The following is a 72089-nucleotide window of genomic DNA, read 5'->3' as shown; positions in this document are numbered from 1 at the left end:
TCGGGTCGCGGGGGCAGCAGCTTGAGCAGAGAGGCCCAGACTTCCCTCTCCCCGGCCACTTCTTCCAGCTCTTCCAGGAGAATCCCAAGGCGTTCCCAGGCCAGCCAGGAGACATAGTCCCTCCAGCATGTCCTGAGTCTTCCCCGGGGCCTCCTCCCAGCTGGACATGCCCAGAACACCTCACCAGGGAGGCGTCCAGAAGGCATCCTGATCAGGTGCCCGAGCCACCTCATCTGACTCGTCTCTCTACTCTGAGCTCCTCAACTTATCTTTAATGGAAAGCTCAGACACCCTGCGGAGGAAACTCATTTCAGCCTCTTGTATTCGCGATCTCGTTCTTTCGGTCACCACCCATAGCTCATGACCATAGGTGAGGGTAGGAGCGCAGATCGACTGGTAAACTGAGAGCTTTGCCTTACGGCTCAGCTCCTTTTTCACCACGACAGACTGATGCAGAGCCCGCATCACTGTGGACGCCGCACCGATCCGTCTGTCAATCTCACGGCCCGTTCTTCCCTCACTCGTGAACAAGACCCCAAGATACTTGAACTCCTCCACTTGAGGCAGGATCTCTCCCCCAACCCTGAGAGGGCACTCCACCCTTTTCCGGCTGAGGACCATGGTCTCGGATTTGCAGGTGCTGATTCCTAACCCAGCTGCGAACCAATCCAGAGAGAGCTGAAGATCACGGCCTGATGAAGCAAACAGGACAACATCATCTGCAAAAAGCAGTGACCCAATCCTGAGTCCACCAAACCGGACCCCTTCAACACCCTGGCTGCGCAAATAAATTCTGTCCATAAAAGTTATGAACACAATCGGTGACAAAGGGCAGCCCTGGTGGAGTCCAACTCTCACTGGAAACGGGCTCGACTTACTGCCGGCAATGCGGACCAAGCTCTGACATCGGTTTTACAGAGACCGAACAGCTCTTATCAGGGGGCCCAGGGGCGTTATGGACAATCGGTGACGAGCACAGAAGTCCAATAACAAAACACCACTCGATTCAGATCGGGGGGGCCATTCCTCCCAATCACACCCTTCCAGGTCTCACTGTCATTGCCCACGTGAGCATTGAAGTCTCCCAGCAGTACGAGGGAGTCCCCAGAAGGTATGCCCTCTAGCACCCCCTCCAGAGACTCCAAAAAGGGTGGATACTCCAAACTGCCGTTCGGCGCATACGCACAAACAACAGTCAGGACCCTTCCCCCCACCCGAAGGCAGAGGGAGGCCACCCTCTCGTCCACCGGGGTAAACCCCAACGCACAGGCTCCGAGTCGGGGGGCAATAAGTATGCCCACACCCGCTCGGCCCCTCTCACCGGAAACCCATCACAAAAATAAAAAATGAACCAGAAACAAAAGCAGGTAAAGATCAAATACACAACATCCACCCAGTCAGTCAGTCATTGCCCAACCCGCTGTATCCTAACACAGGGTCACGGGGCTCCACCAGGGTTTGTCCACAAATCTGCCACATCTGCACATGCGTACTCAGGACTGGATGAAGGCACAACGTTAACTCAAACCACTTTTCCAGTTCATGGCCTCATTCTACCAAAGTGCCCCAGCAGAGAGTTGTCTGCCATAAATGAGTCGTCTCTGAACGATGAAACAGGTTGGCACTTAAACAGAGAAAACAACAACAACTTCCAATGGGGCCGGACCTCAGCGGTGGAGCAGGAATGCCAAGCTGCCCTCTGCTGTCTGCCAACGATTACAACACACACACACCCAGCGGATGTGGCGGATCGAACTGTGTTCCCGGTCCAGAGATCTAGTCGGGCGCTATATGAAGATCATTCTAGTGGTCTCTCCAGAGTCTCTTACCAGTTTTGGACGTTCAAGATCAGGGCAGTGCCCTTGGAGCCTCCTTTAAACGGCCTAAGTCAGGTATACGTAATGCAAAAATGTATTCCATGTTTCTATCAAAGCCTAAGTGTGTGAAGGTGCCCGTTTTATTTGCAGATAGAGTTACCCTTTGACAGTACAAATGATTTTCCAACCCGCTATATCCTAACTACAGGGTCACGGGGGTCTGCTGGAGCCAATCCCAGCCAACACAGGGCGCAAGGCAGGAAACAAACCCCGGGCAGGGTGCCAGCCCACTACAGGGCATACACACACACCAAGCACACACCAGGGACAATTCAGGATCGCCAGTCCACCTAACCTGCTTGTCTTTGGACTGCGGGAGGAAACCCACGCAGACATGGGGAGAACATGCAGGGAAGTGAACTCAGACGGGTCTCTGAACTGCGTGGCAACAGTGCTACCCACTGCGCCACCGTGCTGCCCTGTAGTATTACATGATTATAGTAAATAATTGTTACTTTTCTACTTTAATTTGATGTGAATAGCTTTTGATGTTCAAACCTGTAAACAGTAAATCAAAGCAATTCTGTATGTTAATTTATGATCCCTGTTTGTCTGCAAATGCCGAATTTTTGAGTCATTTGACGATTTTTATACTCTGGCTATATGACGGCATGTCGGCCAGTAGTGGATCCGTGAAATATTATAAGAGTGGCGCTGCTAAACGTCAGGCACGCCGGCAACAGGATTCGGAAAGCGCTAAGCTACTCAAAACTGAGCTGGGCCAGCGGTGGTAACTGAGAATGCTGATGCCAGTGAGTCGTCGCAATGACCTCCAGCAGGTTATGTAGACAGTGCAGGGAGTGAAATGGTTACAACTACCGAGTCTGGAAGTAGCGATACAATGGCTTCAGATCAGGTGCTGTCCGCTAAAACCGTTAGAAATGGAGAAACGGCTAAATATACGTACAGGCAATACATATGAGACACAGCAATCTCCTACTGATAAGGTGTGACGGGTGTATAAAACGAAAAGTGGAGTTGTTTGGAGCTTCACCAGATCCTGACAACATTCATTGTGTTGTGTTGTGTTGTGTCGTATGTTTTCATGTGGTGTCGTATGTTTTCATGTGACTCTGTATTTCCCGGCTCTGTGTGTTGCGGTGTGTGACGTCATCAGTGTGCGCCTCTCCCGGTATTCGTTGTGTTACTGTGAGAGGACGTAAGCACGCTGTGTATGCTAAAATGAATTCAATTACTTCCAAATTGTTTGAGTTTATTTTTTTTGTATATGACAGTAATTGATCTTTGTTGTATACAGTTGTTGTTTTGAATGCTGGTTATGTGTTAACGTGAGCGTTCAAGAGCCTTTCCACGCGGTTTTCTTTTGTTCATAGGAGGAATCACAGTGCTTGAATTGTCACGTTTTATGTTCTCTGTTTTATTCTTCAGGTATGTTATTATTTTTTATTTTGTATCATGGTTATGTATGTCGTTGCAATTTAGACTGAGCGAGTATTGGTTGTATTACTGTGAGAGGAGGAGGAATCACAGAGCTTGAATTGTCACATTTTATGTTCTCTGTTTAATATTTGAGACCATTAATAAAAAAGAGAAAGCATCAAGAACTAAAGGGTGTTTGCATTATTCTTTCGTGGCGGTTTGTATAAATCACAGCGCAGAAGCTTTGAGGGTTAACCGTATCCAGAGGCCTGGACGCAGCAGTCCCGTTACTTTGGTGCTGTGACCCTTTTTCTTCAGAACGACGGCAGTTTGTTTGTCGTGGGCGCTACGACTTAAGTCTGTTATTGCAAGGTACGCTGCCAAGTTTTTTTTACAACTTGTCTGTTACGATTTCATTTACGTAAAACATTCTGTCCCTTAGCATCGTGTAATAACGCTCTGCATTAGTTTAGTTTAATTGTTGTATTGTTACTGGTTTTTATCGTTAATATAATGGCTGCAGGTGGAGAGGGAAACGACCAAAATACAACTAACCCTAACCCTAACCCATCTAAAGAAGATTCTTATGAAAATCACTTTAGTTTGGGGAGGTTTTTTATTTAAGACTTTAGATGAAACACCACAGAGGAGAGTTGGATTGAGTAGTACACCACCAGTTGATGAATTCTCCACATCACCTTTGGACTCACATTGTTCAGAATTGGGCAGACTTGTCACAAAACTAGCTGCGCCACTTAGCCATTCGATTACAGCTCAGCTGCAGACAGATATGAGTCGCTTTAGCAGCACAACTGCAGAAACAGCTGGCCGGAGTCAATCATCTGATGCGCCTTTTTCAAATGTTAAATTTGTCCTGCCCTCCTTTGTTCAGAGGGGACGGTTCTGACAAATACTCGGCTCATGAGTGAGAAGGACTTATGCGTATGTCCCTTCGCAAGAGCAAACCGAGGAAATACTTGCTAGACTGCTGGGCAGAGCAGGAGACATCGTTAAAATCCTAATTCACAATCATCCTTCCTTAGACCACTCTCAAGACCCCTCACTAATCTTTGATATTCTGAAGCAGCACTTTAGCGAGTTGACTTACTCCAATATGCCTCTTGCAGACTTTTACACCACATTGCCTCATCCTGGTGAGAAACCAATGAATTGCTGGATCTGCCTAAATAAGGCAGTAGATGTGGCAGATGAGTGCTTGCGCCAGTGGGCGCCACATTGACAACTCAAGTCACAAAGTTGCCATGATGTCTACTAAGCATTGTCCTGATCGATCTCTTTCGAACATTTTTAAATTTAAATCATCCGACAGGTGGACTGCACATGAGATTCAGGAGAGACTTGATGAATACCAAAGGGATACCAGAGTTTATGCCACCACACCAACTCACCCTCCCTACATTATTAAGCCAGCTGTCCACACACAAGAGATATTGAACAATTCAAATCTTGCCCAGCACTTCCCTCTACAGAGGTTCACACGCCAGATTGTGCTCGGCGGTCAGCAAATGACTGTATGAGGAGTTTGGTTAACTTACTCGACCGCATGTTCACACAGCAAACCCAGATATCAGTTCGCTCCTCACCCATGTCCAGACGGGGCGACTCCTTTCCCAAGAGGGCCTGTAAGGTTTGTGGTGATTCCGAGCTTTCTACTTCCTCACACTGCAGAAGATCTCATTTGTGCTTACGATGTTTCACTCCAGGGCACTGGAAGAAAAACTGGCTCATCAGAAGAACCAGGGCCATCAACTGCCTAGTGAGGCTCCTCAGGAGAACAGTCGGTCAGCCTTCAACCTGAATAGCTCACATTTAGGGAGGGACAGTGTGAGTGGACAGCTAGATACCCTCCACAATGAATGTAATTGGGAAGATGTATATGGAGACTGCCTTGCTGCTGCTCAAGAGGGGTGCACAATGAGTATTCAGAGCATTCAAAAGGTGCAAGCTTTTCATGAGCTGTTTTACACTCCTGTTATTGTTGGTGGTCATGTAAAGCTTCATGGGATGCTAGATTCAGGCTCCATGGCACGGACAGTAAGTATGGCTGCTGTTCATCAGCTTCAGGGTGCAGGACTTTTACCAGAAACAATACAAGCAGCAGAGAAGGTTGTTTTGATTGGCTGTGGTGGTCAACAGACACATCCTGAAGGTATTTATGACCTAGAGATGTGTCTGTATGGTGTCACCTGTGTTGTTCCTACTCTACTAGAACCAGGCCAGCATGTTGATCTCATTTTGGGCACAAATGTCATCAAATATTCTCTTCATCACATGAAAAGCCACAGTGAGTACTGGGACCTTGCTTCAAGAACTGGTGCCCAGTCACACCCTGATGTACAAAGTAGAACAGTTCCTTAATATGATGAGCTGTATTGACTGATGGAGAGATGGGATGATGCCAGTTAAGGTGGGGACTGCAGTGTTAAAACAAGCTGTAACCCGTCTTCTTAGGCATGAATACCTGGTATGGGGGAAACTTCCTGCTAAGACCCCCGTTTCTCCAGGCAGTACTGTAATAGGAGAGGCCACTGCATCCAATGCTAGACCACGCAAAATTTTAGTGGGCAGAGTCGTCACTCCAATGTGGGGCGAAAGGTGGATTCCAGTTAAGCTTCTTAAACTTTCAGATAAGTCAATTACTTTGAAATGGAATAGTAAAATAGCTGATGTGTCGCCATGTTTAGCTGTGGAGGATCTAGACGTTTATCAAGGTATTTTTATGAAGACTCGTCCCACAAGTGCCACAGCTTCTATTCTGGTACGACTCCTACTCTTGCTGAGTTTGGGCTCAGTGATATTAAGGTAGAAGACTGTCAGATCAGTGGCTCTGCGAAAGAAAAGCCTGTACGACGACTGATCGAGTACAAAGACATCTTTTCAAAACATCCTTTGGGCTGTGGAGAAGCTCAGGGCTTTGGGCATCATACCCGTTTAACCAATGAGCGTCCATTTTGTCTTCCATACCGTAGGGTGCCCCCTGCACAAGTTTTAACAGGAATGGAAGAAAATGACATAATCAGGAAGTCAGTGAGCGAGTTTGCATCACCTCTGGTGATGGTGTGGAAGAAGGATGGCGATGTGCGAATTGGCACTGACTTTCATTGACTGAATGTGAGAACTTTGAAAGATGCCCACCCTTTGCCACATCCAGCAGACTGCTTGGCTGCTTTAGGAGGCAATTCTTTTTTTTAGCACAATGGACCTTACTGCCAGATATTACAACATTCCCATGCATGAAGAGGATAATAAATACGCGGCCTTCATATCGCCTCCTGGTCACCATGAATACGACAGAATACCTCAAGGGCCGTGTGACAGTCCTGCCTCTTTTATGAGGACGATGCTCAGTATTTTTGAGGATCTGAATTTCACGAAGCTGCTATGCTACTTGGATGATCTCTTAATGTTTTCTCCTACTGAGGACGATGCCCTTTGTAGTCTTCAGGTTGGGTTCCAAAGGCTATGGGAGACTAATCTTAAATTGGCCCCAAAGAAGTGTCACTTTGTGCGGACGACTGTGAAATTTCTTGGTCACATTATTGACAGCACTGGTGTTTGCGCTGATCCTTCTAAGGTAGAAGCCACCGCTGATCTAACATTACGAGATCTAATGGAAGGTGATGGCTGCACTCCCTCTCTACGCAGAATTAAGTCATTTTTGGGAAGGCTATTTTACTACCAGCACTTTATTCCCAAATGTTCTGCCTTTGTTTGCACTAACAGCGGGTCACAAATGAAGAGGACAATTTGACAAGGACCGGGAAAGACAGCATGTTTCTCGTTCACTCGTACCATCTGATTGGACATCCGCATGTAATACCGCTGTTCATTCAGTAAAGACACAGCTTCTTGAATCAGTCGTGCTGGCACATCCCGACTTCAACACGCCATTCATTCTTTGTGTAGACGCATCCATTAACGGGCTCAGTGCGGTCCTTTCTCAGCTTGTCCTGGTGAAGGGAAGGCTAAACCAGTTGTTACTGCAAGTAAGACCTTAAGTGCGGCCCAAAGATGGAATTCCCAGCTCTGAAATGGAGCATCCGTGAAAAATTCAGTCATTGGTCGAAGGGTCATAACTTTACAGTATGGACGGAGAACAACCCGCTTACATATCTGTTAACTAAGCCCAAACTCGATGCATGTGAGCAGCGTTGGGTGTCCAAGTTGGCATCTTTTAGTTTTGACCTCAAACATGTCTCTGGCAAACAAAACGTTGTGGCAGATGCACTAAGTCGAGACCTCTTTACAAAGTCAATCAGCAGCCGACTTTTAGAGGAGCCATGTTGTCAGTTATTACGTGAAGCTGAGAAGGCAGCAGGAGGAACAGTGCAGGGTGTGCTGTGAATGACTTGCCAGCCACCACTACTTGGAGAGACGGTTCACATCCTCAGCTGGACACTCAAATGAAGTTTGTTTACGACTGCAGTGAGATTCAGGCTTTGGGTCAGTCGTCACGCGCTTGGGGACAAGTGCGGAGTTCAGAGCTATTAGTCCGGCTCAGCATGGCCAGCGACTTTCTACTGGCCAGCAGTTTTTTCCTGCATTTATAGAGCAACAACTTCAAGTTGCACAACACAATGACTCTGTCATTTCCAAGGTGCTACCTTTTGTGATCTGAAAGAGACGACCTTTACGAAGGGAATGACACGGTGCCAATTCGTAGGTCCTTAGGTTGTTGAAACAATGGGATAGGTTAGAATTTCCAAACGACATCTTGTAGGAGCGATTAAAGACCCTGTGCAGACTAAGAAGAAAGTCCAGTACGTCCGTCCTTATTCGTTGATGGAGAAAGCACTCTCTGGCATTCATGATCTCGCAGGACATCAGGGACGGGCTCGAACACTGCATCTGGCCAGATATGGAAAATGACGTCAAAGCCTACGTGAAATGCTGTCACAGATGTGTTTTTGCCAAGTCCCCTGAGCCATTAGGGAGTATCAAGACCTCTGCTTTCTGGTCGGCAGAAGATCACAAGCAAAGATCTGTGGATGTCCTTGTGGTCACAGACCATTTCACAAAACTGGCTCCTGCATTTCCCTGTGCCAACCACACATCAAAGCAAATTGCTAACAAACTTTTTTTAATGTATTTTGTGTTTATGAGTTTCCTGAAAGGATACACGCTGATCAGGGTGCAAATTTTGAGAGTAACCTAATAGCTGAATTGTTTTATTTGTCAGGAGTATCCAAGTCACACACGACTGTATACCATCCCATGGGGCATGGAGGGACAGAACGGTTCAATGGCACACTTGGAAACGTGCTTCGTACCCTCAGTCTACGAGAAAAACACTTATGGCCTGAGCAGATTCAGACGTTAACTTTTGTCTACAATGCTACAGTGCATGAAACAACAGGATATGCTCCATCTTTACTTGTACAATACAATACAATACAATTTATTTTTTGTATAGTAGCCCAAAATCACACAAGAAGAGCTGCAGTGGGCTTTAACAGACCCTCCCTCTTGACAGCCCCCTAGCCTTGAATCTCTAAGAAGACCAGAAAAAAACTCCCAAAAAACCCTTTTAGGGAAAAAATGGAAGAAACCTCCGGAAAGGCAGTTCAAAGAGAGACCCCTTACCAGGTAGGCTGGGCGTGCAGTGGGTGTCAAAAAGAAAAGGGGGGTCAATACAATACAATACAATACAATACACAGAACAGAACAAATCGTCAATAGAGTATAAAAATTACAATTTGACAAGTGCGGAGTAGAATTTAACAGTAGATGATATCACATTGTAGGATTTGGATTTGTTTAGGTGTTTGGTCGCGTTGGATGAGATGTTCAAACAAGTTCTGCAGGACCCTGCTGTAGCTGATTATAGTCCATATGCAAAGACTTTACGCTCTGACTTACAAAATGCAATGAATATTCCTCAAGTGAGCAGCATCATCGGGCACAGCAATACAACAAAAAGATCTACAGCACCCACCTCAGACCTGCTGATCGTGCGCGGCCAAAGACAAGTAGCTGACACATGGGAAAGCACAGTGTTTACTGCTGCGGAAGGAAATCCTCAAAGTCACACGTTTATAAGATCAAGGATGAACTGGGACGTGAGAGGGTGCTACAGTACGTAGGAACTCGTTACTAGATGTTGCTTTTTTGCCACTAAACCTCTCAGATGCGGAATCTGAAAAGACTGATACAGTCTCCACGTCTTCATGCAACTCTTTTGGAAATGAGGAAGAAACTAGCTTAACTCCTGTAGATGGAAACCAGGATCATCTCAGCTATGCAGGTACAGGGGAAGTTACCCAAATGCCCATGTCCAGGATATCAGTTTCTCATTCGCCTGCAGTCACAGATAATGACAGTTGCCTGACTTCCTGCTCTCCAACTCGTGAGATAGAATGTCAAGATAACACTGTGCAAATTTCTGAACAATCCCCTGACGCTCTGAGTGAAACAGTAGCCTCTCCGTTTATAAGCCTGCTTCTTCTGCAGTCCCACATTTACCCTCAGGTCTAGCGTCACATGCACATGCCACTCAAGCCGCACATAACTTGGCTTCTACTTCAGCTTGGTCTTGTACAACAAAAACGGGCAGGGTGGCTCAATCTGTCAACCGGTCATTGAAACTATGGCTTTCTTAAAAGAGATTTCAGTTCAGTTACTAGTCGTTCTTCATCTCTTTTTGCTCTGCTTAAACATTACATTTCTTTTCTACTGGGTTGCATAGATGAATAAAATGCAGACATCTATATTATATATTTCTGATACATCCTGTATATCGGCAAAGTGTTATGTGGCGTACCAGGCGTCCCGGGTTATGAAGCCTGATGAACTTCATGTACCACTTAACCTCTTTTTTTTTGAGGGTAACTTTCAAGTTGAACCAAATGACACAGTTGGCATTCATGCTTGTGCCAAATAAAAGCAAGCCATGTTGTTTGGTGACTAATCGGAAAGATTATCAGGAAGTTTGTTGGTGACAGTAGCAGGTGTATAAAATAAAAAGTGGAGTTGCTCGGAGCTTCACCAGATCCTGGCAGCATTCATTGTGTTGTGTTGTGTTGTCTCCTATGTTTTGCTGTGACCGTGTATCTCCCTGCTCGGTTGTGTGCGCCTCTCCCGGTATTCGTTGTGTTACTGTGAGAGGACGTAAGCACGCTCTTATTCTCTGTATGGTAAAATGAATTCAAGTATTTCAAATTGTTTGAGTTGTTTTATTTTGTACAGTAATTGTAATATGATCTTTGTTGTATGCAGTTGTTGTTTTGAATGCTGCTTACGTGTTAACGTGAGCGCTCCACAGCCTTTCCACGCGGTTCTCTTTTGTTAACAGGAGGAATCACAGAGCTTGAATTGTCACTGTTTCCTTTAGAAGCAAAAGCTCCCTAATTGGAATATCCATCCAACCATTTTCTATCCCGCTGAATCCGAATACAGGGTCACGGGGGTCTGCTGGAGCCAATCCCAGCCAACACAGGGCACAAGGCAGGAACCAATCCTGGGCAGGGTGCCAACCCACCCCACCTAATTTGAATACGTTCTTTTAAATTGCTGCCTTTTAAGTAATCGTAAAATATAGAGATATGGTATTAAAAAGGCAATATCCCTCCCATAGCGATATGGCGGTAGAAATCACATAAGAGAATTATACTTAGCATTCTTTAATAACGATTAAAGCCATAGCAAGACATTATCGAGGTAGGATCTTGATCAATAGAGTCTGCCATTTTCGTCACTGCGCTGAAAGGATTTTCCGGACGGATGACATCATCCATCCGTAGGCTTCAAAGGGTTTGGCCGTCGTCCAGGCCTTTTTATACTGGCTGCTCCATGTGCCGGTCCTCTCTGGTCTCCAAACAGGGACAGTAAAGGACTGAACGCCACCTCCATAAATACAAGAAGAGCACAATGCCTACACTGCGGTTGTCCCCGTCATTCTTCAAACTGCTAAAGTAACCGTTTTCTAAATGCAGGCAGACTAGCAACGGTGTGGGCCCGACTTAGCCGGCACATGTGAATGAATCCTTTAAAAGTGTTTCACAGGGACCTTAATATTATAGCAAGCGTATTGTCACAGTCACCTTTTATGTTCTCTGTTTAATATTTCAGACCATTATTTAAAAAAGAGAAAACATCAAGAACTAAAGGGTGTCTGCATTATTCTTTCGTGGCGCAGAAGCTTTGAGGCCAGGACGCGGCAGTACGGCGCGTGAGGTGGAGAGACCGGTTACAAAGAGCCATTGACTCCTCACTTTATGACGTCCATTTTCTCAGGACTTGTGTAAAGCGGGTCGATGGTGTCGCTGTATCCTGTCCGCCGGTGTTGCCGAGTTAATTTGTCACAAACTGAAATGGCTTCATTTTATAGCACAGAACAATTTCTACTTTTTAGCTTATCTTCCTTCACAAAGTTGTCTTGGAAAAGCAAGCGGGTCCTCATCTTACACACAGTAATGTACGAGCACCACTCTCCACACCTCATTCCCATAATTTGCTTTCATTTTGCTAACTCTCAGCTGCCCTAATAAAGAGCGTTCAAAAGTTATTACAGATTCCATGAGAGAGCCGCTTTGTTTGTCCCCAGCATGTCATCTGATAGTGACACCGACACCGCAGGCCAGCCGGCTCCTAGGATCCAGTTGTGAATAAATGACTAAGAGTTATGCTGGACAGGAGGGGCCCACCTCAGGGCGCTGCACGGGGGCCACTGAATAAAAGACAATAACCTGGAAAAAAAAAACATCACCTGCAACACAAAGGGCTGTCACTGTGAGCACCTCAACCGACAGAAGGCCTCCTGAACAGGTGTATTTGAAGGTGTCACGTGGAGGAGAGAGACGGCAAGAGCTGAAGTCCTTGTCACCCAAAGGGCACAGGTGAGTCTGGTGTGCAATGAGACGGGCAGACAGGAGCAGAGTGATGGAGTAGGCTACGTGTCGTTTGATGTGATGCCATTTGAAACTTTACAGGTTGGTAACAGAATTTTATCTTCAAACCTGTAAGACGCAGGAGCAGTGAAGGCACAGCAGGGTGGTTGTGAAGTGCCCACAGTTGGGGTCCGTGTGAGGACCCTTCTAGTAGAGCTTAGAACAACTGCAGCTGAGATAACAGATCAGAAGGGGCACCTTACAGAAGTGTGTGACAAGTGTCTCAGCCTCAGGACAGGACAGGAACGAAGGACAGAAAGCAGGAGACTCTCTTAATGTGACTTTTGTGGGTACAGTAAGACATGGAGGAATCAGAAATGACACCAAGACTCCAGGCCTAAGAACTCCAGGCCTAAGAAGAAGGTCTGATGAGAGTGACAGAGATGGAGCTCATTCTCTAGAAGTGAGTTTCAGTGTCAATTCGCTTGTCTTCAGTTGTGTTGCAGTTTGATTTTAAATTCTTGAATTCCATCCTGCTGCTACCTTCTCTGAGGCAAGTTGTGAAGATCTCACTGACACTCATCCGAGGATCTCCACATCAAAGTGAAAGCCCTGACCAAAGCTACGAGCAACATGGCCAAGAGGAGGTGCCAAGGACAGAGCGGTGAGGACGTCCTTGAGTGACTGGTGCTGAGATGAACCTGCCAATGCCTGGACTGGACTGGACTTGAGCGCAGGAGGTCACTGCCAGATGATCCCACACGTCACTTTAGATGACTTGAACATTAGAGGAATGTGGCACTACTGTATATAAAATAAGGCTTATTTACACTCAGCTACCTAATAACAATCTGAGTGATACATCGGTGAGCTAAAACAGGCCAGACGCATCGATGAAGCAGCTTTGAAGAAGACAACCATTGCCTCCTCATGGACATCTGGGAACATGAGACTGCCTTTAGGTCCTGCTGCTATGCTGTCTCCTTACAACACGGGCAGTCTGCTCCGATTGACCCCTTCTCTACCTGACCTGTAGATCCTCTAATTGGAGAAAAGGTCAGATAACTAGAGGTGCCATCATGAGCTCAGGAAATGTCACTTTCAGTGAGTCAGGAGAGCGATGGCAGACCAACGAGGACATGAATGATCTCAGGGCTCTCACAGGACTATCTGAGGTGGCAGATGTTCGTGTCTCCAGGCCCATTCTTGTGGCAGGATGCCTGACAGCTCCACGGCCTTGGGTTCAAATCCTCTGGGTGGAGTGTCTACTTAGGTGTTTCTCCAGGTTTACCACCTCATCCCAAACTGGTGGATTTTGGATTAATTAGTGACCTGAAATCACCATTGTGTGACTGAGTGTGACTGTCCATACAAGTGTGGCCCAGCGATGGCTTGACACTCAACTCCAAGTGATTTCCTGGTCCATTCTCCAAGCATACAAGATAATCAAAAGCTGACCACTGAAACTAAATATAATTAGAAAATGAAATGCTGACTGACCTCTTAACAGACATCTTCTAAAAACCTCAACATGAATTTGGACTCAGGACTGAAAGTGACGACGCTCATCAACGTAGCCTCACAGCAGGTGCCATGGAGAATCACACATGAAGGATGTGGGCCTGTAAGGAGGTTCAGAGAAGGACTGCAGCTGACATGAGACACGGTCAGCATCAACGTGCCCAGCTGAGAAGGGCTTAATGGTATGGAGGAATATTTGGACAAAATGAAATAAATAAATAAATGCGTAAATAAATAAATGTGTCATGAAATGAGAGCCTTAATAAATAAATGTGTCATGAAATGAGAGCATACATAAATAAATGTGTCACGAAATATGTTTTTCGTTGCTTATTTATTTACAGTATTTCATTTTGTCCGTAACATTCCTGCAAACCGTCATGAAATACGGCTTGAAATAAAACTGTCACTTCACTCGTCAAAGTTGAGAGGGCGGGCTCTAACACGCCCCCTAGTTACTGATTGGTGAATCGATGTCACAAGAATTAATTAGAAAACTGCTTCCTACTGCCGATGAAATGGATTCTGCCAAAGATATTACGTATTTCAGAGAGAGAATTGAAGATTTATCGGAAGAAATTACAATGTTGGCGGCCCTTTTAGAACTGAGTATTTGACCCTTGTTTTACGAGTATAAAGTCAGTTGCATATTGGAAGCTACTTTTTCAAACAACTGTACAGCTCTGATCAGTGGTAAAGTTGTTCAGTTCAAAATATTAGTTGGCTGCTTTGGGCATTTCATGTCAAAGTACCTAAACTAATAGAGCCGTTGCAGCTTACAGATATCAAACTGGCTCATTCGCCGTGATCGTCTTCTCCGATACACCATATTGATCTGCAATCTTTTGTACTTTTAAACCGCATAACAGAAGGCGTTCTATTGACTCAGCTGGAATGTCAAAGATTGGGCGTCCAGAGCAGGGAACTGCGTCACCTGAACTGGAGTGTAGTCGAGTCCCTTCCACCTGTTCTTCGATATTTTCAGTAATAGTTTCAACATCGGAGTCTAAAAGGGCCGCCAACATTGTAATTTCTTCCGATAAATCTTCAATTCTCTCTCTGAAATACGAAATATCTTCGGCAGAATCCATTTCATCGGCAGTAGGAAGCAGTTTTCTAATTAATTCTTGTGACATCGATTCACCAATCAGTAACTAGGGGGCGTGTTAGAGCCCCACCCTCTCAACTTTGACGAGTGAAGTGACAGTTTGATTTCAAGCCGTATTTAATGATAGTTTGCAGGAATTTTACGGACAAAATGAAATAAATAAATAAATAAGCAACGAAAAACATATTTCGTGACACATTTATTTATTTATGCTCTCATTTCATGACATATTTATTTATTTATGCTCACATTTCACAGTACTTTTATTTATTTACGCATTTATTTATTTATTTCATTTTGTCCGAAATATTCCTCCATATTATGGTGGCCATTCAGCTGGTCAAAGGTCTGATCAGCAGCACCCTTCAGCCATTTTGAGTGGATCCTCGAGAATGAGCAAAGGTCTTATTGGCCTTATAACACACCTGAGGTCACGCACACACACACACATACACACACACACACACACACAGCTCCATCAGTGTCTGCCCAGGTCTGAACCCAGTTGTAGGCCACAGTCCATTACAGCATGGCCATCTGTTTAATGGTACAAACCACAATAAAGTGAGCAAGAGAAGGCCAGTTATGGTCACAAGACGGTCAAGCAGGCTAATGAGCAGCCAATCCAAGGTACCAGAAGGCCTTTAAATAATGAAGTCCTATAAAAGTCTGAAGGCCAACAGAATGAGACGAACCCCAGAGTGTCTTGGTGGTCCATCTATGAAGTTGAAGCCACAAGGAGACAGAGAGGCAAGGCAGGAGGGGGGCACTCCAGCATGCGGCCCCCTCACTCACAATGGATGAATACATCATGGAATAAAGGTAACCAAAATAAGGACATTGAGAAGGCCACGTCATGCCAGGAGATGATTTGAAACGAAGTGTGGGCAGCACACGACACATGAGTGGTCAGGGGAGAGACGAGCCTTCAAGTGAGCAGGCAAAGCGAAGAGAAAGAACAGAAATTAATCATTCAAGTCAGGCAAGGAAAATATGAAAGGACTGTGAAGGGCGGAGGAGGGAAGGAAACGAATGTCACGCCTCAGGCAGAGCAGCCAACATGAAAGACAAGTTGTGTGGGTCTGGGCTGCTGCCAAGGAATGCTTCTCTGGAACTCTCTGATGCCAACTTCATCAGCTGTCTCATTTGTCTTTTCATCCAGTGCTGCATCTCCTGTCCAGTCCACATTTGACAAAGTTGGACAACACAATGCCAACCACCTGCAGCAGTCACCACACTAAGAGACCCCTGATGCAGGTGAAGACTGCAGTTAGAAACAAGGCTGATGAAATGGGACTCTGGACCACCTATGAGCTTGGAGGAGGCGGAGCCATGCCAAGGAGCTTGTGGGCCTCACTTCTACATCGACTTGTATGTTTAGGGCGGCTCAGTGGTAATGGATGAGGCCTCAACGCTCCAGCTGCCGCAGGATAAACTGTCAGCGTGGACACTGCGTCTGATCTCGTGGAGTTTTACCCCCTGGTGCCCTGACTTCCTCACACATCTCAAAACCATGAAGATCAGGCTAATGGGGAACTGGTGTGCAAAAGTGTGCCCCATGATGGACTAGCACCCATGCTGGGTTAATGCCCACCTCTGTGACCAGTTTCACCAGAATATGCTGCACCTTCCCGGATAAGCAGACGGGTGGATGGATGGACTGAAACTGTGGAGTGAAAAAGTGAATCTAAAACAGGACTGAGAAAGAAAACTGAGGATGGAGTGCAGAGGCTGGCCATCTCAGACTGGCATAATCTGTAATAGGGTGGCAGCAGGAATGGACACAGGACAGGAACTGGCCCTCGATGGGGTGCCAGGCCATCAGATGGCACATTTGCACTATAATCATTAAGTTAAGGTCGCCTGCCTTTGGGGATGTGAGTGGGAAACTGGCGTACCGAGACAAAAAGGCACACCGACATGGAAGAACACGCAAACGTAACGTGGAGAACAACCAGGAACAGGATTTGAGGATGATGAAGCTATGAGGCAGTGCTACCCTTCATACCAGCAGGCCTTCTAAGGCATACAGCGCCAATAACAATGAAAGATGAAATACCACAAAAACAAGGAGAGGGCATACAAGACCCTGGCAAAGAGCCACCAGGGTGATGATTTAAATGAAGATCTATGGAGCAGCCAGGCAGCAGCAGCAGCCACTCTGCAAAACACACACTGGACACACACTGGACACACAGACACTCACACACACAGACACATACACAAACACACACACACACACACACTGGACAGACACACACACACACACACACACACAGACACACACACTGGACAGACACACACACAGACACACACACACACACACACAGAACACACACACACACTTGTACCCTATCTATATTTGAGTAACGTGCCTCCTTTCGATGGCGGAGCAGCTTCTTCACGCTCTTTGTGATGTTATGTCAACAACAGAAGTGAAAGTGTAAACAAAGCGTCTTTCTCTCCCCTGCCGTTACGATTGTCCTCCATATTATGTAACACAGCAACCCAGTGGTGACCTGACAGGCGTAAACAGGGCCAGACGCTAAATGGACTCGTCCTTCAATGAAGGTTTTCTTTCTTTCTTTCTTTCTTTCTTTCTTTCTTTCTTTCTTTCTTTCTCTGCAGCCCCGCAGGTCACAGGTGTGCCCTGAGCGAAGCACCTGAAGCAGGTGAGCGTGACTCTCAATGACAGTGTCACCCCCGCTCCTGTATTCATGGGCACAGGACGGGTTACAGAATTTTCATTGTGTCAGGAGTTTGTGTTGAGCCTGGCAGGCTGCCGCGTGTGCCGCCTTCTCATTATTTCCAAAGGCTTCCTCATTCATTACCAATCACTAATATCTATTCATACTGACAAGAGTTTCAATCCCTGGTATTTAAACTGAAATATGAAAGAGATAACAAAGTATTAACAGGGCAGAAACAATGGCAAAACAGAAAGCAAAAAATAAAGTATCAACGGAATTGTAACGCCTGAGCAGAATAAAAAACAAAACGTAAAGGTCGGGCCTGCGCTCTCACTGTGCTTTGCACCAATGCTTACAGTCAAAGTGGCCGAGAAGAGGAACAGCAACTGGCACTGAGATGCCAAGGTCCACTCTGTTAAATCAGAGCCCATTCGACACCCGCACATACTATGACTTGGCGCTGGTATGGACTCCATCAGCCAAGCGTGTTAAACTAAATGGACTGACGACGTGGATGGAAGTGTCGATGTACAGGTGAATACATTACATCACATACAGTAAAGAGCACAGGCGGCTTGATGGATTATGAAAGACATTATTTAGAAGACAGATTTAGATATGGAAGGCACTGCACAATATATACTGTATTTTAATAGGTGTGAAAGGTACTGTAGTGTACTGATGGATGATCGATAGACAAACAGAGCCGAGGCTGCCCTCAGAATCGACATTCCTCAGGTGCCAGCCTGCCCAGCATGAACCTCACGCACATCGTTCCACTTTAGAAAATCCAGTGAAATCTTCCTAAATGCCTGCAGTAAATGCACATCCAGTTTTGAAATGAACTTGAGCTTCAGGACAAATGTGGCCTACATGGTGTTCTTGGGAAGCAGCTCTGGAACCACAAACTGAATCTGATGGCAGGTGAGTGTCTGCGTGAAGTCTGCCTGTTGTCACCATGGCTGTAGTCCTCTCCTGTCTAAACCCCAAAGTCCTCTCTCCAGCATGGACAGAAATGTGCTGACAGAACTCCACCATTACACTCCAAAGTTAAAAATGGTGTCCTGCAGGACTCAGTACTGGGACCTTTGCTGTTTTCACTCAGCCTGCTTCCATTGGGAACTCGCATTAGAAAGCATCACCTTCATTGTCACTCCTGTGTGGCAGCCAATGCTGCCTTTCTTTAAGAGCAAAGGACATTTTAATTGTGCCAGTGACTCCAAGGACTGGATGGTTGAGGAATACTCATCTCTGAATACAGAAACAAAAACAGAAATGGGAGAAGGAAGACGCGGCAACAACATTCTGTCATTTTGGAACTCAGATGTAATGACTGTCAGTTTTACAGAAGCCAAGAACAATTTAGCGTTTTTCTTTGAGACTAGTATGTCATTTTAAACCCACATTACAAAGCCATCTAAAACATCCATCCATTATCCAAAGAGCTATGTCCTAACTACAGGGTCACAGGGGTCCCAGCACGGGGTGCAAGGCAGGAAACAAACCCCGGGCAGGGCGCCAGCCCACCGCTATCTAAAACACCTTCTTCCATTTTAAAAATGTTGGAGGATTAAGATGTTTCTAAATATGCAGAATTAGAACATCAGAGCAATCTGGACGAGAACAGGCCAGTTGGCCCAACAACGCTCGCCAGTCCTATGCACTTCACTCTTCCAAAAAAACATCGAGTTGAGTTGTTAAAGACCCTCCAGTCCTCCTGTCCACCACACTACTTGGTCGCTCATTCCAAGTTTCTGTTCTTCTTTGTGTAAAGAAAAACTTTGTAATGTTTGTGTGAAATTTTCCCCGTGTCCTTGATGAACTCGTTTTAAAGTCACTGCACTAATTCCCTCCATCATTTTAAACACTTCTGTCAGGTCTCCTCTTCATCTTCTTTAAAGGCTCAGCTCTTTTAGTCTTCCTCATCGCTCATCCCCTGTCACCCTCTAATCAGCCCAGTCACTCTTCTCTGGACCTTCTCTTGTGCTGTTATGTCGTTATGGAGACCAAAGCTGCCCACCGTACTCCAGATGAAGCCTCACCAGTGTGTTAGGAAGGCTGAGCGTCACCTCCTGTGAATTGTACTCCACAGGTCAAGGCGCTATATAACCTGGCAGTCTGGTAGCCTTCTTAATGGCCTCTGAACACTGTTGGGAAGTTGATAGCTTAGAGTCCACTAAGACTCCTAAGTCCTTCTCATAAAGTGGACTCTCAATTTTCAGACCCCCATTGTGTATTCAATCCTCACATTTTTACTTCCCATGTGTAATTCTTCACATTTACTGACATTACATTTCATCTGCGTGTCTGCTGTCCAAGTCCTTCTGTGATGATATAACGGATTCCTGATTATCTGCTAATCCACCTATCTTGGTATCATCTGCAAACTTCACCAGCTTGTTACTTATATTCCTATCTAAATCATTTATAGATATTAAAATAGCAGCAGCCTCCACACTGCCCCCTGCTGGTCACCACTCTTAACATTGGCCATTTCTGATGAGGTTCCTTGCACCATCACCTTCTGCTTCCTGCATCTGAGCCAATTCTGCACCCTCACCCTGAACTGCCACTTCTTTTAGTTTGATGCCCACCCTCTCACGTGGCACCTCATCAAATGCTTTCTGGAGGTCCACATCAATAATCTCATCTGCTCCACTCTGGTCGTATCCTTTTGTTGCCTCCTCATAGAATTCCAACCTGCTAGTCAAACACGACCTCCCTCTTCTGAGCCCACACTGACTGTCCTGTCCTTGCCATGTGTTGCTCTATCTTATCATTAGTAATTCCTTCTATTAATTTTCCTGTGATGTTTCATGTTAAGCTTACTGGCCTGTAGTTGCTCTGATCTGCCCGCTCACCCTTTTCCTATAATGGGATGATGTTTGCCATTTTCCAGTGCTTCAGAATCTCTCCAGTGCTCAGTGACTTCCTAAAAATACATGTCAAGGGTTTATATCTGCACTCGCTGGCCTCCTTAAGAACTCCAGAATAAATATTATCTGGATTATCTGGATTCTGAGATATTAATTGCTGCATTAATTCCTAGTAGGATTGACTACTGCAATTAAACGTTCACTGACTGTTTAAATAGTTTCAGTTAATTCAAGTTGCAAGAATCCTTACAAGACCCATAAAATATGAAGACATGACTCCAATTCAATTTCCAATTTCAAAACACTCCTTTAAACATTTAAAACCTTTGATGGCTGAAGCCCTGCTTGATCTCATTACTCACAAACCAGAGCGCGCCTTAAGAACTTGAGATGCCAGCCACACGTAAGATTCCAGGCAATAATCAGATGTCACTGGGAAGTCCAGCTTTTAGTTTCAGGGCCCTCAAAGCTATGGAATGAACTGCTTGCTACCCTTAAAGACGTTCCTTCAGTCTCAGCTTTTAAACGCAGCCTGAAAAGGTGCGACTTTAGTCTGGCATCCCCTGACTAGAGCTACTGCTTTACTGTGCAGACTGCTCCTCTGTGGTTAGTGATTTGTTCAGAGGGAGATGACATTTATAAAGCATCACTAACCCTCCTCTATTGTGTTTCTCTTCTCAGTATGTGGGTATGGTGCCACTGCCCTGCTGCCAGTCTGTTCTCCTGCCCATGGAAGAGTTATCTTAGATAGTGAGAGCATTGCAATTATCAGATGGAAAGATTCTTTGTGCCAGCTGTAGAATGACTAGGAGGGGTGGGTGGCTGGATGGCCGAAGTCTCCATGAGTGTGACTGTGATGGACTTTGTCGTTGAACTTGAACCCAGCGCTGGTTCATTTTCCCCACTGGTGCTACTGACCAAGTTATTTTTTCCCTCGTCTGTTGTCAATTGGCCACAGTGTAGGCCTACGGTTAATTAATGGACAGACGTTGATGGTTCCCGTTTATGTGAGTCAGTTTCTACTTTGGGTTCTGTGGGTGCCTACAGTATACAGTATGTAGCAATCTGTACCTCGGCATCAGCAAAGCCTCTGGTTGCTGTCACCTGAGAACTTGTCACAGCGCTCTGCCCCACCACTCACTGAATAATTGAACTGAATTGAATTCCCTGGTGTGTGTGAGGATGTGCCCTCTAAAGACTGGCAGCACACCTAGCAATGGTGCTGCCAGGCTCACTGTGAATATGAACACACGATGGGCTGGACTGGTCAACTCATCTTTAAGAGCTGCCACCTTGCTAAGTTGTGAAGAGTGTGTGCCCATCGAGCTAATAGTCTGAGAAGGTAACGCCAAACCGCGGGATGCAAGATGCAAATGAGCCCTGAGGAATACAAGCTTCATAAAACAGCAAAGCTGACAAGCTGGATTGGCAGGAAGCTTTGGAAGACATTCAACAGATTGATGTGACTGTGAAGAGAAGTAAAAGCAAAACGTGGATGGAAGGAGTGAGCAGCCGTGCCGAGGAATTTCAGGAGTGCAGAGTGACGTTTGATGTATTCTCCAGAAATGAGGGGGCCAGCGGGGTCACCGCGCAAACTGGCAGGCGACACAAGCGAGCAGGGTGTGACTCACCGCTGACATTTGTGAAGGGAGCCTGACGGTTCAAAGTCACGCAGTTGGAAGTGGAATTTGTTTTTGGTTTTTTTTTCTGATTACAACAACAACAACATTTATTTCTAGAGCACATTTTCATACAAAGAGTAGCTCAAAGTGCTTTACATATTAAAGAATAGAAAAATGAAAGACACAGTAAGAAAATAAAATAAATCAACATTAATTAACATCGAATAAGAGTAAGGTTCAATGGCCAGGGGGAACAAAAAAAATAAAATCTGTAGGGATTGCAGACCATGAGACCCCCCAGTCCCCTCTGGGCATTCAACCTAACATCAATGAAACAGTCCTCTTTGGATTTAGGGTTCTCACGGAAGGGCTTGATGATGATGATGGTCACGTAGACTTCTGCCTTTTAATCCGTCCATCATTGTTGGAGCGTCATGAAGCTTTGAGTAGGTGGAGGTGGACCACCACAAAGAAACCGGAAAAAGAAACAGAAAAGAGAGTTGGGGTCAGTACGGATTTTAGAGCCACCATGAATAGTTATTTTGAGGAAATTGAACATACAGAGTATCAGGATTAAGTTAAATTAAGATTAAAATGAAGTTATGAGAAGGCCATGTTACAGTAATGTGTTCTCAGCCGTTTATTAAACTGCTCTACTGTATCAGCCTGGTGAATTCCTATTGGCAGGATATTCCAGATTTGAGGTGCATAACAGCAGAAGGCCCGCCTGCCCGCCTCACCACTTCTTTTAAGTTTTGTTCTTGGAATTCTAAGGAGACACTCATTTGAGGATCTGAGGTTAGCACATATTTGTTTGGCTTTGCGTTTCTCTTAAAATGATTGAATCGAATGAAAAGTAAAATGAAGAAGTGCCATTCTGATTACTTAAAAGCAAAGTCCCTGACAGACGTCACAGCATTTAAATGTCAGCTTTCACGTTACAGGTCGAGATGCGGTGCCCCGTCCATCATGGCGGCCACACAGGTGACTTGTCCTTACACGGGTTCATCTCAGGACTTCACTGAAGCAGTGAGTGGTGCACACTGACCCCTGGGGGAATCGGCTGCGGTCACAGACCCTCCGCTGGCTGGACCTACGGGTGACAATGGTCCCACCGCATTGAACTGGAGGCTCAAACAGGGAATGGTTGGGGCTGCAGAGGACGGGGCACATCACAGTGCCAGCAGGCAAATGTCACCGGTCTATCATTATAGGCGTGTGTGAGGGGACCGCAGAACTTCAGATACAAGTGGGCTCGGCTTTTCTTGCTGGCTTTAGCGGTCCGAGGGTAAGCGCCGACAGAGTCCCTGTGCAGGTCACTTCACCTCACAAGGCGTGACTTCATCCTGGCCTAGTGGTCAGTAAAAAGGTTAATGAAATGAGACCAGAGAAGGACTGGCAGCAGTGGGGAGGACATCATTTTTTATTTTTTACTGTTGTAGTAAAGAGGGAAGATAAAAACCTTGAGGGTACAAGAAAGAGCTGAATTGAGCTCAGCTGACATCATCCTCTGTGAAAGGTCCAGTCAAGCCGGTCATTTGGACACAACAGTGCACAGGACCGATGGCACCAAGTGACCCATTGGGCGCACAAAGACAGCACACTACGACTGTCTTCACTCTGACAGACTCCAGGCCAAGTGCTCAGTCCCCGTCACCGGCTGCAGGGCTCACTCCACACAGTAGGTGGCAGTACTAGCTTATCGGGGACCACTCCGCTCGGGCCCGCGCTGCCCATGTTTGCCAGTTATCTCCAGGGTCTTTGGGGGTGTGCAGGGACCACTGGAGGGTTTTGGGCTCTTTGGTTGTCACAGCTCATCTAACCGTCCTGACATTTGGTCAATTAAAGCAAAAGAGGAGAGCAACTGATGACACAGCGTGACTGCAGCAGGCAACCAAAGAGACGACAAATGTGGAAAGGACAGTGCAGCCTCACGTGAACCATTTACAGGACCACTTAGCTGTACAACCACTTTAAAAGTTTCCTCATTTATTTTCTTGGGGATATCCAAATATCGTAGGTCATACCGAATCCTGGCAAACAGCTCTTGCGTTACAAATAATGTCCACATAAAGCATCAGGCTTAATAAAGATGTATTTACTTTAATCTCCCATCCCATAATCTGAAATGAGGCCTGCATAACACATTTATGACCATAAATAATTCATGCAATCCCAAAAAGAAATGCACACGGCCATGACGCTGCAGTGGTGCCACTAGCTAGCTGCACTTTCTCGCTACCGCAGCACATGCCACTAGGGGGCGCGAGGACTGCTCTCCATACGGTACCACAGCAGCAGGGTTGCCCTCCGCTTTATTCTTTACGCTTGATGACCTGCAGAGCTGGGACCTAACTGGATGGCCACTGGCAGGCCCTCTATTGTTGTGAGCGATGACTTCACTGAGTATTCCTCTGCTATAACACACACGTTCCCGAGCGCAGACGGATTCTGGCGCCCTTATAACATGAAAATCGAGCTACAGAACCGAAAAACACGTCAGCCTGACGCGCCCAACTCCGCTCTTGTGAACTCGATGGCCTGTGTGCCTCCATCATGGAGCTGCATGTGTTACTCAGGACACAAACATACGTACACTCGGCACAATGGCTAACCCTAACCCTTTGGCTTATTGATTAACACAATAAAGAGTTCAGCTACCTTTGGGGAGGATTCCTTCAGCTATTTAGCGTTTTATGGAAAGTCCAAGTGTTGCCATACCTCATACAATACTTTTGACAAATCAAAGATTTGCTGCTCTTCCAGTTTCCCCAAACGCGCCAGTCTTTAGCGCCTGAAAAGAGAAGTAAAAAGTGACCGTGGACTAAATGATATTGGAATAAAAAGCACAGCCATTAAATTACGAGGGAGCAGGGCAGAGGAGACTCTGACGAGATCTTTAAAGGCTGAAGGTCTGCTCCACGTCTCCGTACTCGAACTTCCAGAGCGAGGTATCCCTGCTTGTGGATACCAACGACAGGAGCTGCCAAGCCCTGCACACCACAACGATTGCAACAGCGAGGGAAGGGAGAGGCCTCAATGTCGGCGTGTTGGATGAATCTGGAAAAAGACAAAGCAACAACTGTGAGCGGCGGGATTTACATTAATAACAAGACAAACTGGTTTCACTGAGCTATTCATTAATGGAATGGCTGACATTTTACTTTAAGGACAAGAGGTGAGTTTGTGAACTGGAACCACAGGTGGGGACCTCATTCGAAATCTGCGTTCGTTGTTTGCCAGCCAGGACTATGAAGGCCTCAGCCTCAACTCCACCGATGGATGGTCCAGAGAAATGTTTATAGTTTGGTATAATATTTCATCGTTTTTCAGCATTATCATCAATCGACCACAAACACGGTGGCTCGGCCGGTGCTCACAATCTTTATCGCCACTTTTCTCGATTGGCAGCCATTTCCCTTATCTTGCAGGCCATTGGTGGCACATCACGATTTACTAGACTGCCGGCGTTGCTCTTTCTGCAGGTCTCATATTGGTTAACAAGCTGAGTCGTTGCCTTCCTGAGCCGACGCCGAGTCACCTTTCTTGTAAGATTTAAAGCAATGGGTCGACTCGTACTCTTTCATACAGGGAGGCGACCGATACTGAGCCATTCTGTAAGAGTCGCTGGCGAAACATGTCAGGCTTTTGTCAGCTTCACAGTGAAGATCCGTCTCTCGTTTCTGCAGAAGATGCGCTCCTTGCTGTTGAATGAGACGATTCGAGAGCAGAATACATTTATTCAGGCTTGGCCTTTCCATATTGCCATGTCTGGTTCGTCGGTGCGCTCAGAGATCCATGATATTTGTCATCTTTGACTTTTGGAAGCTAATTTAGCTAGCCATATACTGTAAGCAGGGATTGTGCTCTTTCATGCCTCCATCAAGTAAAGAAGTACATCGGCAGCAGAGTCCAAGTCAAGGATCATCGATTACCGAGCACATTGATTGCCTGGGCTTGGTGACAAAAGCAGATATTCCAGTTTGTGTGCGTTTGGCTTCAGTGCATTTGAGAACAAAATCCATGGCGGTGATTCAGAGGAAAGGTGCGAGTGGAACGCCTTGGTGAACCCTACTGGGACAGCGTACCCTCCACCATGACAGCACTTGGAGTCTGCACAGATGGGCTGAACTGCCAAATCCAACCCCAATCTTATGTGTCACCTGCAAACTCTACGTGCAGCACTATTAATAAACAGTGAAAGGCTCAATGGCTGAAGAAAAACACGAAAGGACAATAATGGAGGAGCTCATGAAGATCAAACAAAGCAGTAAGAGAGTTTTTAAATGTGATAAAGGAGAGTAAACAATGGGGCTCCATGGATTTGTAGACACTTTTCTAATTCAGGATGCCCATGGACGGTGGCCAGAAGCTCCTCGTCAGTCTCGCTGAACTGCACTTTCTTTAGGCAGCCATAGTGTTTAGCTGAAAGGACGCCGTCGCTGGGATGGCTGGCGTCACTGACAATTTTCTTTGTCCTGGTCACTTGGTGTAGACATCTTGGAAGTTGGGGAGGCTCACACAGCAGAACTGGCCATCAAGATCCAACTTGTGATCTTTCCAACTGAGATCAGGCCTTTGACTCATTAGGGCTTCAACTTCTCCTTGTCTTTCTGGGGCTGCTGAACAAAAGTCGAGGCACCAAGATGTCCGGTTCTGGCTATTGTCTGGGACGTTTGTGTGTGATGTTCTTGTATTGTTCTCTACGGCCTCTGATGAGTCGAAGTACAGTGGTGTGCCAGCTGTATTCATTAGTCATACTGTACATTACACAATGAACTTATAATGTGTTGGCAATAGCTGATGTATTTGTTGTGGCTGTCCTGGCACACTCCAGCTGTACGAGAATGAGTTTTGGGTGCCCGCGATGGTTTCTTTAGTTGCTTTTTTCGTGGTCCTTTGAGTGGTGTGAGCTATCAGGGGCTCGTCCTGAAGACACTCAAACACACGCACATGTCTGTACCAGCTCGTAATATTTGGTGGTGAGGTGAAGATGAGCGACCCCGGCCTGACAATATGACAAAACATTCAGAGATATGTGACAGGCACCGTGAATAAAGAAAGAGACAGGAATGAAAGGAACGGCGCAGAAAGGAGTGGAGAGTAGTACGCAAGAGGAGTATATAAGAACAATAGACACGTAGAGATCAAAATGAGAGATAAATACAGTACAAGGGGCTCAGGGAGAGGGGTGTGAATGGCACGGCCCAACAGAAAAGATGTCAAAGGCGCTATATGATAGAAAGGTCAATAGAACTGATGTACAGTTGAGCCTCGCTATCCATGGATTTGCTTCTCCACTATTATAAAAGTGTAACCGAGCGGTTGAATTGTGCCCTCACCCTCAGCAGTGGCACTCAAATTGTCTGAGCTGTGACCCAACTGTCACCTTCAATTGAACAAAACAAATCACCTGGTCAGCTAGAAATGACTTTTGTTTTTGGTCAAATTGCATTTGGACTGAAGTGAGACACATTTATGACATTTTTCTCGTTATTTGCACAAACAGATGTTGTTTTTCTTTACTTGCATTATCATTTTTTTATTTTTTATTTTTGCAAACCAAGTAACAGATCAACAGGGACCTTTCACTTCTCTGGCTTGTCTGACCGGAAATTCACATAAACACACTGAAGAGAGAAGATGAAACGTCAAAACTTGGAGCTCTGAACAGACCAAGAGCAGGTGTGTGTGGCAGAAGGTCCTCGCTGGTCAGCAACGGTCATCAGGGGACACTAATAAGTGACACACACCTGTGGCTGCCCAGTGTCACGTGTGGCCTTAGATGTCCACAACACTGAATGGTGAGCCAGTAGAGGTGTCATTACTGGGAAGCTGACGTATTCACTTGACCCAGTCTCTGTCCACCAGTCCTCCCCCGTGCAGCAATCCACCAGAACCTAATCCCATTTCTCCCAATAGGACCAGTGGATCAGCATTTGTGTTTTACAGAAATGTAATATCCTTAGGTAATGAGACCTGGCTGTTCCTATAAAGTTAGAAATGGCAATACACAATAGACAGGTAGATGTGAAAGGCCATAGAAAACAGAAAAGAAATGATACGCATGAAAGACGCTATATAATTGATAAGTGGGGAAATATATGAACGATGATAAAAAAAGGACAGGCAGCCACAGTAAGCTCTGTTACCTAATTCAGAACATTCTGGAAGGCTTGAAATGTTGGGGTTAGGGTGGCAGACCTCCTTGTGATAACCCTTTGTGGTGTTCAAAGACATCAGAGCTGATGAAGAGTGAGCCTGGTAGAGGGGTCTTGAAATAGTGTCACACGAGAGAGCCCACCTGGGCAAAAATCAAATAAAAAAGGATAAAATACTCAAACAATCTGAACGTGCCAAAGAAGAGAGAATGAAGGGTTTCAGCCCACTGACCACCACAGCAGACACCAGAAAGGAAGTGCAGGGCATTGGAGGCATTTGACACGCAGACTCGGATAAACTCCGAATCCAGTGGAAAAATCACAAGGAATAGAAATTAGAAAAGCGAGACAGAACACTCTGGAAAACAGGAAACCGATCTGACAGAAAGGCAGCGGGTGGAAGAACAAGATACCACTGAAGAAAGAAATCAAAGGCCGTCAGCAACAGTGGAGACAACAACCTGGCAGTGAGCACCTTGGAAATGCAACATTCAGAGATGAGCGAATGTTTAACCCAATTATTGATTTAGTCTCGAAGGTGAAGAGAAGGTGCTGATGTGCTGGAGTCCATATCTGAGGTCAGGGCATCCTGGGTTAGAAATCTCACTGAAATGACGAGAGGTGGCAGTGCAATGATATTTGTTACTGTTATGACAGACAGACAGACAGACAGACAGGCAGGCAGACAGACAGACAGACAGACAGACAGAGAGACAGACAGACAAGCAGACAGACAAGCAGACGGACAGATAGAACGGACAGACAGGCAGGCAGACAGACAGACAGATGAACAGGCAGACAGGCAGGCAGGCAGGCAGGCAGAGAAGCAGACAGACAGACAGACAGGCAGACAGACAGACAGGCAGACAGACAGAGAGACAATCAGGCAGGCAGAGAGACAAACAGACAGACAGATGAACAGGCAGGCAGACAGGCAGACAGATGAACAGACAGATAGACAGACAAGCAGACAGACAGGCAGGCAGGCAGACAGACAGACAGACAGGCAGACAGACAGACAGACAGACAGACAGACAGACAGACAGACAGACAGACAGACAGACAGGCAGACTGAGTGCTCCGTCTTCCTCCCCTCCAGTCTGTTAAGCTGCTCACTCACTGAAAGATGAAGAAAGCAACTAATAAAGAAGCCTTAGTTTGTGGTACCAGGAGTGTCACAATAATTGAAATACGGCACAATAGCGGACTAGAAGGTTTAGTTTTTAATTAACTTTACGTTACGACAGAGGCTTCTAAGAGAATGGAAAAAGTTTATTCACAAACCTAACAGTCATAAACAGGACAAGATTACTGTCATCACTGATAAATAATAATTGTTTGAGAACATAATTAGAAATCACAAGGCTGTCACTTCAGACCCTGGAGACTCGAGTGTTGAGCGAATCCCCTGCACAGACTCCGAGCCTGCAGTTCTCTTTGGGCTTCGTGACGCCATGTTTGACAAACGACAGTGAATTGTTGGGGACAGCAGAGTCAAATCTTTATTCTCACCCGTCGCGCTAGCATTTTGGACTAAAACACAATGACGGATCCTTTCAGAAGCCAGTAAACAAACAGCAAGTCAAGACAAGAGACGGCAGGAGCACAAATGACGACGTAAACTCAGCCCTGCCAATGGTGGATGTGACCGACGGCTGCTCACCAGGGAGACTTCTACTCGGCACCACACCACCAAGGATCACAAAGCGTGGGCTCTACACCGTCTGCCAAAGTGACAGGAGGACAGTTTCAGATGGACAGAGGTCCCTACACGACGACAAGGGTGGGCGCTTGACCGCGTTTGGCCGTGACCATCCGAGTGCCCTCATTTCACAATCCGTTAGCTTTCCGCACACGACTCAAAGAGCTGACAGGCGCAGGAGGGGAAGTTGGCCGAGTGAAGACTTTACACGTGATCACCCTCGCGTCTTCTGATTGGCTCCGTCGTGCTTCTCTGGAGCTCCTGGCAGGCTTCTCTGGAGCTCCTGGCAGATTTGGGGCACCGAATGCCCAGCTGGAAACTGAGCGGCTCGATCGCGCCCAGTGCAGGATATGAAGATTTGAAATGGAACCAAAAAAAAGTTTACAGAGAAAAACGTAATCTTTTTTTACAATTAACTATTTGGAGTTAAACATGATAGCTTAGCCATTTAATGATTTTAAATATTATTACTTAGAAAATGTCACTTTTTGCTTCTTCTAATCCTTTCATGCTAACATGGACTCGGCTCATTTTCCAGCGCAGTATCTCTCTATTTGAGTGAAGTCCTTGTGGACCCTCTGCCCACTGCAGACCCCCGTGACCCTGCAGTTAGGATATAGCGGGTTGGATAATGGATGGATGGATGTTCTCACTAAACAATTTGAATGAGAGAGTCAGAATTGGGATTTTCAGGACCCAAGTGCCTCGTAGGACGACAGAAGTTCCTCAACTCGCTCCTCGTCGTTTTCTGCCTTTGGATTCCCAAACAAATCGGTGGCCCACACTTTCAAATGCCTGCCCAGCTCTTTTCTTCAACTTCACACAGCTTGGATTTGACGTTTGTGTCTTGAGACGCTGGTCTGAATCTGATGTCTTCTTTGTCTGTCTACTCGTCTCCCAAATGTGCCACACCAGTAACGCCTGAGCTCTCCGTAAAGCATGGCAGGCTGTGTCTTCCTGGACCCTTTCTTTTGCTTTAGTTTTAATTAACGTGACTCAGAGCCCTTCGTGTTTTTTTTTTCTTTTTCCTTAATTAGCAGCCAAACACTAAATGCTGAGACAGAAAGTGAGCTGCCACACGTCAGCTGACCTGTGCCCATCACGCCGTATCTGAAAATAAAATAAAAAAGAGGAGCACTGAGGGTCTTGGTAAGATTGATCTCCCGGGTCAGTAAAACATTCTGATGGTGTTGCTCGACTCCATTCACTCCCCTCCGACATTAGAACTTCACGACAGAAGTAATGTTTCAAAAGTAATTCAAAATATAATTTTATGTATTCATGTTTTTGTTTTGCAGCAAATGTTAAAAATGATGACGCTTTTCCTCTTGCCTGTGCCTGTGGTGGGGTTATAAGACACGAGTACCAAAAAACAGGAAATGAACAGTTTTTGAAACGTCTGCTGTGGCAGAATGAGAGCAAAGACAAGCCATGGAATTAAATAACGGGTTTGATTAGGAAGAGGAATCAGCGACTAATTAAGAGACTGCTTGGAGTTTGAAGGCCTGGCTTAGCAGGTCACCTGTTGGCTCACTGGCCTCACATCTCATTTCTGTTTGGTTGCCATTTGATGTTAAAGAATCAGTTCAGAGGACTAAATCCTTAAAAATAAAGGCTATGAAAATGAAGAAGAAAGAAAGGATTTAGCAGTGAAAACTGGGCACTGACTACGAAGACGGTTAGAATGAAAAGCTGCGGCCAGTCCTGCTATAAATATAAACTCCTGGTTATGTGGAAGGGATGAGAAGAAAGACAGACTGGGAGCAAACGCTGAGTGGCCAGCCCTCCATCTTGGGTCGTGTCCACCTCAACCAACGCTAAAACACTGTGAGATGTAAAGGTGCTTCTGGTGGTCTTCTGACTGCCACGGAATGAGGGAGACTTCTTTAAAACACACACACACTGGCCCGGTTCTGCCGCTCCTACAAAGGGTGCGCACCAAGGCTGCCGAACACAGAGTGACTGAACAAAACGCAGGCTCGGCGCGGGGCTCGTCTTTTCCCGTCGAAAGTCGGTAACGTGGGCAGGTGACAACACGTGAACTGTGGCAGCACATCAATCACACGTGTTTGTAGTGTGAATCGGAATTTTACTGATGAATTAATTAAACTTATTAGCGATTCGTTAAATGCGGAAGTCAAGTTTTCTTCTACCTACGTAGAACTTTTCTTTAATTTTTTCTAACGTTAAGGAAATTGCGAACATTTTTAATTTTAAATACACTGGTTTAGAAAACGAGTGAAGGTATAATAGGGTGAGGGGCGGCTGAAATGAAATGCCACGATGGCGGCTTCGCCTCTAGAACCGCACTGTAAAAATGCTCGACTCCTAACTTAAAATTATCAAGCAACTAATTTCATCACTCTTTTTAAGTTAGCACAACTTTTTAGCAATTTGTTCTCTTTAAATAAAAAAAATAGTTGACCCAACTTGTGTTAGGGCTTAAAAAAACAAGTTGGACAACCCAACTTAAAAAGAGTGATGTAATTTGTTACTTTATTTTTTTAAATTGATATGTGATACAAAAATATATTACTTGCATGGATTAACTAAAAAAAGCTCATTAAATAAATGAAAAACTGAATTTATTTAGCAAAACTGTTTATTATTGTCTCTCAACAGACACCAATGAAAAACATATCTGTTAAAATTTGTGAAAAACATTAGTGTTAAGTAAACCACTAGTATTGATGTTCAACAAGAGCAAATTAAATCATCTGAGACACCTAATAAGCATTTTTCGTTTCATGTTAAAACAATTTAAACACAATAAAACAAAACATTTTCCATATAACAGACACTAAGACAATATTTTTGTACCTGAGAAGAGATGTTTTACTCCATTCTTTCAAGATCTAAACAAATAAAACGTCAAAGATTTTAAACATCTCAAATTAAATAAAGATATTCAAAAACATTAAATATTTACAAACTGCAAAAAAGACAAAACTAATAAAGGTTTGCACATCATTTACCCTCAATCAACAGATTTTACTTATATATAATTACTAATCTTGCAAAATGAATATCAACATAATTGATACACCAGGTTAAAGCTTTAGAACTTGCAACAACTTATTTTTTAAAGACAGGGTGCGAGCCGAACATTGCTCTCCAAGATTAAGAAAGACCTTCTGAATGGTCTCAGATGTGTACTTCCATTCTTTGGGATACTCCATATTTAAGGCATAAATCAACCCAAACAGTACACAAAAGCAGTGGGATAATCTGGCAGTCCTTCAACCACAACAGTGTCCTCAATCACAACTGCCATGCTGTCTAGTGTCCTGGAATCTTTTCATCTCTGACCATTTCAATCATCATGATTTTCACACCTTGAGTGTCCAATTCCTTTGACTTAGTTACCTTAAAAACATATAAAAACAAATGTTGTAATACACCATTGTGAACAACAGTTGTTAGTTTTATGATGATTGGGGGGAAAAAAAAAACTTACCAAACAAGTCTTCAATAGTGGTGTGTGCTCTCTCAGGTAACGTGGAAGGCCTTTCAATGCAACTGATCTACGGTGTTCAGTTATGTCTGTAGTCTGGAAAGATGAAAGATTTATGGTATTATAAAACAACAAAAGGAGAGACAAGCTTTCTTATATTGATATCACAACATATATTTACATTTCAATACATTTAAAAATACATGTTAATGAATACATTTCTTAAATGCATAAATAGTTTCACATGTAAAATATTTTTTATGTCACACTTCAGTGGCCGCTTATGCTGGTCAACATCACTGTTAGCCGGAGCCTTATTCTGGGAGCACAGAGGACTCAACAAGAGGCACAATAGGGTGCCAGTTTACCAGAGGGTACACACAGACAGACCCCCACAATTCTCATACACTCACACCTGGACAATTTAGTTAGACCTAAGCGGTCTTTCATTGGTTTGTGGGAGGAAACTCACTTCCGTTTAATTTAATGTTTTACATTTTTCAAATCACCATTAAAAGTATACTGGGTAATCTTTCTGCTTCTAAATTATTGGAAGTTTAAACATCACTTCTTAAAGATGTAGAATTAGATGTTGAAGTTCTACACTGTTCAAAAAAATTCATATATGAAACCTGGTCTACCCATGGATGAAAACATAAATGGAAAGTAAGGATCACATAACAGGGTGGGAACACATGAACACACTGAATTTGTATTTTACATGAATAAAATACATTTATAATTTTTATGAACAAAATTTACTTTGGCTTAAATTGTCTGAGTGTGAGTGTGTCGGTGCTTGTGTGTGTTTATAATACAGTATCTGAACTGGTGCTTCATCCAGAGTGTCCATTTGAAAACATTTAAGCATTTATATTGAACACATGGTATCAACATGGTGTTACATACAATGTCTACTGTAAGGTATAGTATGTAATGTAACAAGAATTATGCAACTAAATTGACAGACACAATAGACATGATTGCAAGGCAGCCTTATACACATTTGTCAATAACCAGGATGACAAAAAAAAACACCCTACTTAAACAATAATAAGTAGAAATCTTGAGAGGAAACAAAGTTTACAGTCCACATGAACCCTGAAAGCTTAGTCAAAATATAATTAGACATAATTACAGAAAAAAAACATTTAACTATTTCTTTAAATGACTGGCACTAACTAACCAGAACTTGATTATCACCTGCTGATCAAGTCTTTCCAAAAGGGTCCCGATTTCATCACCTCCTTTTGTTCTGAACAAGCGAATAAACCCAATTGCATACGTTTCCAAAGCAAACAGGAAGGTTTTATACAGGTCGATTCCGTTATTCATTTGAATTCTCCATACACCTGAAAGATACATACAGAAATTACCAATGGCATTAATATTTATAAAATCCCATATTAAAAAATGAAATCAAATTCACATATGACATTACCTGATGCTGTAAGAAGAGGCCTGGCCATTTCTCTTTTACAAGTGACACTAAAGGTTGTTCTTGAACAATTTCTTGTCGTCTCATGGAGAATGTAATGTCCATTTTTCATTTAGAAGGGTCATGTTGAAATTTTTCTTCTTAAGTTCATCTACCATGGCTCTCCTCTCACATTCCAGTACTTCTTCATTGATACCTGGTGGATGGTCAGGCAGGAAGTTTATCTCCGCATGCTTTGGTTTTTTAACACCTTTCTTTTTCTTTTGGTTTACCGTGACTTCAAAGCAACCAGCGCTGCGCAATTTTTGACGATAGTTGCCCATCTTGTGCTTTAGGCTCATTTTCCATGCCTGCCACCCCTTCTCAGGTCCAGGCTCAGACAAACAAGGGTGCTTGGAAACAAGTTCCCTTGCAACACCTTCAAACTCTTTGTCAGTGGGGTAAGCTTTGAAAGAATACATTAGCTCGGCTAATTTGTCTAATATTTCCATTTTCATATCACGGGGCACATTCAAAGTTGTTTGTTCTTTCTCATATTGTTCATTGCCTTTTCTGAGTCGGATCTCTACGTCAAATGAAAAACTTGGTATGAGAAATTTTGATGGCCACTGATTTACACGGTGACAAGAACTGGATGAGCTTGGGCCGGACTCTACTGATACCAGACTTGCTGTATCTAAAGTGTCAAAAGAAACATCTGATGAGTCTTTGTCAGGTTGTTCTATTGGGCTCATCATTAGTTCCCAAAAAATTCTTATAGTGGCTTTTTGGGTGGAAGTTCCTCCACATTATGTAGATTGCAAAGCCGATAATCAAAGTCAGGATCTTCATATTGCATTGAAAATCCTTTCTCAATCTGTAGCTTTTTCGATAGCATTTCTTTGAGGTCTTCAAGTGAAGAAGGGTTGGGAATGGATACTTTTTGTATATTGTCAGGTCCAAGAATAACTCGAAGTAGCATAGTGACAAATGTTACTAAAAAAGATAAAAAAAGATGTTCAATATAATTACAATAAGTGGCTAACAAATGATAAATCTCTTGAGAGAAATTAAAAGCTTTCCTCTTATTTTGTATGGTGTAAGAGGATAAAAGTCATTCAGCTGTTCTGGACGAACAAGAATTACATCTCCATAGTTACACCTTGTAATTTCATATGACCGAAGATGTTCAATGTACCACGAGCTCTGTTTTTCAACAACAAATGAAACTTCACCATTTATTATTAAAATATTCTGAATGAAGGCAAAGTCAGGTAGACCAGAACAAGAACCCACAGATATTACCATACAGTACCTTTTGAGTAAGTAGTTCCACGCAAACATACAGTATGTGTGACAGACACCATGTTTTGGCCTGGATACCCTTTACTGATAATATCTTTAAGCTTTGGTTCAAGGAACTGGGTTTGGACCACCTTTACTTTGCCAGGTTGCAATAAAGGCTTAAAAAAACTGGGCGAGTCCAAAACATATGCCAGCAATAACTGATGTTGCCTTGCCAAAGTAACTATAATGTTTTTAAAACTGCGTGAATCACGAACTACCCTCTTGAAAAAACTATGCTTAGATTCAAACCTCATGCTCCACAGATCAACTAAGGGGCCAAAACATCTTATCATATTTGGATAATGCTCTATGAAATGGTGTTTGGGTTTTAGTTTTTCATTTGGAAACACTTCTTGAAACAGCTGTCTGTGTCCTGAGAGTTTTGACTCCAAATAGCACAATGTTTCCTCGGAAAATTTTTTGGAAAATGCAAGTTCCACAATATCCTTCAGGTCCATTAAAATTTCCCAAGTTTTCTCTTTTTCTGGCACTAAACTACCAATCATCAAAGATAAGAGTCTTAACAGTGTCCAATTCTCATGCCCATTACCACCAGTTGTTTTTTTGGAATGGAAGGCTTGTGAAATTTTTTGTGGCCGATTAACTTTATCAGAGTGGTCATATGGAAAATTCTGGATAATAGTGTTAAGGCAGTCAAGTGTGAAATAATTATCTTTAATCAACTTGTGCAAACAAACACTTAATTCAAAAGGCACAACACCCTCAAGAAAATCATGAAGAAGGTCTGGTGGAAACCCAGTTACAGAGTGGAAAAAAGTCAAATGCTTACTCAACACACATTCAGCTTTCACACCACTGGCAGACTCAAGACTGGGGTTTGTTTTAAGCTGAGTGATTAAATCATTGTGCCCCTGTTGTGCTCTAATTTGAAATAATCCTTGTCGTACATCTATGCTCTGAATGTCACTCAGTGATGCTAAACAGAAACGACAGAATTTGCCTACCTTGACACTCTACTGCAAGACTATGTGCAGCAAGATTATCGGCAGAAACAGCAAACACAGTCCCTCTGATGTTTCCAGAAAGTTTACTGATGTACAAACCTTCTTGTTCAAGCATCTTTAAATCTTTGACTAATGGATCAAAAAAAGCTTCATAACCAAACTCTTTTACATCCACACTTTTGCTTATAAGTGCTAACTGTATTGCATTGAGATTGCTTCAAATTCTGATGGCCAGTTAAGAAGAACCCAGTATACTGCAGTTAACTTGTGTTTCTTGCGTGAAGTGCCAAGTGGATTGGCAACTTCAAAATCATCAATGTACAAACAAATAGCAATTCTGAACTCTCTGGAACCAAGAAGTTTGTTTTCTTTATAAAACTTTCCATCAAGATACGACATATAATATCCTGGTATCTCCACTGGAGTATTCAATGTGTTCTCCAAAACATCATCTCGACCCAGCAAAGTTGTTAACACTTTCCGTATTGGAACATAAACAAATGACTTGTTTTTTATTCGGTTGAACACAAACTCAACTGGTTCAACTACAGCAAAGTTTTTCTTAAAATAAGCCTTTCTTTTGTGACCAGTAGCAAGTGTTCCTCCTTCACAAGCTTTTAAAATGGGTTGCTTTTGTGAATGGTGTCTGAAATATTTGCAAGATCAGAGTTACCAAGAGTGCAGCCATTTTTCTTCAAAGTGTCCACAATAATATTTAAGGTTTGGGATTCTGAAAGTTCTGAGATCTCTTTTAAATTTTCAATAATCTGTTGCACTGCATTTTGTGAAACGTGCAGCACAGTTTGCATGCACAAAAGAAAGCAGCAAGCTTATGTTCAATTGCTAAATCTAAATTTTCTCCTTCAACAACAATACTTGTTAAAATGTTACTGCTACACGCCTCTGTGGTATCTTCACCATTATCAGAGTCCTCTAAAGTACAGCAAGCTTCACCTAATTCATCCTCTACAAGCACCACAGACGTTCTAAAATCCTTCAACGAGTGATTTTTGTGTTTTCTATTAATGTGCACTCGGAATGTGGAAAGAATGTTGGTTTTAAAAATACAATTAGAATATGGACATTTCACAGTTTCATAGTTTTTCAAGTGTCTGCTCAAATGAATAATATAAGTCCTTTCTTTGCAAATGTCTCTGAAATGACAGTTTTCACAGTTAAATGTCGCACACTCCGATTTATCACTTTTATAATGCACGCGGCTTAGGTGCGTTTTTAAAGCTCCTATTGTATTAAATAAAGCTAAACAGTCAAGTACAAACACTGCACTCTTCTGTTGGTTAGATGATGCCAGTGTTTTAATCGATAGTGCTTAATCAGAATGTGTTGTTTTTCATGTGAAAATTTGCAATAACGACAAGGTATTAATGGCGTGGACATTATTTTGTTATTTAAACTCGACTTCCTTAAACTTTAAAATTGGCACATTCATTAACATTTCTGATATAACAAGACTATATAAACTAGGACTATTCTGAATTTTTGACAGAAAAATAAAGAAGTGCAACTAAAGTGAAACGAAGTAAACTGCTTAGCTATGCAAACAATTCACGGCTCACGCTATTAGACTTCCTCCTTTACGGCAGGTTAATTATTCGCGAATTATTATGAAGCTGACCGCTTTCCTTAACTCACACTGTCAATGTCAGAGAATATCACGTACCTCAGAACTAAACAAAATCTTCACAAAATACCGCATGCAATGAAAATGGAGTCACTTTCCTGAATCTGCCGGAAGTGTAAGTCAAACAACGATTTAGACATGCGTGAATTAAACAGAACGTTTTTACCTTGTCGTAACTTAAAGTTTTACGTTAACTTTAAGAGCAATACTTGAAATGTGAAAAACTTGATTTAATATTTTTATCAACTTCGTTTCCTACAAAAAGTTGAAGCAACTTATTTTTATAGCATTCCAGAACGATTTTTAGATGTCATTTTTTACAGTGCGGGCCCTCTGCTTTGTTCACAAATGGACTCCTTTCGCGGCAGTCGGGCGTCAGTTTGTGGAGCCCAAAGGATCAAATCACGCAAGATGCTTCCTCTGAGGATCTGCCTGGATATCTCACTCTAAAAAATAAAATTGAGTTTACGGTAAAGTACTGGCGGCTGCGGTTGGTAGAATTTTACCGTGAAAACGAAAAAGCCAATATTTTCTGGTCTGCGGTATAACTTTATATAGTAAATAACTGTTTTTTCGCACATTCCAGTAGAAGTGAACGTTTAACCTGATATCTGTAATGAATATGCCGATCAATAAACCAGTAGACAATACGGTCAGGATCAAACACCAGCACACAGTTTGCATCAGTAAAGAATTCAATGTTCTGTAGCGCTATGGCACATCGTCTGGTGGAGAAGTACAGTTTGCTTTGCGGTCTGTGGTGTCCTGTGGTGTCCTACCGGTGTGCCAGCTTATCGAATAAGATCCCCAGACATCAGCGACCAGCACCTCCGAATCCTTCAGCACGCAGGGAGTCGCAAATCCCAAATCTGCTCACTTTCAGTTTTTTTCCCTGCTGTTCACAGGTGGGCGGGTCACCAATACGCTGAAAGGGGCGTGTCCTTATGCAAATATCGTACCTCCGGTGTTACTGAAAGTGCGTTTTACGTATTACTGTTGTTCACCTTCGCCATTTGACAGATTTACACTAAAGTTAACATCGATTCTTTCAGTGTATCAGTAAACGGCATGTGGCATATTGTGAGGGTCAAACAATACTTGGCTGTAAAAAGTAATGAAACGTGCTGTTTAAGGTATAAAGCCAAATTAACATTTACATGTCTCTAAATGTTCATTTGGCTTGCCGTATATGCAGGTACTTTTCAGTAGAGCAGAAGACAACTTTCCTGTATTCAGAAAAGGTATTTTACTTTCACTGTTCACAGTATTTTTACCGTTACGTTTACTGACATTTTTTACTGTGTACTTGTTTTTGACATTTCAGACCTGCAGCTTCTACTGACATTACCAGGGTCACGTTAACGGAAAGAAAAATGCAAAGATAAAATGCAAATGTCTTTGTGTAATAAACGAAAACTGCAGCAGGGCGACCTAAATTCGCAAGTGCGATCAGAAATGACGGAGAAAAAAAAAATAATAAAAAATATAAAAGACAAAAGTCTCAGAGCCTTGGCAGGAAGAAAGTTAAAAATAACAAGAAGAGAAGAAGAAAAGTAGAAATAAAACCCAAAAGGCTCCAACCTTCAACTGATAAGGAGCGAAAGAGAGGGTGGCAGTGCCAGGCAGTGAAGAACCGAGACGGACGAAGCATGAAGTGGGCAAGAAATACTAAAGGGGAATGAGAACGGAGGTCGGAAACTCTGAGAACCTTTAAGAAGGACCAGGAGGAGAAATGGGGGCAGCTGGGCTGTCATCTGAACACACGCGCTGGCCGAGAGGACTGAATGGCCTCCTCTTTACCTTCCGTTCGACTTTAAATACTCAGAGCCGCTCGTGGCTGCTTGAGGGGGGCTCTGAGAAACGCAAGACTCACGTAAAGTCGCTCGCTAGTCGGCCGTGGAGCTTCACGAGGCTGTGCTCCGCACGGGCCACAAGAGGGCGCGCCGCCACCAAAGCTGAGAGATGTCCTCGCTTGGCTCTCATTTGAGTCTTTCGCTTGTTTCTTGGGACACCTCGGAGGTGACGCAATGGCATTGGGTAGAAAGAGCTGCGAAATGACTGAGACAGAGCGATCAGCGGGCATCAGAGGACAGCGAACACACCGAGGGCTTCAGTAACCTGTGTGTACCTGTAGATGGGGGGGCTGAACGGGTGATAGACGGCGAAACGTCACCCGAGCACGCTGAACGCTGCACTCCATGGACCCCTGGAATGTTACATTTTATAAACCGAGAAGGTTCAAGGAGGCAGAAAGAGACCCCCGGGAATTAAGTAAACAGAGAAGATAAGGGGGTCGCTTGGGGACGCAGGAACAGCCATCGTGACCTGAGAAACATCGGCGGGATCAGCGCAGGTAGCGTCATTAAAAGTGCGACTTCACCAGGCGCCTCGTTCAGCGTCGCTCGTTCGGGGGTCCACAAACGTGCTGGGTGCTCATGGCTGGCATATTCTTAGGGATGGACAATACTGCTGTTTTAGAAATCGATAATGAACAAGGAGACCTGTCTGGGTTCGCTTCACGGGTCCTCCATGTGTGGAGTCTGCATGTTCTCCCCTTGTTTGCTTGGGTTTCCTCCTACAGTGCAAAGACATGCAGGTCAGGTGCATTGGCGGTCCTAATTTATCCCTGGTGTGTGTGTGTGCCCTGCGGTGGGCTGGCAGCCTGCCCGGGATTTGTTCCTGCCTTGTGCTCTGTGTTGGCTGGGATTGGCTCCAGCAGACCCCAAGACCCTGTGTTAGGATATAGCGGGTGGGACAAATGACTGACTGACTGACCGACTGACCAACATGATGATACAAGTATTGTGTGTGTCGATATTTCTGATACTTTTTTAGAACATGATGATCGTGATTTAGAAAGGCTAACATTTATTGGTCAGGCGGTATTTAATGAACTAATGTCACATCCTAACACATTTATTACTACACGTCTATTAACTGAATGAACTTGTCGTGTCATTGTCATCCACTTAATCAAGAGCAGGGTCGTGGGGTCCAGGAGTCGATCTCAGCTGTCATGGAGCGCAAGGCAGAAACAAACACACAGACAAACAGACACACACACACAGACACACAGACAGACACACACACACACACACAGACACACAGACACACACACAGACAGACAGACAGACAGACACGCACACACACAGACAAACACACACAGACACACACACATACACACACACACACACACCCACACACACACACACCAGAATGAAGGTACAAACGTAGGGAAGATGAACTTTCAGGTTTTCATAAAGATTTGCTGATCTTTTTCATACGTGTCAAACAACTGGCGGTCATTTCATGAAAGCACTGGACCCCAGAAACACTAACACAGACACACGATGTCCCCACATTCACATTCTGCCCTTGCGTTTTATCATGAAAGACTTTGGCACGTTAGCTTAGCACTCTGTTACACTTCAAAACTCCACTTTCCCCCTTGAACCTCTGGACCTAGTGGTCCATGTGTCACCCACCGATGCCAGCTTTTCACTCAGCTGTCTTTATTCCAGGAGGCTTAGGGATAATCCAGGTGGTGTCCTCTCAGATAGTAAAATGCCATCTTTCCTATGAATCCCATTTCTTCTCAGTATGGAGTCCCATCCAATGACCTTACCGAGGCTGGGGAGACCTGCAGGTCATTGAATGCTCTTCTGAGATCCTTCTGGACTTCTTGATTGAGTTGCTGCTGCACACTTTGGGTCATTTTGGCCAGTTGCTGGAGACCCAAACGTGCCCATGTGCCATGGTGTGCCCCACACTACTCTGCCTACCACACCTTGTATATGGCTGATGATTCCATTTGTTATCAGGTGCATCATGAGGGTTGAGAACCTTGACGGAGCATCCTGTGCTCAAGGAGACCGGTGGAAATGAAGGGGACGTGCAGCCAGGAAGGACATTTTTAACTCAGGGCTTGTGGGAATCTCAAACAAACTACGGAGACATGCAGCTGATGCAGAAACCTGGACAACCTTTCAGGCGGATCAGGGTGAGACACGGGGACAGCTAAATGATTAACTAAATAAACGAATGTCAAATGGGCTGAATGTCTCCTCCCATTTGTCACGTTTTTAATGCTCCGATGACACCGGGGTCCGCCCTTTTGTTTTGCAGTTTCATGGCATCTCCAAAGAAAGTGGGTGGAGCCAACCAGTGCCAGGCTCCTCCCCTCATCTTTTATTCTGTTTGATGTCACAGGTTAGCAGCTAAGACAATAAAAGCAACTTCTCTTAATTGACTTTATTGGATATAAAATAAATAAATTCTGCATTAAGAATATAAATTAATTAAATTGCAATCATCATTTGAGTAAGAAAATATAAAGCAGTGCATTTCTTTATCCAAAGAGCCAGCCGCCATTGTCAGCCCTCAGGAGGACACTTGAGGAGCCTTCACTTCTACAAGCCCCTCCTGAAAGTCTGACGAGACACCAAAGCCCCGAATTTGAATTCTTTTTTAAACGCGACGTTTCCTGAGCTGTGCAGTTCTCCTAAATTTCAAGGAAGAAGGCAGTGAGTGGACAAAAGTGGTCACCTTTGTCCATCTGTCCATCAAAGTCCCTTAGACGTGTAGGTGGCAGCCAGGGTGCTCCTCAACTCCATATTTGCCCACAATACTTCATGATAAGCGGAGCTCCTGGCAGGTCGGAGGACATCAGTGCAGATTCACAAGCTTGTCGGCTACTCGAAGGCCTGCAAGACAAAAAGACACAAAGCTGAGGACACCAAATCACCACGGGCTCCTTCTGCTTGCACCCCTGACTCCATGCTGCTCTTATGTCTAACCGTCAATCTGTTTGAGGGCTTGGGTGACAGGACAGGATCGAGAAGAGATGGAAGATGTACTTTGAAGAGCCTAACAAAGAAAATCCAAGGGAAGTATTTGGGGATGGAGCATCAAATAACGGGCGAGAGGAAGTAACGGAGACAATGAAGAGAATGAAAAACAGAAAGTCAACAGGACCACTGAAATACCATCAGAAGTATGGAAGAGGGAGTAGATGTGTGGTGGGACCTCATGCAGAAGATCTCTGAAGAGGACAGATGACCAGAGGAGGGGAGGAACAGTGGGATTGTGCCCATTTATAAGGAGAAGTGGGATATTCAGGATTGTGGAAACTACGGGGGCATAAAGCTCATGTCACAAAATAAGACATTTGGAGAAAGGGTTATGAAGAGAAGAAACCACCACAGGGGAGGAGCACATTGGTGTTATGCCAGGGAGATGAACAACTGAGGCAGCTGACAGAGAAACATGGGCAAGAACAGAAAGGATTGCATATGGTGGTCACCGATTTGAAGAAGGCTTAGGATGGAGTGCCATGTCAAGAGGTCTGGAGGTGCATGAGAGTGAATTGAGGACCAGAGATGTGTTTGAGGACTGTCCAGGATACGCAGGAGGGAGTAAGGACCCAGCTTAAAGGTGATCTTGGGGTAGCAGACAAGATCCCAGTTGGAGGAGGTCTGCAGCAGGAGTCTTCTTAAGCCCTCACCTCTGGTTACAGATCAGTTGAGTCATGGGATTAAAGAGCAATCACCCTTGGTGCAGACGTTTTGTGTTGTGTGTCACCAGGAAGGAGGAAGTGGAGAGGAAGTTGGAAGAAGGAAGAAGGGCTATGAAGATAGAGGATGAAGATAAATAGAAGAAGACAGAATGGCTGAAGTTTAATGATGATCAGGATTCAGAAGTTAGCGTGCAGGGAGGGCCATTGAAAAGAGTGGAAAAGCTTAAATATCGACCTTCAGTGGTGGACCAACATGGAGAATCAGATGGAGAGATAATCCATAGAGTGCAGGGTGGAGGGAACAATTGGAAGAAGGTATGAGGAGTGTTTTGTGATCGGGTGTGAGAGGGTGAGGTTCACTGGTAAGACCGGCAGTGATGTAAGGAGCTGAGACCTGGGCAGGAAAAGGAGAGCAGGGGAAGAAGATGGATGTGTGGAGTTACAGAAAAGGACAGAATAAGAAATGAGACAATGAGAAATACAGGAAATGTGGGAGGGAAGTCTAAGAAAGTACAGGAAAGTCGGCTGAAGTGGTATGGACATCTAACAAGGACAGACGAGGAATTTGTGGGAAATGTAGAAGAGAAAGTGAGGCGGAGATGGAGAAATAAAGAAAAAGACGAAGAACCAGGCTGTATGGAGAGGGATGATCAGACACTTCATCCCCACACAGAAGATGATGAGGAAAAGTTACATTCGGATAAGATCAAAGTGCCATGGTGGGGGCCCAGTAGAGGGCGCTCCAGAGCTGCGAGCTGCACACTTACGTCATAAAGATGAGCGCTGAGGTCAAAGGAGTCAGGTGACTTGAGGGAGCAGGCGCGTGCCAACTTCTTGAACAGGTGGGTCTTCAGGGCCTGAGGAGGGAGAAGGAAAAGGACATCAGGAGTCAAATGAGGAGCCAACAAAGTGTGACACAAGGGACTCAGACAGGACACAATTCAATGAGCTTGGAGACGCGGGCAAGAATGCTGCTGCATCTGTGAGGCCATCTGACTGTAGTAAATGGCGCTATATTAGGGGGGCTCCCATGTACTGAGGCTGTAGAGAAAGACGCTCTGTTAGGGTGGTCACCTGCCTTTACTGTCAAGCGCTATATCTGTGTGGCCATCTGCTGCTAGTGTTATGATCTGGTGACCATTGGGCTCCACCACATTAGCACAGCCCTGTGACTCCAGTTGTTCGGACCGACTACTCTGCTAATTCACTCCTTACTATGGTGGCTCCCAGTATTGCGCAGGCACTGCCCCTTAGATGTGACATTTTCAGTGAATTAAAAATAGTCATCGGCTCATTAAAGCACAACAAGCTGAAACAGAGGGACATAAGCAGAGAAGCTGGGTGACACAAACTGACACTAGATGGCTTCCCTAAGGTCAAAGCTGTGAAAGGCACTGCAAGCGTAGAAACCTCAGAAAGAGCAGACAGCACAACAGAGAAGGATATGAAAGGTGCTCCATGACAGGGAGGTCCACCTGAACTGCACTTACCACCACAAGGACCACTAGGATCAGGATGATGAGCAAGCTACAGAGCACAATGATGGCGATGGCATAGCCTGGGAAGGGCGTTTGAGCTGGTGGGACCGGGTGGCTGGAGGAAAACCAAAATCAAGGTTACCACTGGGACATTCTCAGGACCCTGTACACTTTCAGGTCCCACTTGTCCCTGCCCGCTGAACTCACCACTGCCCACTATGGACCAGGGGTCCAGCTGTATTCCCTGTAGGTTGACCTGGGAGATTCCACTCAGGAGGGTGTTGGTCACATCGCTGCTGGTGGTTGTGTCTGGTTTGTACATGAAGGTGGCGCTGGTGATCACTGAGCCCATCCTGCAAAGAGAAGTGGACATCTGGTGTGATGGGTGGGCTCTGGCGTGAGTGCAAGCCATGGAGGAAGAGGTCAGCATGAGGCGGTCACTTACTTCATGTCCGTGACGTAGAGGTCAGTGAAGCCATTCTTGATTTGGAAGAGCGTTAGGAGCTGCCAAAAATAAAAGGAGACAGCGGGTTAGCAACTTGAGGGCGGACGTGCGGCCGCAGACAAAGAATCGGGTGCTAGAAAGCTGCACTGGGTGCCCTGCAGTGGCTCCTTCCTCTTTTAGAGCTCCTTACACTCTCAGTAGGCACACCGCCAAACACTCTACATACATGACATTGATACGACTTCAGGGGCAGGAGTGGAGACCCTCTTGTTTGGAGATCGTCTTGTTCAGCGATTATGAAAGGTGCTCTATAACATAACAGGGGGTCCGTTAGCGAGGTGTCCATGGAATCAAAGAACTTCTTACCGCTTGTTTCAGTTGAGCGCTGAGCTCAGCAAACGCCGCTGATGACCGGTTACTCATGTCACTAGAGAACTGCTTGTTGAGAATCCTCAGATTGTAGGTGAAGATGTTGTAAGCGAGTGGCACGGCTGGCATGGCTGAGGAAGATGAGAGAATGCCATAAGAAATCTCAGAGCTCATATTGAGAATTACACCGAGGGTGAAACAAAGCAATTCCAGGTACGTACCATTGACGGTCAGCGTGTACTTGACCAGTGGGACTGGACTGCTGCTCTGCAGGATGTTGTTGATGAGGACCGTTGAGCTGACAAACACAGTCGTGTTGAACTGAAGCTTGACACTCGTGGAGACCCAGTTGGAGTTGTTACTGGTAATTGAGAGAGAACAACGGTTAGCGTAATGGTCCTCTGATATGGGCAGACAGCCCTCTGTGGGACCCCCGACCTCCTCCAGGACTCCAATGCCACATTGTGATGTGTGTGATGTGTGTGATCAGTCACAGCTGGATGGGGCACTGCCACTTCACCAAACTGGTAATCTCTGCTGCTCACCTGACCTGCTCATATCAGCTGATATCAATGCCCACTTCTACAAAAGACACTTGATTTTGCCAACCTGCCATTTAGTGCCTGCTGTTGCCCCTGGTTAATGTGTGGACATCCACACATCTCCTGATGCAGAATTCCAAACCCCACCATAAATATGACTGCCCACCTGCTGCCCGCTGCTCAGCACTCAGTTGCCCACTAGGTGTGCGTGTCCCCTTCATCTCCCAGGGTAAGTGACATTAAACATTGTTGGGCAGACAAACGATGATGGCCATGTCATACCTGAAGTTCAACGCCAACTGCACCGGGTCACCGTAGGACGGCTTCAGGATGGACAGCAACTGGGAAAGAAAGATAGAAATACAAATGTAAGGGCCATGATGGCACGGGTCACCTGAATATAACACTTCCTCTAACTTGGTGCCCGGGCTCTGCTTTCAGCTCGCATTGGCACAGAAACAGCCAGGAACTATGGGGATGGCACTTACCCACACGAGGGTCTTATTTTTCAGCTGCTGGTATGCCACACTTGAATTGTTATATAAATCTGAAATGAAGCCATCTTGTGTCTGGAATTCCACTGAGGTGGTGGACAATGAAAGCTGCTGTATGGTGACCGCTGTGAAGAAGAGGACAGACAAGACGCCATTATGAGGTGTTAGGAAGGAAACACGGAGCCCATGGAGGTGTCCTTCACTTACTGTTAGACTGAATGCTCAATCGGTCCACAGGCAGGAGTCCCACGTCACCCGATGAATTGACCGCATTGTAAAGAATTCGGACGGCATCTGCACTCTGGGGGACATCAGCAGTGGTGGCGTTGGAGGTGAACTCCAGTTGTGTTTCTGCGATGACAGATCCTTTTCTGGGGGATATAAAGAAGAGGGTCTTATTACAGAGGGGACATGGAGGCCTGGCACTGCAGCTGGACATGTTGAAGTATACCACAAAGCTGGCCAACACGGAAGATGCCCAAAGAGACAAGGTGAAGGCCAGCAGGACTCACTTGAATTTGTTGACAATCACACTGTTCAGGGTGTTTGGGTACAGCGGGCGGAACACTTTGTAAAGCTGAAAGACATCAAGAAGAAACAATCACATCAGTTATGAAGAAGGCAAAAGAAGAAAAGCAGAGGAGTGGGAAAAAGTCCTCACTGGCACCTCAGTTGCTAATGGTGACACCTCAGGCAGACTTTCTGTTTTTTTATTCAAAATCTGCGTGGCAACGCCATGTGAACAACCATCTTACATGGAGTGATTCAAATATGTACAACATCATGTGACTTCCTCATCACATGACTGGCAACATGTGTAACAACTGTAGCAACCATAAACAACATGGCCACCCCTAGAAATGACAGCAACCAAGAGATGAAAAAACTAATGCCAAGGCAACAGAAAATTAGATAAATTAAGAAGGAACATCATTTATACCATGTTGACCATGGAAAAGATCGATAATGTAAAAAAAATGGTGCTAAGAAACTGAGAATTCAGGTAAGTGAAGTGAGTTACAAAATGGATGGAGGGATGGAAATCATTACATACTCCTCGTATGACAGGCTTCATGTGTCAAGAGTCCAGGTGCCCACCCTTGGACCAAACTTATCTAATGAGAAGAAAATCTGAACCCCAAATACATGTCTGAGTCAATGAGCTTCTGTGACAGTGCGAGTGCCCCCAATGCCCACTTCTGGGCCCTGCCTTGTGCTCAGTGCCACCACTCCCTGTACCCTGTAATGGCAGAAGAGGATTCAGGAAGGTGAAAGAACATGAAAGGAAAGTGCAGATGGAATTTTATAAAGAAAAAAACATAAAAACATGGATTGAAATGGAAAAAGCTTCTCTAACAATGAAGGAGGAAGAAGGACATGTTCTTGGTGTAAAGCAAAATGACAGAAGACACTCACCTCTTGTGAAACTTTATCACTGAGCTGGATGAATTCAGGAGATGACTTGTTACCCAGTTGTTCTGAGAAATTCAGGAGCATTTTGAAGTTGAGTTGCACCGTTGGCTTACTTTGGGAGTTCTGAGTAGTGGAAGTAGTAGGCACTGTGGATGGTGTAGCTGTGGCAGAGGAGGAACTTGAAGGAGCAGATGAGTGAGTGGAACTTATAGAAACAGTTGAGGAAGAAGATGAAGTTGGAGAAACAGATGATTGTGCAGAAATTGTAGATGAATTGAATGTAGAAATCGGTGAAGTAGTTGAGTGTATAGAAACTGTAGTTGAATTTGATGTAGAAGAACTTGGAGCAGCAGATGACTGTGTTGGAACTGAAGAAGAATTTGAGGAAGAAAGAGAATTTGGAGAAATGGTGGATTGTGAAGAAATTGTAGATGAACTTGAAAAAGAAGGTGAAATAGTAGATGAATTTGTTGTAGTAGAACTTGGAGAAGTAGAAAATTGTGTTAAAACTAAGGAAGAAGAGGAACTTGGAGAAGAAGTTGAGTGCGTAGAAACTGTAGTTGAATTTGTTGTAGAAGTTCCTGGAGCAGCAGATGACTGTGTTGAAACTGAAGAAGAATTCAAGGAAGAAGGAGAATTTGGAGAAATTGTGGATTGTGAAGAAATTGTAAATGAACTTGAAAAGGAGTTGATTGTGAAGAAACTGTAGATGAACTTGAAAAAGGAGGTGAAATAGTAGATGAATTTGTTGTAGTAGAACTTGGAGAAGCAGAAAATTGTGTCAAAACTGAGGAAGAAGAGGAACTTAGAGAAGAAGTTGATTGTGTAGAAACTGCAAATGAATTTGTTGTAGAAGATCCTGGAGCAGCAGATGACTGTGTTGGAACTGAAGAAGAATTCAAGGAAGAAGGAGAATTTGGAGAAATTGTGGATTGTGAAGAAATTGAACTTGAAGACGCAGATAATTGCACAGAAACTGTTGAGGAATTCAAGAATAAAGAACTTGGAGAAACAGTGGATTGTGCAGATATAGTAGATGAATTTCTGTTGAAAGAGGTTGGAGTAGAATCTGATGGTGTAGTGAAAATTGATTCTATTGTAGCAGCAGTTGATGCAGCTGTTCTTAGAGTGGTTTCAGTTGTTCCAGTAATTTGTGAAGTGGAAGTCGTTCCTGTTGTAATAATGGTTGATTCAGTTGCTCTTGGGGTGGAAGCTGTTAAGTTGGTGCTTGAAGTAGCTTGTGAGGTGGAAGTCTTTCCATTTGTAGTAGTAATAATAATAATAATAGTAATATTGTTTGATTCAGTTGCTGTTGGGGTGGATGTTATGTCGCTTGCTGCTGCACTTTGAGATGTGGAAGTCGTTCCTGTTGTAGTAGTGGTTGATTCTGTTGTTGTTGTCTCGGTTGTTGGTGGTAATTGTCCCATCATAACTGTAAAATAAAGCACAATTCCTTTTCATTTAAGTTTATGTTATACTAGCAAAATACCCGTGCTTTGCTATGGAGAAGTAGTGTGTTAAAGAAGTAATGAAAGAGAAAAGGAAACATTTTAATAATAATGTAACATGATATGACAATATAATTGTTCTGTCATTGTCATGAGTGTTGCTGGCATATATATATATATATGTAGCCCTCCCACCATTTAACTGGCACGTTACCTATGACCTAGGATGAAATTTCACTGGTGGGATCCACATTAAACACCTCCCAATAAATTTCAATAACCAATGGGTCCAATGAAAACAATTATTATTTATAATTTTTACACTAGTTCAAAGTAATGATTTATAAACACTCACTCCTTTTTTATTAATTATTTGAATGCAACCACCATGTAAGCACTTCACACAATCATGGATAGAAAACAACAAACAAAAAAAAAAACAAACAAATAAAACATAAAACACATTTATATAAACACACTGCTTATGGGATATTATCACAGTTCACCTTAAATTTGTCTGAGTTTCAGCACTAGTAAGGTTCACACCTAGAAATCAAAAATTAATATATAGGTATATATAAAAAAAAATCGTTGGCGCGCTTAGTTGGAGCTCATATGCAGGACATAACTTCACGTGTACTCACGGTGTCCTTCCAGAACTTTTCCCCACACTTCTCACTTTCCTCCTTGGTTAAACACAGGAATCTCACAGCTCAGTCTGGGATGACGCCAGCAGCTTCGTCTTGATGCGCGATTTATTTGCGTTCCCTGATTAGTTGTTGCCTCCTGTGATATTTCTGACACTGCTTATTTGCATTTTCTCCTTCTGGGATAAATCATGTCAGACGTATTGCGTGCCAGCTGTGCCTCTCGGAATGCAGCTGTGGCGGTCCTCCAAAAAGTCTTTATCACCGAGCTCTGTATCGCTTAAAAAATAGGGAGAGCGCGCAACTGTGCAGCCGCGTTTTTTTTTTCTTCCACAGGTGAGACGTGAACCTGCTTGCCGCGCGAGTTCCCTTCCCGCTCGAACGTGGCGCCGAAAATCGCGCGCGCACTTAGCGTCAAGTAAACACTTCTGAGTTTACTATTATACCCAACTAGCAGGGTGCTACACTCTCCCCACCAAAAAATTCGTTGTGTCCTCATAACGAAGGAAAATACATTAGTCACATTGGATAACACTTAAAACCAAATATACTATAAGCAACATTATAGAAAATTTCACAAGTTAAACAAACTGAAAACTATTTTGCAGTTACCCTACTAAATTATGAAACTATTATTTGTATTTAGGTGCACCTATCAAAATAAACCGTGTAGAACAATTCGCACTGGACACTTAGTACCTATGTTTGGCTCTCCAAGGAAATCATATTCTAAACGGTTTGGAACTTTCCTGATTCTCTGAGATCTTCTGTATGTTCCAACCTCTTCATTAGCAATTTGTACTGCCCCTTCATTTCCCACAGAAGAATCAAAGATCTCTGGGGCACTATTTTGAGCTCCTTGGGAAAATTCCAGAGACCTTACTGTATCTCCACAATCATCACAGAATTCTACAGCAGGACTTCTTATGTTGAAGCTCCCAGGCTCCTCATCCGTGACTTGCTCTCTAGCATTCCCTACATGCTCTGATCCAACAGGGTCTAAACCCATACAGGAAGGTTCCGGGAGATCATGACCACTAGCACCTCTGGAAGGTGCATAAATCCATTCTCCATCCTCATCATCTTCACTGTCCGAATCTTTTCCAGAACCTGGCAAATCGACAACTTCTTTATCTTGGACTTTTGCACATCACTCATCTCCTGGTTCAAACATTGGGTTCTCTCTCTGCCCTTGTTCTCTCTCAAAGTTCTTTTCTGGGAGTTAGCATTACTGTCAACCTCAGGCAGTAATCTCAGATTCTGTTCCACTGGAAGCAGATGATTTCGGTGAAATATTTTTACAGGTCCCTCACCATCTTCTGGCTTCACTCGAAAAACAGGTAAATTGGGCATTTGGCTTTCAACAATATATGGCTTGGGACTCCATCGATCAGCCAATTTGTGCTTCCCTTGCAATCCAAGATTCCGAATCAGTACTCTATCACCGGGAGCAAGATGAGAGTAGTGGATTCTTTGGTCATGTCTCTTTTATTTCCATCATTCTTTTCCCAGCAGCAGCTTCGCCAACTCATATGCTACCCTCAGTTCATTTTTCATATTCCTGACATACTTCTGATATGACTTTACTGACGAACTGTCACTTGAAACACTGAAACTCAAATCAACAGGCAGTCGGGCTTCCCTCCCAAACATCAAAAAATAAGGGGAGTATCCAGTTGCTTCATTGCGGCTGCAATTATAGACATGTACAAGGTGCCCAATATGACGACTCCATCTACATTTTTGTTTTGGGTCCAGAGTGCCCAACATGTCAAGCAGAGTCCGGTTAAACCTTTCTGGTTGAGGGTCACCCTGAGGATGATATGGAGTGGTTCTCGTTTTTTTCACACCTAATAGATTCAACAACTCATGAATTAGCTGACTCTCAAAATCTCTTCCTTGATTGGAGTGTACACGCTTGGGTAGACCATAGTGAATAAAGTACTTTTCCCACAGTACTTTAGCCACAGTGGACGCCTTCTGATCCTTGGTGGGAAAAGCTTGTGCATATCTTGTGTAATGGTCTGTAATGACTAGAACATTGCAAGTGTTACTGGAATCTGGTTCAATGGAGAGGAAATCCATGCACACTAAGTCCATTGGTGCACTGCTGCTCAAATGACCCAAAGGTGCAACTCTCTTTGGCAAAGATTTTCTCTGTATACACCGAGCACAAGTCTGACAGTACTGCTCCACATCGGTCTTCATATGGGGCCAATAGAACCGATTCCTAACAAATCCATAGGTCTTCTCAAAACCCAAATGTCCAGAATCATCATGTAATGATCGTAGAACAATCTGGTGAAATTTCTGTGGCAAAAGCAATTGTTTACACTTTGGTTTGTTGGGTGGCTGAGTGTAGCGGTACATCACTCCATCTTCCATCTTCAACCTTCCCCATTCCTTCAAAAGTAAAGAGATATATTGTGTTTTCTCTTGTTCACCATGTGAATATCTCCCTTTCTAAATGCGTTCCACAGTTCACCCAACCAAGGGTCTTCCTGCTGTGGGGCTGACAGATCAGATAGGTTCAGTTGGGGCAGTGATGCAGTGCTTAATGTAGCTAGGTTGCAGTATGCTGCAGGTACTGCCTTAACGGAGCATCCTAAACAGTTAACAACTCTGTTGAATGAAGGACAGTTAAGCTTATTAACCTCCAACAGCTGACACAGGCCTCTCACTCCATTAGAAGAAATGCTTATCCAGTCCTCATCCTCCACTGGGCTCTCATGGGCACGCCGAGACAAAGCATCCGCATCTGTGTTTTGCTTGCCAGGTCGGTATTTGAGGCTGAAATCATAGGCTGATAGAGCTGCCAACCATCGATGTCCTGCAGCATCCAATTTGGCAGATGTCAGTAGGTAAGTAAGAGGATTGTTGTCAGTTTGTACCTCAAACTTGGCCCCGTACAGATAGTCATGGAGCTTTTCTACCACAGCCCATTTTAATGCCAAAAATTCTAATTTGTGTACTGGGTAATTCCTCTCAGTGGGTGTTAGGCTTCTACTAATGAAAGCCACTGGCCGCAAACCCTGCCCCTGGTCTTGATATAGGACACCTCCTAATCCCTCACAGCTTGCATCAATGTGCAACACATAAGGTAGTTGAGGATCTGCAAAAGCCAATACAGGTGCCTGAGTAAGCTGAGCTTTTAGAATGTCAAAAGCTACTTCACATCTCTCATCCCATCTATCTCCAAATGGCTCAGTAGGCTTAAAGTAGACCCTTCCTGGCTCTTTCTCCTCATGTTTTCTGCTGCCTTCTTCTTAGGCAAGCAGCCTTGCAATAATTGGTTCAGTGGGTAAGAAACTTGGGAAAAGTCTTTGACAAACCTCCTGTAGTAACCACAAAAACCCAAGAAGGAGCGCAGTTCTGATATAGTCTGGGGTCTGGGCCATGAAATCACTGCTTCTATCTTGGAGGGATCAGTTGAGATTCCATTTTGAGAGACAATGTGTCCAACATAGCTGACAGATGTTTGGCAGAACTTGCATTTATCAAGTGATAATTTTAGTCCTTCACTTTTCAGGCGATCCAAAACCTTAAGGAGGCGCTCTTCGTGTTCTTCCAATGTTCGCCCAAACACAATGAGGTCATCCAGATACACCAAAACCTCCAATAAATTCATGTCCCCAACTGTTCTCTCCATAACTCGCTGAAAAGAGGCTGGAGCTCCTGTTATACCCTGAGGCATCCTTTCAAACTGGAAGAACCCAACTGGGCAAATGAAAGCTGTCTTTTCTTTGTCTTTTTCACAGAGAGGAATTTGATAGTATCCGCTTCTAAGATCCAACACACTAAACCATTTGCTTCCACTAAGGCAGGCAAGAGCGTCTTCAATTCTAGGGACAGTGTATTGATCTGGAATTGTACGTCGATTTAGGGTTCTGTAGTCTACACACATCCGTATTTGTCCATTCTTTTTACGCACTACTACTATAGGTGATGCATAAGGGCTCCTGGACTCAGTAATAATACCAGCATCCTTCAGTTTTCCCAAATGCTGTCTTACATCTTCAATGTCAGCAGGGGCAAGCCGCGAGACCTCTCCGGAAAGGTTTATCTTCAGTTAGCCTGATTTCGTGTTGAGAACTCTTAGCACAGCCCATATCAAATTCATGACAGGAGAAAACATCTTTCCTCTCCAGCAGCTTTTGAGCTAGTCTTTTCTTCCAATCTCCGGGCAGAGAAGAATCACTAAAATCAAAGGAGTCCAAAGTCAACTGATTCTCAGCAGTCATCTCGGCAGGGAGGAAACATGTGGCACAACCTCTACTGGGAAGATGTGAGCAATTGGCATACCCCTCTTCAAAGTAACAGCCTGATCGGACATATTCCGAACAGTGACTGTGATCCTTCTTGAGTGTTCAACTGGAGTGTTCTGCACTTCTGGCCTCACCAATAATGCCTCAGGAAACCGTGGCTCTTCAGGATGATCCACTAGCAAAGTTTTATTAGAAAATTTTCCTAAATATTTTGGAATCCCCCTAACTCTTGCCGTCTCACCAGGAGACAATATGACAGGCTTTGGGTGTGAAAACCACACTGTACCTTGGCTTAAATCATCAGTCTGGTCAGCTGTTATCCTCATGACCCTTTCAAATGCGTCTTTCATGACGGGATGAACCACTAAAGTGTTCAGGAAATCTTTCCCAACCTTTTGCTTGCATGCCTCAATCAGTTTTTTCACCACGGATGTATTTGTTCCTACTAGAATGGATGCTTCACCCTTCATTACTGGATCCGGACACACCAGCACCAGTGCATCAATGGCCTCAGTTACTCCAGTTACAGATCCTGGAAACTCGAGCCTCAAAGACAAACATCCATCATAAGGGTATTGCTGAGAACTTAAACCCCATATCTCCAAATTTCCAATTTCCATTAAAGGTAGATGCTTAAGGTACCTCTCATAAAAGGATCGATAGAGAAGAGTAACTTGAGACCCACTATCAAGTAAAGCTTTAGCATAAATGCCCTCTATCTGTATAGGAAGGATAGCGCTAGGCCCAACTAGCCCTGATGGGAGCACAGCTGTCTTTTTGTTTAGTTCATTGCACTGGGTGGAACGTGTCTTTTGAGGAGCTTCAGCCCATCCCTCTACTGAGCCCCGGGGTAGTTTCCCGTCACCCTTCTCATTTTAATGAGTCGTTGATTCACTTTTCTCAAGTTCTCCTCATTTGCACAATCCCGTTTAAAGTGGCCATCCTCTCCACATTTATAGCAGAAAATGTTTTCTCCACCGCCTGCTTTGCTTAGAGCACTTCTCCCTGTAGTGGCAGCTAAGCTATGCATTTTGGGAGTGTCTGATGTCACTGGAGCAACAGCAGCAGACAGTAGATGAGCCATTTCACTTCTCAGTCCCCTAATTTCCTTCTTTAGCAGCTCAACCTCAGAGTCAGCTGAATCTGTTTTGTCAGAGGCCACGGAGGACACAGTTACACTGGCCTGAACAGTACTTCAATTATGAATCATGTTCTCTTCTTCTCTCACTTCTTTTAGAAGTTCAGTGAAAGGAAGAAGTTCACAAAACTTGTGCGTCATTCTCAACCTAAGTGCCACCATGTCATCTGGAAGAGCCCTCGAATTATTTGCTCAATAAGGCGATTCAATTCAGAAGACTTCAGTCCCCCTTTTCGCAGAACACTGTGTAGTAGCTTATCTAGCTTGATTATATACACAGAGAGCTTTTCCCCTTTTTCTTGGAAGGTATTTCTGAACTTCACCATCAGATCAGATGCATTCTCTGTAGGACCAAATGCTGTATCTAGAGCCTTCAGGTAGTCACAAGAAGTAGCTGAAGGATTTTCAACCTTCACAAACCTCACAATATCTGCTGCGGGCCCTCTAAGGCATTCCACTAGTCTCTGTTTCTTCACATTGTCAGAACACTGCCATTCTTCGAGAATATGTGTAGTGTGTTCAGCCCATACCTCATAGTCTTCCTCCCCATTTGGTGTAGGAGTCAGTCCAGAAAATGTGTGCAGTTTCCTGTAATTCTGTGCTTCTACTGGTGAGGCAGTTTGGCATTTCTGAACTAGTGAAATAATTGTGCTAACTAACTCAATGTTAAGTGTGAGAGCTGGGGAAGCTACATTCTGTATGTCAGCTAAAGATTTTCCCTCTTGTTTCAAGAAAGACATAAGCTTAGTATGGAACTCTTCACCTTTACTACTGCCAGATGAAGGGGATGTAGCACTAAGTACTTGAGTGGACCATGGGCCTATTTCATCAGGAATTCAAATAAAAACTGGGAAAGAAATTTCAGAAACCCTTTTAGAAGTCTCTACTAAGACAAATTGCTCCCTACCTGTTTTATCACTGCATCGACCATGCACTTTTGTCTTGCCAGTTCCCTTAACTGTGTCTAGCACCCTATATATAACTGTGTCTGTAATGTCCAGTGGCACATTGCTTAAAACAACAGCATTCTCAAGTGCAACATTCTTCTCTTTACACCAAGCAATAATCTCATATACATCCATATTGTACAAACTTCATCAATAAACAAACAAACAAGTTTGGAAATGGAAAAAGATATATACAAAACTGCACAGTCGAGCACAAGTAACTTCAAAAAGGCAGAAAACACATAATGCTATACAGGAACAGTATTTATCACATTAGTGCCCACCAAAACAACACTTTTTTTTTTTTTTAATAATCCCGGACGAGCCCCCACAAATGTAGCCCTCCCACCATTTAACTGGCACGTTACCTATGACATAGGATGAAATTTCACTGGTGGAATCCACATTAAATACCTCCCAATAAATTTTAATAACCAATGGGTCCAATGAAAACAATTATTATTTATAATTTTACACTATTTCAAAGTAATGATTTATAAACACTCACTCCTTTTTATTAATTATTTGAATGCAACCACCATGTAAGCACTTCACACAATCATGGATAGAAAACAACAAACAACAAACAAAACAAACAAATAAAAACATAAAACACATTTATATAAACACACTGCTTATGGGATATTATCACAGTTCAACTTAAATTTGTCTGAGTTTCAGCACTAGTAAGGTTCACACCTAGAAATCAAAAATTAATATATAGGTATATATATAAAAAAAATCATTGGCGCGCTTAGTTGGAGCTCATATGCAGTACATAACTTCACATGTACTCACGGTGTCCTTCCAGAACTTTTGCCCACACTTCTCACTTTCCTCCTTGGTTAAACACAGGAATCTCACAGCTCAGTCTGGGGTGACGCCAGCAGCTTCGTCTTGATGCGCGATTTATTTGCGTTCCCTGATTAGTTGTTGCCTCCTGTGATATTTCTGACACTACTTATTTGCATTTTCTCCTTCTGGGATCAATCATGTCAGACGTATTGCGTGCCAGCTGTGCCTCTCGGAATGCAGCTGTGGCGGTCCTCCAAAAAGTCTTTATCACCGAGCTCTGTATCGCTTAAAAGAGAGCGCGCGACTGTGCAGCCGCGTTTTTTTTTTGTTTTTTTTCTTCCACAGGTGAAACGTGAACCTGCTTGCCGCGCGAGTTCCCTTCCGCTCGAACGTGGCGCCGAAAATCGCGCGCGCACTTAGCGTCAAGTAAACACTTCTGAGTTTACTATTATACCCAACTAGCAGGGTGCTACACATATATATATATTGTGAAGGACAGCCGGGTCCCATGACCGGCAGGGACGCCCTTGCTGCTTATGTTCTGGGGAAGCCACCATGGACAGTCCAGTACCTTCCCCGGGACGCTTGGTGGCAGCCTCCCTGGCCGACGGTGTTTTCCCAACCACCCGCAGGGCTCCATGGGAGATGGAGTCCTCCACAGCTTGGTTAGGGCCCAGCGTGGCCGCTAGGGGGAGCTGCCTGCTTCCCACAGCCCAGCTGGACGAGCCTGCAGCCCATCCGGAAGTGCAATTAGGACCAGGTGGTTAATCACCTGGAACGCATCCGGTGGGCTAAAAGGGCCCAGCCACCACCACTCGGTGAGCCAGAGTTGGGAGGAAGGAGACGAAGCTTGTCTGGAGGAGTGGTGGAGCGAGGTGGAGAATTGTGGTTTGTTGTGAGTTTTGTGCTTTGGGACTGTATTTGGGCTGTGTGGCACGGGAAGACGTGTCACACAGCTGAAGAAAAATAAAAGTAATTGTACTTTTTATACGTGCCTCCATGTCTTTCAGTGTCGGGTCAGGCGCCTATATAGCACCTTTTCTACAATATATATACATATATAATACACACACACACACACACACACATACACATACAAACATATATATACATATACATATATATATACACACACACACACATATATATATATACATATATATATTGTGGCATCAAGCCGGTCGGGACGCCAGGAGGACCGGAGGAGGGCTTGTACCTCTTCCAGACGCGAGGGGCGACTGCCCTGGTTATGTTGGGGCCACGGGTAAGGGCTTGGAAGCCCAGCCCTGTAGGGACCCATGGCCACCGCCAGGCGGCGCCCGTACCTGAACAACCCTGGAGCTGGGGAAGAAGACAGGGGACACCCGGAGGGCTTCCGGGTGTACAGCCGGCACTTCAGCCACACTGGGGCGTGTCTACGGAGGAGTGCCGGGAAGCAGCTGGAGCCCATCCAGGTTCCTATTTAAGGGGCCGCCTCCCTTCAGTCAGAAGCGGAAGTTGGGTGGAAGAGAGACGAAGCTGGAGAGAGGACTGAGGCTGCCAGGAGAAGGAAGGCAGTTGAACTGTGTGGACTGTGGACATTGGGGGATCGGTGCTGGAGGCACTGGGGGTGCACGTAGAGAACTTTGTAAATATTGTAAATAAAGGGTGTGTTGAGAGAACAGAAGATGTCCGTCTGTCTGTATCCGGGTTCAAGTCCACAATATACATATACATATACAGTATATACAGTATACATATATATACATCCACATATATATACATACATATATATATATATATATATATGAACACACACACACACACACATATGTATGCATATTGCTAGCCTGTTTATTGCCCCTCTGCTGGCTTTGTGGGAAGTGCAATCGCTGGCTGGGCAACAGGTGATATTAATCACTGATTAAGCCTCTCGGAGAGTCACGATGTATAAAAACCTCGGTTTTTCCTTTGGGGCTGGAGCAGGTTTTGTGTTGGCGTGTGTGTTTTTCTCCCCTCTTCTTCGTTTTCCCATTAAATACTTGCGCGTGTATAATTTTATTTTACACCCTAGATGTCTAGTTTTGTTATATAAACTGTGGTGTTGTGCCTGTTTTATGTTAAGACTCATGAGCCAGCCGTAACAATATAAATATCTACAAATATATATATATATATATATTATGGGGTAGGACTCGATTAAAAAATAATCTAATTAATTAAAGGCTTTGTAATTAATTAATCTTGATTAATCACTTGTAATTGCACAAGTAAATTTGCCCCAAAGCGCATCCATCCATCCATTTTCTAACCCGCTGAATCCGAATACAGGGTCACAGGGGTCTGCTGGAGCCAATCCCAGCCAACACAGGGCACAAGGCAGGAACTAATCCTGGGCAGGGTGCCAACCCACCGCAGGACACACACAAACACACCCACACACCAAGCACACACTAAGGCCAATTTAGAATCGCCAATCCACCTAACCTGCATGTCTTTAGATTGTGGGAGGAAACCCACGCAGACACGGGAGAACATGCAACTCCACGCAGGGAGAACCCGGAAGCGAACCCGGTCTCCTAACTGCAAGGCAGCAGCGCTACCACTGCGCCACCATGCCGCCCCAAAGCAAATGTTTTTATTAATTTAAAAGGGTTTTAGTCCATCCATCCATCCATCCATCCTCTTCGCTTATCCGAGGTCGGGTCGCGGGGCAGCAGCTTAAGCAGAGAGGCCCAGACTTCCCTCTCCCCGACCACTTCTTCCAGCTCTTCCGGAAAAATCCCAAAGGCGTTCCCAGGCCAGCCGGAGACATAGTCCCTCCAGCGTGTCCTGGGTCTTCCCGGGCCTCCTCCCGTTGGACGTGCCTGGAACACCTCACCAGGGAGGCGTCCAGGAGGCATCCTGATCAGATGCCCGAGCCACCTCATCTGACTCCTCTCGATGCGGAGCAGCAGCGGCTCTACTCTGAGCTTCTCACCCTATCTTTAAGGGAAAGCCCAGACACCCTGCGGAGGAAACTCATTTCAGCCGCTTGTATTCGCGATCTCGTTCTTTCGGTCACTACCCATAGCTCATGACCATAGGTGAGGGTAGGAGCGTAGATCGACTGGTAAATTGAGAGCTTTGCCTTACGGCTCAGCTCCTTTTTCACCACGACAGACCGATGCAGAGCCCTCATCACTGTGGATGCCGACCGATCCATCTGTCATCTCACGTCCATTCTTCCCTCACTCGTGAACAAGACCCGAGATACTTGAACTCCTCCACTTGGGGCAGGATCTCTCCCCCAACCCTGAGAGGGCACTCCACCCTTTTCCGGCTGAGGACCATGCTCTCGGATTTGGAGGTGCTGATTCTCATCCCAGCCGCTTCACACTCAGCTGCGAACCGATCCAGAGAGAGCTGAAGATCACGGCCTGATGAAGCAAACAGGACAACATCATCTGCAAAAGCAGTGACCCAATCCTGAGTCCACCAAACCGACCCCTTCAACACCCTGGCTGCGCCTAGAAATTCTGTCCATAAAAGTTATGAACAGAATCGGTGACAAAGGGCAGCCCTGGCGGAGTCCAACTCTCACTGGAAACGGGCTCGACTTACTGCCGGCAATGCGGACCAAGCTCTGACACCGGTTGTACAGGGACCGAACAGCTCTTATCAGGGGGTCCGTACCCCATACTCGGAGCACCCCCACAGGATTCCCGAGGGACACGGTCGAATGCCTTTTCCAAGTCCACAAAACACATGTAGACCGGTCGGGCAAACTCCCATGCACCCTCCAGGACTCTGCTAAGGGTGAAGAGCTGGTCCACTGTTCCGCGACCAGGACTAAAACCACACTGTTCCTCCTGAATCCGAGGTTCACTATCCGACGGACCCTCCTCTCCAGAACCCCGAATAGACTTTTCCAGGGAGGCTGAGGAGTGTGATCCCTCTATAGTTGGAACACACCCTCCGTCCCCTTTTAAAGAGGGGACCACCACCCGGTCTGCCAATCCAGAGGCACTGTCCCGATGTCCATGCGATGTTGCAGAGACGTGTCAACCAAGACAGTCCTACAACATCCAGAGCCTTAAGGAACTCCGGCGATCTCATCCACCCGGGGCCCTGCCACCAAGGAGTTTTTGACCACCTCGGTGACTTCAGTCCCAGAGATGGGAGAGCCCACCTCAGAGTCCCCAGGCTCTGCTTCCTCATTGGAAGGCATGTTAGTGGGATTGGATCCAATCCCGACCCTAACGCCCGAGTCGAGGTCAGCAGCACCATCCCCACCATATACGGTGTTGACACTGCACTGCTTCCCTCCTGAGACGCCGGACGGTGGACCAGAATCTCCTCGAAGCCGTCCAAAGTCGCTCTCCATGGCCTCCAAACTCCTCCCATGCCCGAAGTTTTGCCTCAGCAACAACCAAGCCGTTCCGCTTGGCCTGCGGTACCTATCAGCTGCCTCCAGAGACCCACAGGCCACAAAAAGTCCTATAGGACTCCTTCTTCAGCTTGACGGCATCCCTCACGCCGTGTCCACCAACGGGTTCGGGATTGCCGCCACACAGGCACCACCACCTTGCGGCCACAGCTCGGTCAGCCCCTCAACAATAGAGGCACGGAACATGGCCCATTCGACTCAATGTCCCCACCTCCCTCGGGACGTGGTTGAAGTTCTGCCGAGGTGGGAGTTGAAGCTACTTCTGACAGGGGACTCTGCCAGCCGCTCCCAGCAGACCCTCACAACACGCTTGGGCCTACCAGGTCTGACCGCATCTTCCCCACCATCGAAGCCAACTCACCACCAGGTGGTGATCAGTTGACAGCTCCGCCCCTCTCTTCACCCGAAAGTGTCCAAGACATATGGCGCAAGTCCACGACACACCACAAAGTCGATCATCGACCTGAGGCCTAGGGTGTCCTGGTGCCAAGTGCACATATGAACACCCTTATGCTTGAACATGGTGTTCGTTATGGACAATCGTGACGAGCACAGAAGTCCAATAACAAAACACCGCCGGGTTCAGATCGGGGCCATTCCTCCCAATCACGCCCTTCCAGGTCTCACTGTCATTGCCCACGTGAGCATTGAAGTCTCCCAGCAAAACGAGGGAATCCCCAGAAGGTATGCCCTCTAGCACCCCCTCCAGAGACTCCAAAAAGGGTGGATACTCCAAACTGCTGTTCGGCACATACGCACAAACAACAGTCAGGACCCTTCCCCCCACCCGAAGGCAGAGGGAGGCCACCCTCTCGTCCACGGGGTAAACCCCAATGCACAGGCTCAGTGGGGGCAATAAGTATGCCCACACCTGCTGGCGCTCTCACCGGGGCAACTCCAGAGTGGTAGAGAGTCCAGCCCCTCTCAAGGAGATTGGTTCCAGAGTCCAAGCTGTGCGTGAGGTGAGTCCGACTATATCTAGCCGAACCTCTCGACCTCGCGCACTAGCTCAGGCTCCTTCCCTTCAGAGAGGTGACATTCCACGCCCCAAGAGCCAGTTTCTGTAGCCGAGGATCAGACCGCCAAGGTCCCGCCTTCGGCCACCACCCAACTCACACTGCACCCAACCTCCTTGGCCCCTCCCATAGGTGGTGAGCCCATGGGAAGGAGGACCCACGCTACCTCTTGGGCTGTGCCCGCCGAGCCCCATGGGTGCAGGCCCGCCACCAGGCGCCATCGAGCCCCACCTCCAGGCCTGGCTCCAGAGAGGGGCCCATGTGACCCAGGTCGTCCACAGTTTTTATTCTTTATTGGAGGTTTGTTGTTGGACTTAAGTGCAGCATTGACACCATTGACCATTTGATTTTACTGCACAGGCTAGAAAACAATGTTGGGCTTACAGGCCCCGTACTTGCTTGGTTCAGTTCTTATTTATCAAATCGATTCCAGTATGTACAGAAATGTGCTGACAGGACTCCATCATTACACACAGAAGTTCAATATGGTGTCCTGCAGGGCTCAGTACTGGGACCTTTACTGTTTTCACTTTACTGTTTCCACAGGGATCTCTCATTAGGACACATAATGTTAATTTTCACTGTATGCAGATGACACCCAGTTATACCTTTCATTTAAATCAAATGAAGTTTCTCCGATGTTGTCTTTAATTAGTTGTGTTAGTGAATTAAAGGAGTGGATGAATGAGAACGACTTGTCTTTAAATACAAATAAAACAGAGATGTTAATTGTTGGAAGGAATGACGCTGATCACAGTAATATTCTGTCGTCATTTAACTCAGTTGGAATCCCAATTAATTTTACTGAATCAGCCCGCAATCTAGGAGTTCTCTTTGACTCTAGCAGGTCATTTAAAGCACATATTACAAAGTCGTCCAAAACATGTTTCTTCCATCTTAAAAATGTTAGGAAATTAAGGCGCTTTCTAAATAAACAGGATTGTGAGAAATTAATTCCTGCATTTATCTCTAGTAGGATTGACTACTGCAATGCGGTGTTCACTGGCTGTTCAAACTGTTCTTTATTCAGCCTCCAGTTAATCCAAAATGCTGCTGCAAGAATTATTACAAGAACAAGAAAATATGAACACATGACTCCAGTTCTTAAATCCTCACACTGGCTCCCGGTTAAGTTTAGGGCAGATTTCAAAATCCTCCTTTTAACATATAAAGCATTAAATGGCCGAGGTCTGACTTACTTGTCTGAACTTATCATGACTTACAAACCTGAGCGCACATTAAGATCTCAAGATGTCGGTCTGCTTAGGAGTCCAAGGATTAATAAAATAACAGTGGGAGGTCGAGCTTTTAGTTACAGGGCCCCTAAACTGTGGAGTGGTCTTCCTGCTTCTATAAGAGATGCCCCTTCAGTCTCACCCTTTAAATCCCGGCTGAAGACTCACGACTTCAGTTTAGCACACCCTGACTAGAGCTGCTGATTAACTGTACAGACTGCATCTCTGTTGTTAGTCATTAGCACTAAAACATAAGTAACATGATAATTATATTTGAATACTAACCCTCACCTATTCTGTTTCTTTTCTCGGTACTCAAATGTGGCCATTGGTGCCACGGCCCACCTGCCAAGTTGTTTGCCTGCCTATGGTAAAGTCATCCCGATGGAGGATCACAGGAATCATGGGAAAGAGGGTCCTTTCATCGGAGCAACGTTTCAGCCGTGGCATGGCCAAATGGGGAGGCAGCTTGATGGATGAGGTCTCCAGGACTCTAAAAATATCCAAATCTTATTATGGGATATCATCTACTGTTAAACTGTACTTCTAAAATTTTTATTATTATGCTGCATTAAGGAATTGTTCTGTTCTGTGTATTGTATTGTATTGTATTGTATTGTATTGACCCCTACCTTGACACCCACCGCACACCCAGCCTACCTGGAAAGGGGTCTCTCTTTGAACTGCCTTTCCGAGGTTTCTTCCATTTTTCCCTACAAGGTTTTTTGGGAGTTTTTTGTCTTTTCAGAGAGTCAGGGCTGGGGGGCTGTCAAGAGGCAGAGCCTGTTAAAGCCCATTGCGGCACTTCCTGTGTGATTTTGGGCTATACAAAAAGAAACTGTATTGTATTGTATCCCTCACCTAGGACCAGTTTGCCTTGGGTGGTTCTACCAGGCATAAAGCCCCGGACAACATAGCTCCTAGGATCATTGGGACACGCAAACCCTCCACCACGATAAGGTGACGGTGATTGTCTTTAAATAACAATAATAAAAGTTCAACATAAAGTGCAGTTTTTCTTCTTAATAAAATAAGGCAGAAACATAAAAGGTAATTTGACGAGCTTCACCTTTAAACTCTGAGTAACCTTAGCCAAAATTATTTTGTACATTAGGCTAAAACAGTGTGATCATTGAACATTTTGTAATTAGATGTAATTAGAATTACTAACGGTCACAGAAGTCCAATGATCCCCAGTAAGAGCCACAAAGTCCGCTTTCTGTAATTCATCTAATTTTGTTTGCTTTTCAGTGTCATAAAGCTGTTGAATTTTACTTGAAGTTGTCTCTCGCACGCAGTTGAAAAGTTGGATGACCCGACGCTAACTGTAGCACATTTTCTAACCCCCTATCCTCCAGCACTGTTAGTGGTCTACAGTCCAAAGTAATCCATTTTGCGAGAGAATTTGTAAGTTTGACCGATGTTGACTTACTAATTTTGGTCCTGAAGCCAGTAATTTCATCAGGTTTGGGCTGCCGACACCTTTGTTGGTACTCGAACTGCTAGTGCAGTTTCTGTGCTCGCTTAGATGGCACCGTAAGGTTGAAGTGCCTCGTGGTATGTAAACTCATTTTTGCAGTTTGCACAAAACCACGCTTTTATCAAGGCTTCCGTCGGGTAGTCTTTTGAAATGAAATTTGCCTCCGATCAGTCGTAGCAACGCGCTTTCTTTCCGACTCTTACATTTTTGTAGCTCTGATGTGTGCATCAATGTAATCGATGTACCAGGAAATCATGCATTGACAAAAGTTCCCTTTGCTTGGAATGCAAAGTGTGATTAAATGCGTTATTTTTTAACGCGTTATGGAGTACATGCATCGAAGCTTCTCAGCTGTGCTTGTGCTAAGAAAAGGAAACATTTTAAAAATAACTTAACACGATTGTCAATGAAATAGTTTTGTGACCGTTATGAGTGTTGCTGTCATCAAGGATTTGATTCTCATTATTTCTTTCAATCAGGTTCGTATTTGGAGGACGTGTTGTGTTCAAGTTACATTCCGTGTTTGTCACCCGTTGTAAAGATAACAGGTTTCATTCATCGAAATGTTCACCACCCAAATTGGTACTCATGAATGTAAGATGTTTAACAGGCATTCCCGGTATTAAGTTGTGGATTTGCCTGTGAATATTTAGCGTAGCGTCTGTATGAACTAAATTTTATCTTTTCCAGTCCTGCAAGTTCAGTTGACGTGAGCAGCTCAGAGTAGATGCATCAAGCTTCTCAGCTGTGCTCGTGCGATCTCGTGCGATCTTGCGATGTCCAAGGCTTTATTTAATGTTAGACCCGCACTTAAAAGTTTCTTGCTACAGCAATTTTAACTCCGTTACAAAGTGATCCAAAGTCTCGTTTATACCTCGTGTCTTCTCATTAAACTTGTATCTCTTGAATACCGTAATCGTCGTTGGCATGACAAACGGCAGCAGGAGTGTGTCTATAAACTTAATTTAAACTTACGGTTCGCGATCGTGCTTTGTTTCGCAGTAGCTGCACTTATGAATACGCTTGTATGCGTCACTCGCTTCCTAATCTTTTGCTGCCTTCTCAATTGTGAAATGCGTTTTTGTTCAGCACTCTTTGGAGTTCTTCCTTGTTCTCTATGTTTTTACGTAGGAGGCTTGATGACCGACACGCAACACCACCTCACACAGCCATCGACCTGCAGTCTATTACAGTATATAGACAAAAATAGGTTCCGGTTATGACCATTACGTGTAGAATTTCGAAACGAAACCTGCTCAACTTTTATAAGTAAGCTGTAAAGAATAAGCCTGCCAAATTTCAGCCTTCTACCTACATGGGAAGTTGGAGAATTAGTGACGAGTCAGTCAGTCAGTGAGGGCTTTGCCTTTTATTAGTATAGATTCTCATTCAGAGTTTGTTTTTTATATTCCCTAAACCTGTTTGTTTCTCTTTTACTTTGTGTTCTTTCTTGATGTTGTTTTTATTTGTAATGTTTATGTCCATATTTGTGTCCATCATTAAGTCCTTGCCCACCTCCCCTATGTCACGTGTGTCACACGTCCCTGTCACCAAAGGTCCTCATTATGTCGTGCAGCCCTGCCTTTCATCAGTTGTGACTCTCAGCTCTGCTCTGCTGTTCATTCACAATGGAGGTCTAATGTCTCCTGATTTCATTTCAGTTACAGTCCCTCACACTCCAAGGTGAAGTTCATCCTGACTTTAGGTGTGGCAGCAGCATGGACTGAGCAGAGCAGAGCCAATCATCCGTACTCACCTGAGGACATCAGGACCAGCAGCAGTAGGACTCTTGTCTCCATTGTTCTAGAGATGTCCTGTCGATACGCGGCTCAAGGTTCTAAAAAGGAGGAAGAGGAGCGTTTGTCATTTTAGGTGTCACAGAGGAGGTCACAGAGTGCTCCAGCACATAAGGATGGACATGTTGTAATTACTTGCAAAATGTGAAGGAAAAATCATCACAAACCCTGGCCACACAATAAAAATACTTATTACAGAAACATTAAGGAAAAGGAAATTTCAAAAATGGTTCAAGTTGTAAATTTCAAAATGACTTCATCAGCAGTAACTGAATTCAAAAGATGGAGACCACAAATCACGTCCTCTAATCTGAAAACTGAGCCAGTAGAGAAGCAGAGGAAATGGACCAGAGGAGTTTTACAGTAACAGAGGACATCAGCAAAGGGAACTTCACAGAACAATTAAACAATAAAGGAAAGAAACAAAGAAATAAACAGCAAAAAAAAACACAACACAAGGATAAAAAACAAAAACTAAACTCATGGGCACCATTCGTACCAAACCCTGGCAGGACATCACACTCTGGTCTCCTAGTGCCACCTGAACTTCAACATGAAGTTCTGTCCTGGATGTCCATCGTGTAGGTCAGTCATTGTGGGTGGCCCTTAAGTTCAGAGGTGACCAAGAGGGACCAAAGTCAGCTGCAGTGTCTCACTTATGAGGAGACTTCTTAGGAATGGCGCTGGCCACCTAGAAGTCACAGAGCCCCTTATGGTGGTCACCCAAAAAGAGTTGACCCATTACCTTGGTAGCATTACAATGGCAGCTGAAATTGGGACTGGCACCACTGCCTAGTGAGAGGTTTGCGGGGCAGCGTTGGTTGGTGGCAGATCCCACCGACTTGAGAGTTTGAAGTCACAATGGGTGACGTCTCACAGGTTAGGATGTGCACTTGATTTTCTGTCGTTGTGAAGCCCACTCTTTGTTGACTCAGTGGCGCATTGGACACTTGCTGCCCAGGTTAACACACCTGCTAAGAGCAGCACCATAGGGAGACCCCTCCGACTATTTTAGGTTCTTTGTCCTCTGGCAGGAGGAGTCCATCTGATTGTTAAATGACAGTGACGTATGGAGTGACCACACAAGTTTGGGGGCAGCTTATTTCCAAGTCCCTGAAGGTTTATACCCTCTGATGCATTCCCTCTTCTTACTGAGGACTTCCTCATCATCCTGTCCGGCACATTGGCACTGCCTGGGCATTTTCTCACTTCTCCAGTGGATCTATCACTTTTCCGGTTGAAGATGGACTCTGAGGACGTTAGCAGGGACATTCAGGCCAGTCTTTATGGGACGACACCAGCTGAGGCAAACTCCAGTCTTTGTGACACGTCGGCATGAGTGGGATAAGCAAGATAAGAAGAGAGATGGAGACCCCATTCGCTGCCTAAGAGAGTGCAGGCTTCTGGTCTGAGCTGTAATGGTTCTCCCCTTTCTCCGGATGGGATGCCTGAAGGGAACTGTCTTATTGGGTAGAAAACGGATTTGGGAGGTTTCTGAAGGATCGAACTTCATGTCCCAATAACTCAAGATGTAACGGAACTGCCAACATTAGCCAGACTCCTGCAAGGGATCATGGAGTGTTTGTGTAGTTCTTAAGGGAAACGTCAGGAACAGAGCATGTGGGACAACCAGGGGACACTCCAGGAAGAGGACTCTGGAACATCTGGGGGCTTCTTGGTGACCCAGAGGTGCTTTGTGTCTGGATTACCATGACATCAGGGCACAGCTGGGTCCACCATTAGAGAGGTCTCAGATTGTGAGGTTGATAAAGTTGGACCAAAGGTACTTATTGGCAGGTGGGGATCTGTGGGTACGGGGGGTCACCCTGAAAGAGAGCCCAAGGCAGCCTTAGATGAGAACCAACCTTTACACTTGAAGACAAGTAAATCACTGCTAAAGGCACTCTGAAGTTTGCTTGAGCCCAAAGGGGCATGAAGACCCTCTGCCTGGTCTAGATGTTTAGTGGTGTACCTCTCTTAAAGACCCTTATTGTGGAATTGGTACTTCATGATACGGTGTCATAGACGGCCGGGCTCTTTACCTGACCAGGACTCCTCTTTGCAGAGAGGACCAGGGGAGCAAACGTGGTCAGAGCAGTATCTCCCCCAGGATGCTAGATGGCAGCCCCCATTGGTTGCAGTGATGCCTCGGACTCCCGCAGGGTTTTATGGGAGATGGAGTTGTCTGCAGCCCGGTTGTGATCCGAGGGCACTGCCAGGGGGCACTGTAGCTGCTCTAGAACCTGAATGGGTGATTCCTTCACAACTCCAGGAAGTGCTGCTAGAGGTGGGGTGACAAGCACCTGCTGCACTTCTGGGCAACATATAATGGAGCCAACAGGCAGAACTCGGAGAGCCAGAGTCGGGAAGAGGGAGATGAAGCTTCCTGAGGTGGAGTTGAGGAGTGAAAGAGAAAGAAGAAGAAGAAGAAGAATTGTGTGGTACTGTGTTTGTGGGACTGTGCTGTGCCTCTGGGACACGGGGATGGCATTGCCCACTGGCGAAGAAAAGAAATAAAAACATTTGTGTTTTTATCAGTGTGCCTCTAGTGTCTGTCTGTGTTGGGTTGGGTAGCTGGCACACCCCCCTGTGGTTTTGTCACAACGGGTTCAGGCCAAGAGTGGCCCCGTCAGGAGCAGGTCAAGCCACCTGCTGTAAATGCCTGCCTGATGGCTCAGCGTTGTCTTCAGGCCTTCACAACTCCTTGACCCCTCCATCAAACAGAATTGGCAGCACTGCTACTGATCTCTCTGCAAGGACAATTTCATGAGGCTGATAGACTTGGTGAAAAGGCGGTCACTTCCAGAAGACCAGGTAATGAAGCTCAAGTAGAGCAGATCAAAGGTAAGGCCATCAACTGGCAGGACTATCGAGAGCCTGATGTTACGCTCGGCCCAAAAACACCTCAAAACAGCCATAAAGGCCACAGCCAAGGACAGATTCCTTTAAGTCAACAGGACCTTGTAAAGTCACCAAAGATGGCAGGTCGAGTGACTGGCACCTCTTTTAATATAATTTTGTAAATCTAGACTCTGTTTTCTTAGGCTGTTCTCTTGTAATGTCGATGCTAAGTTAAGTGGTGTAGTCGACGAGATACTCACCGTCATGATGGTAGAAAAGCCACATCGGCTCGTCTGCTTGTCAATGTGAACCGTTCACAGAGCTGGCAGAGCAGTCAGCATGCGGGAAGTCTTTGTAAAACCAGGAAACGCTGAGGTCATTGGGTTGGGCTTGAAAAGTGTGAGGTGGGCAAACCAAATCACAACAGCGGGCTTTTGGCCTACGTCTCTGTCACAGTGACACCGAAAGTGCCACAAGAAGGAAGAAACATCCACCAATGTGGGAGGACGGTAGTGACGGTAGACCATGAGGGTCTTCTCCAGTATGCCATGCCAGAAGGTACCAACAATGTGTCTGCTCCTTGTCATCTGCTTAATGTTTGAGGGTCCCACCCACAGCCATCTCCCTCTGTTACCATTCGCCATCTGATTGTCAGAGTCTCTTGTGGGCACAATGCCATGCTAAGCAGCAAGTACCAGTTTAGATGCCATACCTGTTTTCTTTGGCTTTGGTTCATTTTTTCATATCTGAGTGGTTTACATGCTGGCATCAAAGAGAAAGCAAAGGGGCTTGGACTACTGGGTGGTCTACAGGTTTTGGCTGCTGGTCTGTTGCACCCTACAGGGTGGTCCAGATCTAATTATGCAGATCCAGATCATCTGGATGACTTTGATTTATGTGAGGACGATTCCAGTTTGGCACAAAGACGATTCTTCATGTCGTCAGTTCACACACTTCTCGATGGCCTGGGATTTTTCGGTGATTTTCTATGTAATAAACTTAATAAGTTATAGCGTAATGAAAATAGCATAATTAGATCTGGACCACCCTATACAATGAACAGTGCAGTATTAGGGTGCTCTGCTGAACTTCCATATTGGCACTTCACTTGCCTTCTTTAATTGTGCCCACGTAGTCTTTCTGGGATGGCCTGGTGCCCCCTTTAGGTCTGTTTTTTTTTCCTAATTCCTCCCATTCATTTAAACATTA

The 72089-nt window shown here is 44.9% G+C and overlaps 2 long non-coding RNA genes across 2 annotated transcripts; both read right to left on the bottom strand.

Moving 5' to 3' along the window:
• Positions 1-33078: 33078 nt before the first annotated feature.
• On the bottom strand, positions 33079-34549 carry LOC120541089. The gene is made up of 3 exons (XR_005635943.1): positions 34441-34549; positions 33241-33333; positions 33079-33149 (listed from the first exon to the last, which is right to left on the bottom strand). It is a non-coding gene; the product is annotated as an uncharacterized LOC120541089 (long non-coding RNA).
• An 8535-nt stretch (positions 34550-43084) lies between these two features.
• On the bottom strand, positions 43085-45711 carry LOC120541088. Its single transcript, XR_005635942.1, has 3 exons — positions 45614-45711; positions 44891-44980; positions 43085-43311 (listed from the first exon to the last, which is right to left on the bottom strand). It is a non-coding gene; the product is annotated as an uncharacterized LOC120541088 (long non-coding RNA).
• Positions 45712-72089: the final 26378 nt, after the last annotated feature.

Source organism: Polypterus senegalus, chromosome 12 (assembly GCF_016835505.1).
Source record: "Polypterus senegalus isolate Bchr_013 chromosome 12, ASM1683550v1, whole genome shotgun sequence".
Lineage (NCBI taxonomy): Eukaryota > Metazoa > Chordata > Cladistia > Polypteriformes > Polypteridae > Polypterus > Polypterus senegalus.
Note: the sequence above shows the minus strand (reverse complement) of the source record. Positions and strands in the feature narration are given on the sequence as shown.